We start from the raw sequence: 72,089 nt of genomic DNA, 5'->3' as shown, positions 1-72,089 counted from the left end.
TCGCTTAAGATTTTACTCGACGGAATTTCATTGCGCAAAAATTGTCGCGTAAAGCACATCGGGCAAATTTTTGCCTGACGAATTTATAATTTTCATTGGGCAAAATATGTTTTCCTGATAAAATTGTGTTGTCGGCAAAAGCGCGTTGACCACGTTTGCCTGACAACATTAATATTTTGTCCGACAAAACTATTCATTTGGCAAACACATTAAATTGAAAAGAAAAATTTTGCCCAATGAAAAGGTTCGTCTGGCAAATATTATTATTTTTTAAATAATTTTTTTATTTAATTAATTTAAAAAACAAATTGTGTAGCTGCTTCTAATTTCTAGCTTCCTTTATTCTAGCTTAAGCATCTGCCTCAGCAACCCTGACCTTGTCCTCGGGTCTCACAACAGCTGATTCTAATATCACAACGCACTCTCAAGCTTTGGCAACCTCAAAGCGCCATATATGTGCCTTTTAGAGAGTAGAATCTCTCGACCTAGTTGTTTGGGTTAATATTTGAACATTGGGCTGCAAGTGTGAGAAAGCCCAGAGATGCCAATTAGAAGAAGATTTGCCCGAAGCCCAGCACCAAGTCCAGAGACAAATTGGCATTTACCCATTAATGCATAGACCATGTGCCTATGATTTAAATGACAAGTGATGGAGATTAACTCACAATCAGCCACAAAGCACTTTTCAGTGGCAATACAAATAAAAAGCTGATGACTCACTACTCTTTTGATGTTTTCAGGCAAGTCACAGGAATAGGGCTAATTGGCCTATAAAAGGAGGAAGATGCCCTAGAGACAAGGATACTCAACCAATCAAACAAACAAACATACAAAATTGGCTCTCAAGCCAGATTTGCACCCAAAAGCTGAAATTAACCTAGGTTTAGTCATTTTTAGCGACAAGCTATCTTTCTCTCTAGTTTAAAGCTCTGTTATCTCTCTTGGTGGCATAGTATCGATTCTCTTGTATAAACTTGTTTACCATCCATCCCTTTTTAGCATACAAACCCTTGTAATCACAAGGAGAAGTGAATGCAGGAAGTTCAACCTTGACAGACAAGGTGAAATCTTGCCCGAAGTTCTTTGTTTGCTCTCTAAATTTGTAGATCTATTAAGTAATGCATTCCCCAGTATGTATTCAAGTCATGTCCACCTGTTGTCCTACTTTAAGAGTCCCATTTGCATCTGGATCTGGGTAGTTTAATGGATAGGCTATCATTAAAATCAATCAAGAACCAAGTAAACAATTAAATGGCTTAAAGGAGATCCGAACTCCTTTCATACGAACATACAAGACTATGAACTAAAAGTCCTTGGTCACAAGGTAAGAAAAAGAACTTAATGTGGACTTAACCCATCCACGACAATCTTTTGATAACAAGAAGTCCGAGTAACTTGGGGCGCAAGTAATTGACTAAACACACTCTTGTTCTACATATGCTATACTGAGATAGTAGTGGCACACCTAGCACTCAGTTAGTTTTGATTCCGAGCCTCAAGGCTTACACCTAAGGCCCCATAAAGGCACATTTCAGAACTAACTTTGTCCTCTTCTTGCAGCACATCAGCAAGCAAAAGCCCGACTACACATCCAATATGCCAATCCTTTGGGGAGCTGTGTTGAGGTCCGATGAACCATCTCTGGAGAAATATTTGCCCGAACATAGTTTTGGCACTCCCAGTGGGACATTCATAGTCTTGTATGCCAAGAAGAAAAAGGAAGGAGAAAGCTTTCAGGTGGAACATAGAATATGGGCCACGCCAGTGTCTATCAAGATCAAGCATGACATATCATCCAGAAGATTTCCCTATCTCACAAAGATTAGCTATTATGTGAAGCTCGACCCCATCTGAGAAGTTAGGAGGGAAGGTAACCAATGAGGACTTGCAAGCCACTATGATGCAAGTATCGAAAACTATAAAGAGTATCATTCTGGAAACCAGAGGAGAAGTAAGCAGACTCTGTTCTTTGATAGGGAGTTTGCAAAGAAGATTAGATTTGGAGTACTCTACTCCAAAAAATGGTTGTGCCAGGGAAGAAAGTCCTGAGAACGAACTAGTTATCCCTCTATTTCCTTTGCCTAAGGAAAAGAGGGATAAAGGAAAAAACAAGGAAGGATCTAGAGCTAGTCAGCCAATGTTGGAGGAAATCCTAAATGCAGAGTTGCCTGACCCCCCACTTGTAATACCCTGAAAATTTTAAAATATATGATTATGTGGAATTTTTTTTGGAAAATGAAATGCCTACATTTGGTTAATGTAATTTTACTAGGATGTATTTTATCCTCGTATATTTTATCGTATTTCTTGACATATCTGGATAGAGGACGATTCCACGAACGCATAGGCGAAAGCTGTGCGAGTCCGGATTATAATGGTATAGTTACATACATTTGAAGTTGTTTTACTAAACTATAATTTTAAATTAATTAAACTCCTACTAAGTGGGAGTGAGAACCAATCAAGGGTTTGGTTTCGGCCCAATCAATTAAAGGGGTGATGGGACCAATCAGATTATGGGGAGGAAGGCAGGAACCAATCAGTGAAGAAGGAAATGAGGGAAAGGAGGGAAGACGAAGGAAGGGGAAGAACCGAGTCACCCTTCGACCTATTTCCTCCATAATTTTTGATGGTTTTCCATCGCAATTTTCCATGAATTGGACCAAGCCACCACTCCGAAACATCATCTAGCCCTTCCCTCTTCCTTTTCCACCCCATATTTAGAAGAAAATTGTTGCAAATGGGTGGAGAATCGTCGGTGGGTGCGACGGGTTCGTGCGAGAAATCCCAAAGCCCTAAAGCTCTTCCCACCAATTACCACCACCATTAGACTCCCTATTAGGCCTTGAACAAAGCCCAAGCCTTGGTTGGGGCGGCGGAGCACCGGAGGTGGCGGATCGAGGTCACCCAATTTCTAGGGTTCCGGCAGTTCGTGGCCAAATTCAGTTACTTTTAGGCCGAATTAGACCTCGGCCCAGGTATGAAAAATGTTCCTCTCCTTGAGTTGTATATTCCTACAAAATTTGGAAATTTTTGGAAATAGTTGAAATTTTCTAACGAGTAAGGGCGGCCGACCGCCACCCATGGTGGCACATGCGGCGGTGTGTGGCCAGTGAGCCAACGCTACCATTTTATTCGTATTTAGATATTGTGAAACCATATTTGATATGCATTTGGTATGATTCACTTGTTTAAACCTAGTTAGTGATTGTTAGTCACTTGAACGATTTTTGGAAATGAGTTAGAAATTGAATCTGTGAATCATGAATGGCTTGATCCCTTTGTAGGGTATGCAAGCAGTCTAGCGAGACGGTGAAATGCAGCCATAAAATAATCCAAATTTATAATTGTGATGAATTTCTTTTAAGGAAATAAATTATTATGGTTAATAGCATGGAAATTGGTTATGAATTTATTTTGGCCTATCACCGGATTTTAGCTTCCAAATAAGAATGTTTGGGTCGTTACACCACTATTTTTACTAGATAGTAGGGGGCAAAGTGGGCAAGAAAGATGGAAGTATGGGATGCCCTAGTTGATTGGGGGATCTAGTGGAAAAGGCGAGCCTACCAAGGCAGACAAGCGTCCTCCTTATAGGCCCCCACCATTGGCCAGTAAGGGAGGGGATGCCAAGTGGAGAAAGCCCAAACCAAGGAAGGAGACTTTCTCGGGCAATGATCGCAGCCCAATGTGGGAAGCCCCATATACCCCTTACGACAAACAGCTAACCAACAGCTCAGAGACTAGCTAGCTGGGTTAAGGAGGATGGTGGTCTAGAATGCTCAACCCCAAGCTTGCCCGTTGTTCAGGATCACCTATCAGAAGCCATACCCCGAGCATATCGATGAGTAGAATCCTTTTCCCCTCAACTTCAAGATGCTCGCGTTTCCTACTTTTAGTGGGGGAGGATAGCTGAGTATCCTCTAAAGATCACATCTTTAAGTTCTCCAACCATTGCGCGGCATTTGAAGACAATCCTAATTATAAGTTAAGATTGTTTGGGAACTCGTTGGTGGGCTTAGCCTCTTAATGGTATTCTCTGTTGCCTCCCAATTCTATTGCTAACTGAGGGTAAATGAAGATGGCTTTCCATGAGCAGTTCTATAGGATGGAGCCCGAGATGTTTATCAATGACCTAGTAGAGGTAAAGCAATATGAACATGAGCCTACAGAAGACTTCATGATGAGATTTAGAAAGACAAGAATGAGGTGCATTCTTTATCAATCATGCCTAACTTATATCCATTGCTCAGAAAGCCTTGAGGCTACCTTAGATGAAGAAGTTCTATGATGTATAGTTGAATGAGTTGCAAGAGTTGGTGATTACTGCCACAAAGTTTAAGAAATTGTTGCTCGAGGAACAACAAGTGAAGCACTCATCTAAGGCTCCTCATTTTTACAAAAGTAAAGCTGCAATTCACCAAGTGAAGTTTGAAGAGGCAGAGCCAGAAGAGAATGATGGCCATAGAAGGAAATGGATGGACATGTGCGTAGCGGAGATGACTACCCCCTTCAAACCTTTAATAATGAAAGGGTTAATCCAACCTGTTAAAGATCAGAAAGTGGCGATGAATGATGGTGGATTTGTCCCCATGAAGCCCCCCCAAATACTAGAGTTACTTTTTCGATCTGACCAAAGCCTCCGAGATCTATGAAGAGTTGGTGCAGGCAAGAGTGATTGTGCCCAACAACACCAAAATGATGCTTAAACCAGAGAAACTAAGAGGGGAAAAGCATTGCAAGCTGCATTACACTTTCAATCACTCCATAACTAATTGTGTTCGGTTCAGGGATTGGAAACAAGACCTTATAGTGAAAGGAAAGTTTCTGTTGGAAAAACCATATGATGATTGACACGGATCCCTTCCCAAAAGCCCTAATAAACATGATCAACTTGACATGGGCTGAGAAAGGGAAAGGGAAGTCTACCTGGGAAGTCAAAGCAGAAAGGAGGCAAGTTGACATACCAACAGAAAAAACTATCAAGTTGCCCGAGAAGCCTGAAGCAACATAGTCAAAAGAGTGGTGTTATGCAGCAAATGTTGGTGTAAATGTGAGTTGGAAGTACCAACATTAGGAGCTATCATTGATCAGGAGTTGATCAAAAGAAGAGAAAAAGAAGAACAAGAAGCCCACAGAAGTATCTTGAGGATAGTTGAGAAAGATACCTCTAAAAATGTTTTCCAAAGGTTGGGAGAAGATTCTCAATCAAAGGGCTTATTAGAGGTATTTAGAAATTATGAAGCCTCTAAAGAGGTGGAGGACTGAGAAGCCAAAATACCAAGATGGGTGGATGTGAGGCCACTCCAGCCAAGCTATGCCGGTGGAGATGTCAGAAGAAGGGAAAAGATAGTGAATCCAGTCACAAAGAAGAATCATGTCTGATGCGGGCAGAAATGGTATGTGGTTGGAAATCATGGGAGACCCGTCACAGAAATGGGAGCCTCTATGGTTAGGAGAGTTCAGAGGCAGCACAAAACCCACATGAACTCATTAAAAATCCCAATTACTTCAGAAACCTCTGAAAATGTAAAGTTTGAGAAAGTACTTGATGGTGGAAGAAATTAACTCCATTGGAGAACCAAAAAGGAGGTCGAAAAGGAAAATAGCAAGACTGAGGGGGAAAGAGGGTGATTAACTTGCCACAATGGAGGGTGATTAACCTGCCATGTTTTGTCCCAAACATGATCAACCTGCCACAATGGAGGGTGATTACTTTGCAACAAAACGTATGATGGCACATTTTAGTGTTGAAGAGGTAGGAAAACAACGGTTGCGCAGAATAGGTTTGCCCGAGCTCACAAAGAAAGAGCACGAAAGAGTATACTTAGATAGAATGGTCCTTAGTCGCCCGAGTTTGATCCTAGCCGACCATCTTAAGCCTACTTATGTAACTGCTCATCTGGAGGGAATGCCTTTCAAGAAGGTTTTGATTGATGGAAGAGCTGCGGTTAATGTGTTAACATACAAGCAAATGAAGAAGATGTGTAGAAGTGAGGATGATCTCATCCCTATGAATCTAACAGTTTCCAGCTTCTTTGGAGCTATCACTAGAACTCATGGGATATTACTCCTGGAGGTTGACTTGGGTTCCAAGCAAATCATGCTAGCTTTCTTCGTGGTGGACAACATTTCTACTTATCGAGCTTTACTAGGCCGAGATTGGATTCATTAGAGTTTCTCTGTGCCTTCCACCCTACACCAACATGTAGCAGTTTACCACGAGGAATGAGCCAAGAGAACAGGATTTTAGGAGATGGTGGAGGCCGAGTCACGACCATTCCTCCCCACTGCTAATGTTGCAGAAGCTAGCTTTTACAATCCCAGTGTTGGGATTCTCCAATGCTTAGAAGCTGATAAGAACGGTCGCCCGACTAAGGTGACGGCCCAAAAGCTTCTAGAATAAGGGTTATTCTTCACCAAGGAAGAATGGGATAGGCCCCATATTGTCCTAACTCCCCAACACCAGTAATGACAGAACAAAGAAGAAATGACCAAGTAGTTATAGTCAGGTCCTTAATCAAAAGACTGTTAGTGTATGGAAGAGAGAATAAGCAAGAAAATGAGAGCTTGGCCGACGAACAAGGGGAAGAAGCTTCAAGCAGCCAGAACCGAGGTGAAGAAAAGTTTTTGGAAGAGAGTTGGAAGTAGCCATACAAATGGACGATTGTATATATGACTTGGATAAGCCAGAAGACTTGCCCGAGAATCCAGAGTTAGTCAAGTTTTTGTGTACAGAACCTGACAAGCCACCACCAGAGGTGCAAGACCCCCTTGAAGACTATTGATTTAGGGACTAAGGAAGATCCAAGGCCTATATAGGTTAGTGGCCTATTAGAAGTGGAAGATCAAGCAAAGATAGTCAACCTTTTACACTAGTTCAAAGACTGTTTTGCTTAGCATTATAGTAAGATGCCAGGTTTAGATCCAACCTTGGTACACCATGTGATGTCTATTAAAGAGGGATATAAACTTGTAAAACAAGCATCACAGAGGATGTCAATGGAGATAGAGGATTGGAGGACACCTATTGTTTAGTATTTGAAAGATTCATCCCTCCCCATAAGTAAGAAAAATAGACGACAAGCAACTAAGTATGTTTTGTGGGAGGAAAATCTATTAAGAAAGACTCCAGATGTACTTCTGCTAAAGTGCTTAGGCCAGAAAGAATCAATTAGGGTAATTGATAGGAGCATATTTATGCGCCTTAGTTTGTTTATTTTCTTGCATTTACGTTGCTAGTACTTAGTAATTTTAGTACTTTAAGCTATTTTCGTGTGTTTGTAGGTCCAAAGGGCTAAAGGAGCAAGAAAGTGCATTTTGGAGTAGTTTTGGGCATTAAATGGATTGCACATGCTTGAAGCCAAGTAGATGGACGAAATTGAAGACCAAAGGAGGCTAGGAATGAATAAAGAGATGAAGAAATGAAAATGAAGAACAAAGAGTTCAGAATTGGAAACCAAAGTTTCTAAATTTGAAAGTGTCTATTCTTGGCTTAGAAGTTTCCTAATCCTACCTCACCTATGTTGCAGCTAAAAAAGGGTTCCAAAACATGTTAGGTTGCTAAATAACATGTTTCTAGAAATCCTAGAACCTGCCATAAAGGTTGCCGCACCTACCTATGGATCCCTTCTTCCTTGCCGCACATGGTAGCCTAAATCCTTACCTAATTTCAGCTTTAAAACACATTCCTATTCCATTCACTCTTCAATCATTCACCTTAGTTGGCAGCCACATGTTTTCCCATTTCAATATCATTCTCCCATAAACCATCAGCACATGCTCTCCCTTTTGTGCAGTGCATTCCCCTTCCATTTCCAGCTTTTCCCCTTCATCATTGCAGCATATTCACTTCCATATTCCCTAGCTGTTTTTCCATTCATTCTCTTCATTATTTCAGCCACATGCACTCTTAATCATAGAGCCACATGCACTCTTAATCATTCAGCCACATTCTCTCACATGCTCTCCCATTCTCTCCCTATAAAACCATGCATTCCCTCACCAACAAGGGAGAGGCTGTGCAAAACCATGCATTCCAGAAACAATCCTTTGAGCCGTGCATAACACTTCACACCATCAAACAATCCTTAGCCGTGCATTTCATACCCATTCCAGCTTTCCCCCCTTAATTGCAGCCATTTTCTGCACCTTTTCTCCTCCATTGCAGCCACTTCAAACACACATCCATTCCTCCATACAAATACCACCCCAAAACCTGTCCTTAGACCTTGTGCCGCAACAAAGAGGAGGAGAAGAGGGCCTAAACGTTCATGCAATTCAAGTTGAGTTGCTGGAATTTTTAGGTGTTTCCTCTCCTTGATTTTAATGGTTAAATTTACTTATCTTTGTCTTGTACGTATGAGGAACTAAACCCCCTTTGGCTAAGGGTGTATTCGAAACCATGATTATATATGTGAAATAAGTTGATTACTTCCATTTATCGTTGCATAAGTCGTGAATACAATTTGCTTAACCGTTTGATTTAGAACTTATTCTTGTATGTTGATTGAGAGTGCACGCTTAATTTGCATGCTTGAATTTGGTGCTAGGATATAAGTTTGTTTCACCTAATCGTTATGAATTTATATTCACAAGTAGTGAAGGTGATAGGAGCATATTCATGCGACTTAAATGGCTTGTTCTCGTGCATTTATGTTATGTTTCTTTAGTTATTTTAGTCCTTTATGCTTCTTTTGTGTGTTTTCAGGTTCTAAGGGCAAAGTATGCAAAATGGTGCATTTTGGTGCATTTTGGAGTAGTTTGGGGCGTTAAATGGATTGCATATACTTGAAGCCAAGTAGATGGACGAAATTGAAGACCAAAGGAGGCCCTTTGTACCAGAAATTCACACCAACACATCCCATTTCAGATTGCATTCCAATCATTCCAGCCAAGCCACATGCATTCCCTTTAATTTATTTAACCTAGCTGTCAAAGCACATGCACTCCCATCCATTTCATCATTGCAGCCACATATAGCTTTAATTCACATGTAAACAATCATGCATTCCCTTCATATAAATCAGCCACATGCACCCATAATCATTCAACCAACTTTGCACATGCATTCATCATCATAACCTAGCTGTCATTACCCTTTAATCACATGCATAAATCAGCCACATGCATCTCCCATCACCATTCCAGATTTCCACCAAGTTCCTAGCTGTCATATTCCCTCCTTTTCACCTATAAATAAGCATCCATTGCAGCCACAATTCATTCATTCCCATTCATACACAATTCACTCTTCCATTTTCAGAAAATCATCCACAAACACCAACCATTTCCTTATTGCCGTGCATTCCCTACTAATCCAAACACCATCCTTCCATTTCCACCACTCCCCAAACCATTCACACCATCAAACTATCCTTAGACCTTGTGCCACAATAAAGAGGAAGAGAAGAGGGCCTAAACGTTCATACAATTCAAGTTTGAGTTGTTGGAATGTTTAGGTGTTTCTTTGATTTCAATGTTTAATTTCAATTCTCTTTGTTTTGTACGTATGAGGAACTAAACCCCTCTTGGCTAGGGGGGGATTCGAAATATATGTTTATGCTTGCAATATGATTTGATTACTTCTAATTGCGTTTCATAAGTTGTGGATTCAATTTGTTTAACTGTTTGATTGATAACTTATTTATGTATGTTTATTGAGAGTACACGCTTAATTTTCATGCATGAATATGACGCTAGAATATAAGTGAGTTTCACCTAATAGTTACGAACTTATATTCACAAGTAGTGGAGGTTGCTTATAAACAATCGCGTTAAACGAATTCTTGGCATAAGTTTCATGCAATCATAGTAACGAATGCCTCGTCAACACTTATAATTTTCATAGAGCGTAATGATTCTTGCTTGTATCTCTATTATGCAATCATGTAGGGGACTTGTGGGGAATGTTTTGGGTTGTCGTATGCAATCATCCAATTCAATAACGTTAGGAAGATTTGAAGGTTAATTAGTGCATCACGGTTAACTTGGGGTGTTGAGAATTCATGGTTTATTGAAATGCAATTGGAATTCTTTTTATTATGCAAGTGTAACATGTGTGGAGATGAACCCCTTGGCTAGCATCCATTCATTCCATTTCATCAATTTCATATTTACATTCTGTTTTAATTGCAATTTGTTCATTTAGTTTAATTTCGTCAAATCAAAACCCCCCCTTTACTTTCTTGTTCTTTAGTGCTTAGAATCTGTTTAGTTTATGTTTTAAAATGTTTTGAATCAAGCCATAATCTTAAATTCGTCCAAAATTGGGTTTAAGGTCAGAAACTGCCTAGTTAGTGTTTTTAGGCAGTTTTGAGTCTTTTGAACTTGTTTTGAGTCCTTTGAGTCTTTGTATTGTCCAAATTAGTTAGAAAGTATCTTAGTTTGTGTTTATAAGTGTTTTGATTCAAGTTATTACACAAATTCGTCCAAATTCACCAAAGTGCTCAAAACTGCCCAGAAAGTGTTTTTAAGGCAGTTTTGAGTGTTTTGGGTGATGTTTGAGTGTTTTGGTTTGTTTTTGTGTTTTAAGCGTTTAGCGTCGCATTCTTTGAGTCAAGTTTAGTGTTTTAAACTTTATTTTACGTTTTTGAGTCAGTTTCCAAGTGATTTGCAATCCCTCCTAATCCCCGGTTAAGAACGATCCCTACTTATACTTATACTACAATTGTCAAAAAGAGGGTTTAATTTGTGTGCGTATAATTCTCGCATCAAATTTTGGCGCCGTTGCCGGGGATTAGCAAATTTGCTAATCCCTTGGATTGTTCGTTTCTGTTATGTATTTTAGTTTTAGTTTTTGATTTGTGTTTTATTTGTTGATTTCAAGTACTAGAGAAGCACAACATGGCACTTGATAATGCTTCTCTTTTGTCACAGCTCATGGAAAGGTCCCAAATGCAAAGCATTGATATATTTGATCTTCAATCAAGGAATAACGTGTTTTCCAATACTTACAATTCGGATTGGAGTGATCATTCAACTTCTATGTGGCGGGAACCTCAAAATGTTCAACAAGAAGGATATTGGCAGCCAACTCATATTCAATATGCCCAACCAAACTCAAGTTCGTCAATAGATTATAATCAAAAGCTTAATGAATTACTTTGTTTGGTGCAAGGCTCACAAAATCAAGACAATGAGGCTCAACAAGAAGGATATTGGCAGCCATATGAGGAGTTCTATTCAACGCCTATACAGCCACCACAACCTGCCCAAAGTAATGAAGGTAATTCAAATGATAATGATACGATTTTTCAATTACTTACTACTTTGACGCAGGGAATCCAAACTCAAAACAAGGAGAGGGAAAATCAAGACAAAAGGTTGGACTACTTAGAAAAGCAAATTGGGCAGATCGCGGAGTTCGTAGGACAATTTCAAGACCAAGGCGAACTCCCTATTTCAACCATTGCAAATCCGAAGGGAGAATTTGAAACTGCCAAGGAAATCATGTTGAGAAGTGACAAGGAGGTTGGAACGGACCCTCAACCATCAAAATCAAATCACAAAGAAGAGGAATACACCCAACCCACGGCAAGAGTGGAAACACCTTTACTGGAGGCACCTATTGCTCCTACGCCATCTAATTCAAGTAAGGTTGTTCCAAATTTAATTAGTTCTAACCCCATTCCACCTAATATCCCTATTCCTTGCAGGTTCATGAATTCCAAGGAAGAAGAAAGTGAAAAAGACACCTTGGAAGCCCTTCCAAAGGTGAAAAGTAGGGAATATCATGAATTCATCAAAGAGGACATTCTTGAGATAAACAACCCCAAAGAAGTTGAATTTTATGACACAAGACAAGGACCAATCCTCACATCAAATCTGACCAAGTGCAAAGTCTCTGAAACGTTCAAAGAAGGGGTGTTTATTCTTGAGTTCTTATTGGATCACATAAGTAAGCCACCTCCTCCAATTTCAATTTTCTTTTATACTAACGTGTTGTTAATGATTCAGGCATCCAATCTTGAATTTAAACCATTACCGGATCATTTCAAGTATCACCTTCCATTCAAAGATCAATTCCATGCCGTTTGATTCGACTGAAAAAAAAAAAAAAAATTATCAACAACAAAAGGGAAAGAATGTAGCCTTCACAAAGGTTGTGTACGTGAAGCCCCACTACGTGGCAACACTCTCGGAGCAGGAGGCATCGGAGCAGAAGGCATCGGAGCAAGAGGCATCGGAGTGGAAGGCATCGGAGCAGGAGGCATCGGAGCAAAAGGCATCGGAGCAAGAGGCATTGGAGATAGAGCATTCGAGGCCTCAATACTTGGCGGAACGCTAGATGACCCAGGAAAAAGGTGCCTCTGGAAGAAAGACGCAAGCCTTTGACGGTCACTTTGCATTCGACCTTGAGATTCTTGCATCTCATCAAGCTTCCTCTTCATGCCTGTCGAATAATTATTGGCAAGCACGTGCAAACTTCTATTCTCGTGCTTAAGCTGTTTGATCTCCTGCTTGAGATTTTCCACCTCTACCATCAATGATTCAACCTGACGGGAGCGAGCAAGCAGGCGTTGGCCCATGTTGGACACAAAGCCTGCGCACTGAACACTGAGAGCCAGGGACTCTTGAACGGCCAACTCATCGGACCGTCCTGAAAGCAGCTGACTATCTTTGGGAGTGAGGAGGTTCCGAGCTACTATTGTAGCTGTTGTGGCATCCTGCATCACGGAGTCTTCACCTGTAAGAGGACCGTTAGAAGATAAGAAAGAAGGGCGCCATACGTTACCTTGACGCGGCGCGCCCGTATCACTGCTGAGACTCAATTCTAAGCTAAGGTTCGATGGGTTTGCCATTTTTCAAAAGTGTTCAAAGAGAAGGGCTGGATGGAGTTAAATTTCAAAGGGCCGGAGACGATTTTCACAGATGGGCAGTCTTCAGAGTGTGTATGTTGGCGGTGATCGATAGCTCTATAAAAAGCCAAGGCGACGCTCTCTCGGCTTTTCAGAAAACGCGTTCAACTTTGTCAAAAGATCTCTGACAAAGTTGAAGACACGTGGAGGCCATCATCGCAACTACACATCTTTAGCTGACAAGCGCAAAGTTCGGCGACGCTTTCTCTGCTTTTCAGAAAACGCGTGTAACTTTGTCAAAAGTGGCGCTCGTTCAGAAATCGAAGAGGCGTCGTTCAGAAATGGAAGGGGCGCATTCAAAGATCGAAGAGTCATCACTATTTCAAAAAGCCGGATTTGCGGGATCAAAACGTTTGTCGACAACGGTAAAAGAACAGTACCACCACTTGCTATTGGGAAATCCCTATATATGTCGACCTTCATCTTTTATGGCAAGGCAGACCTGAAGAAAATGCCCAACTCTTCCTCACCTTTGAGGGCACACTCCCAGCAAAGCCTTTCGAAACACTCAATTCTTTCTTCTTCCCCAAAGATGATACCAGATGCCTGGAGTACAGATGACCCAGGAGGAAGCAGCACAACAAATACATGTGCTGATTCAGTCACCGCTTCTTCAAAAGCAAAGGTATCTCATATCATCAAGGTCAAAAGCAAAAGTATCTCATATCATGCTCTTTCCCTGTCTTTTTCTTTGTCCTTGTTCTTACTCGCATGGAAAAGTGAAAGAAGCAATCAGCCGGCACTTGGAGTCAGTCTTCCGATCTGGTTCCGACTGCCTGGAATCTATTCCCTGGTTGCTTACCTAGCGTTGCTCTCGAGTAGTCATCTTCAACGGTTGATACACTTCCAGAGAAGGGACCACTTCTGCAAGGGGGAGCAAGTAAGGCAAGTAAAAATGATACATTGAAGCATGTGGAGACAAGCAACAACTGCATATGCTGAGCTATCCTCTAACCCTCTTCAATACGAATTGGAAAGATTGAACAAAGAAACAGATAAAAGGAAGAAGCTCAGACCTTCGGGGGAGACCAAAAGAATCCTGCTGCCCAGTTCAAGAGTAGCACAAAGGAAAATCAACGTGTGGAGGAGACCAAAAGAATCTTCCAGCCCAGTTCAAGTGTAAGCCTGTGGAATCACAAAGATCAAAGCCTCAATGCAATCACCAAGGAGAAGAGGGAATTTACACTCCATAACCAGATTTGCGTCCCTAAACTCTTCTCTTTGTTAGTTACATTCTGCCATGTTTAGTATGTTTAAGTGCTTTTTGTGTGTTTACTTATGTTTTGTGTGAATCTATGCTTAAAACATTGAGGACAATGTTTGATTTAAGTGTGGGGGGGGTAACTAAGTATATTTGATGCAAATTCGTGGGATTTTATCACCCATAACTTCAAATGTTGTTCTTTGTTGTTTTAAGGTGTTTTTAAGATGTTTTAGAGTGTTTTAGTATGTTTTGTTTTGATAACTCTGAAAATCACATAAAAATTTGAAAAACATGTTTTGAAAAGCCTAAAAAGAGTGTTTTGAGTCGTTTTTGTGTGTTTGTGTCTTAGGGTACCTTCCAACAAAATGATAAGGATTTGGTTTGTAATTGCATGACTGTTAAAAAGAGTTATAAACATAGAGAAAAGTTTGATTTACTCTTGGTATATGCTTGGTTATGGTTATAATGTATGACTTCACATGCAATCATAAAAGAAAAATTCGTTTTTGTAACATGCTTGAAGGAAGGAACTCAAACAAATGCTACAACCTTGTGAGACTCGAGCTATTACCTTTTTTGGAGAGTTATAATCTGTGATTCTTTGTTTTCTAAAGTTGTTGCATGATCTCATTATTCCTTGCTTGGTTGCTACTTAGAATGCAATTGTATAATGATAGAACTAAATGCTAGAACTTATATCCGTTTCATTCAAAGCATGACATTGAATTGCATAACATATATCAAGATGAAGTTGTGTAGTTGCCACCATAGCCAAATAGCCTTACTTCCCATATTTCGTATTTGTTGTAAGTTTTAACCCCGTTGAGCCTTGTTTAGCCTTTATTCTTTGTTTACCCACATTATCCTCACCTAGCCTAGTGTAGGACAGTCCACACCCTTGTTCTTAAAAGATAGTGAGCATGACTTAAATGAATTCCTTTTGAGTACATTATGAAAGAAAATGAGTGTGGGGGAAGGAATGCTTGTTCTTAAGTATGTTTTGAGATTCAAAAGAAAAGAAAAACAGAAAAGAAAAGAAAGAAAGAAAGAAAAAAAAAAGAGCTTGAAAAAAATGAAAGAATGAGTGATTGAAGAAAGGGTCCAAAACACCAATTCTGGCCCTAAATTGTCTAAATTCTCCCTTTTTGTTCAAAAGTTGAGTTTTCATTCAAAAGTGAATTCTAAGTTGATTCAATTGCTTTGCTCACTATTTCTTTCAGAACCTTTGTTTTCCATATCACTTCTTTGTTAGCCAAACTCCCCATGCCCCATTACAACCCTTATGCTTCTATCTTGAGTGTTATGTGTTTCAACTTGTGGAGTTTGAACTTGGTATGAGCTTATGGAATCACTGGTTCTCGTTCTAAGTAGTAGCATTCCATTCATGAGATCATATTCATATTATTGTCGTAAATCCAGAAAATGCTTTCTTTGATATAACATATGTGAGTGTTAGTCTTCATATTTACATCAATCTTCTCACATATACCTAGTGTAGGGTGTGAAGTCAGAAAATCTGTGTGAAAATAAAGTGCATTCTAGTGAGGAATTGAGCAAATTCTCTAAGGCATGTTACTACATTCAAAACATGGTTTTAAATGCTTAATTGTGAACTAGTATGTGGTGACTATGAGTAAGAATGTACTTAAGTGTAAAGATGGCTAAAATCTGTGGGAATAATGAGTTTTAACTTGTCATGTGCATTGGAAATCCCTGAGACGATTGTTGGAAGGTGTAGGTTGTGTTTTGTTCGTTTTGTTTTGTTTTTGGTTTCTTTTGCTTTGTTTTGCTCGAGGACTAGCAAAAGCTAAGTGTGGGGGAATTTGATAGGAACATATTCATGCGACTTAAATGGCTTGTTCTCGTGCATTTACGTTATGTTTCTTTAGTTATTTTAGTCCTTTATGCTTCTTTTGTGTGTTTTCAGGTTCTAAGGGCAAAGTATGCAAAAGGGTGCATTTTGGAGTAGTTTGGGGCGTTAAATGGATTGTATATACTTGAAGCCAAGTAGATGGACGAAATTGAAGACCAAAGGAGGCCCTCTGTACCAGAAATTCACACTAACACATCCCATTTCAGATTGCATTCCAATCATTCCAGCCAAGCCACATGCACTCCCTTTAATTTATTCAACCTAGCTGTCAAAGCACATGCACTCCCATCCATTTCATCATTGCAGCCACATATAGCTTTAATTCACATGTAAACAATCATGCATTCCCTTCATATAAATCAGCCACATGCACCCATAATCATTCAACCAACTTTGCACATGCATGCATTATCATAACCTAGCTGTCATTACCCTTTAATCACATGCATAAATCAGCCACATGCATCTCCCATCACCATTCCAGATTTCCACCAAGTTCCTAGCTGTCATATTCCCTCATTTTCACCTATAAATAAGCATCCATTGCAGCCACAATTCATTCATTCCCATTCATACACAATTCACTCTTCCATTTTTAGAAAATCATCCACAAACACCAACCATTTCCTTATTGCCGTGCATTCCCTACTAATCCAAACACCATCCTTCCATTTCCACCACTCCCCAAACCATTCACACCATCAAACTATCCTTAGACCTTGTGCCACAATAAAGAGGAAGAGAAGAGGGCCTAAACGTTCATACAATTCAAGTTTGAGTTGTTGGAATGTTTAGGTGTTTCTTTGATTTCAATGTTTAATTTCAATTCTCTTTGTTTTGTACGTATGAGGAACTAAACCCCCCTTGGCTAGGGGGGGATTCGAAATATATGTTTATGCTTGCAATATGATTTGATTACTTCTAATTGCGTTTCATAAGTTGTGGATTCAATTTGTTTAACTGTTTGATTGATAACTTATTTATGTATGTTTATTGAGAGTACACGCTTAATTTTCATGCATGAATATGACGCTAGAATATAAGTGAGTTTCACCTAATAGTTACGAACTTATATTCACAAGTAGTGGAGGTTGCTTATAAACAATCGCGTTAAACGAATTCTTGGCATAAGTTTCATGCAATCATAGTAACGAATGCCTCGTCAACACTTATAATTTTCATAGAGCGTAATGATTCTTGCTTGTATCTCTATTATGCAATCATGTAGGGGACTTGTGGGGAATGTTTTGGGTTGTCGTATGCAATCATCCAATTCAATAACGTTAGGAAGATTTGAAGGTTAATTAGTGCATCACGGTTAACTTGGGGTGTTGAGAATTCATGGTTTATTGAAATGCAATTGGAATTCTTTTTATTATGCAAGTGTAACATGTGTGGAGATGAACCCCTTGGCTAGCATCCATTCATTCCATTTCATCAATTTCATATTTACATTCTGTTTTAATTGCAATTTGTTCATTTAGTTTAATTTCGTCAAATCAAAACCCCCCCTTTACTTTCTTGTTCTTTAGTGCTTAGAATCTGTTTAGTTTATGTTTTAAAATGTTTTGAATCAAGCCATAATCTTAAATTCGTCCAAAATTGGGTTTAAGGTCAGAAACTGCCTAGTTAGTGTTTTTAGGCAGTTTTGAGTCTTTTGAACTTGTTTTGAGTCCTTTGAGTCTTTGTATTGTCCAAATTAGTTAGAAAGTATCTTAGTTTGTGTTTATAAGTGTTTTGATTCAAGTTATTACACAAATTCGTCCAAATTCACCAAAGTGCTCAAAACTGCCCAGAAAGTGTTTTTAAGGCAGTTTTGAGTGTTTTGGGTGATGTTTGAGTGTTTTGGTTTGTTTTTGTGTTTTAAGCGTTTAGCGTCGCATTCTTTGAGTCAAGTTTAGTGTTTTAAACTTTATTTTACGTTTTTGAGTCAGTTTCCAAGTGATTTGCAATCCCTCCTAATCCCCGGTTAAGAACGATCCCTACTTATACTTATACTACAATTGTCAAAAAGAGGGTTTAATTTGTGTGCGTATAATTCTCGCATCAGAAGGTCGCTAGTCACGATCATGTTAAGTAGATTCCTAGCAAGAGTATCATGCTTTTCATAGTTACAAATGCCTTGTCGATGCTTATGATTTCCAAAGAACGTAATGATTCTAACTTGTATCTTTATCATGCTGTTCATATAGAGAACTTGTTAGGAATAATTTGTTTGCGATGCATATTCATCCAAATCAATGATTCTAGGGAAATCTGAAGGTTAATTTAAGCGGACCTAATTAACTTGGAGTGTCGAGGTTCATAACTTATTGAATTGATAACTGGAAATTGATTTACGTTGCATATATTTCATGTGTGGAGAAGAACCCCTTAGCTATTCCATCATCCATTGGTCTATCATAATTTGTCTTACAATCTGTTTTCTTTACGATCTGTCCATTTAATTTAATTTCGTCCAAACACAAACCCCCCCATATTTTGTTAAGTCTTAGTCATTACAATCTATCTTATTTTGTGTTTTTAAGTATTTGGAGTCTTATGGACTTGTTTTGAGTTTTTGTTAAGTGAGTTAAGTGTTTTAAAGGTTAATTTTATTTATTTGAGTCAGTTTAAAGTGTTTAGCACCCCTAGTTAATCCCCGATTAGAACGATCCCTACTTACATCATTACTACAATTGTCACAAATAGGGTTTAATTTGTGTGTCACATTCGTAACGCATCAAATTTTGGCGCCGTTGCCGGGGATTAGCAAAGTTGCTAATCCCTTGTCTTGAGTCTTGTTTAAATTGTTTGGTTTCTGTTTTGTTTTAAATTTTGCACCGTGTGTATGTGTTTTGTTTTTGTGCCGTGTGAGGCAACTTATTTTCTTACTTGTGCCGAGTCTATTAAGTTGGTTACTTATCTTGTTTGCTCTTGTGTGTAGGTACTAGTTTATGACCCGTAGCTTACAACCTGTTCGTGAGCATATCTCCGACTTTGACGGCGATTTCGAGAGGACTTTGAGAATGAACAAGAAATTGCAAGAGTCTAATCCTCCTAGTCCCGAACTTGAAGTAGAAAAGCAAGAAGTTGAGGTTGAAGAGGAGGCCACAACAAAGTTTGAAGAGGAAGTACCAACCATGGCAGCGGACAATCGAACCATCAAGGAGCTTTCTGCCTCGGGTTTGGCCAATGCAGCCCCTCTTTGCATCCAATACCCCAATGCAGCCCCTGAGAAGACCGATGAGTTTGAGTTGAAGTCCAGTTTGCTACATCATATACCCAAGTTCCATGGGTTATCAATGGAGGACCCCAATAAGCATTTAAAGGAGTTCGAAGTAGTATGCTCAAGTATGACACCGGTGAATGTGGACAGCAACATATTGAAGATGAAGGCTTTTCCTTTTTCTTTGTTGGAGAAGGCCAAGGATTGGTTGTATGAGTTGGCTCTCGGAACTGTCACATCATGGGAGAGTATGAAGCGAGCCTTCTTGGAGAAGTTCTTTCTGACATCATGAGTCATTCTTCTTCGCAAGAAGATTAGTGGAATTCAACAAAGCCAAGGTGAATCTTTTCCAACTTATTATGAACGTTTTAAAACTCTTGTTGCTTCATGTCCACAGCACCAAATGAAGGAGGAGCTACTTCTTCAATATTTTTACGAAGGTCTTTTACCACTTGAACGGCAAATGTTGGATGCATCCGTGGGAGGAGCTCTAATGGACAAGACACCCAGGGATGCCAAAACTCTCATTGCTAATCGAGCACTCAATGCACAACAATATGAAGGTGTTGGGCAGAGAGACACCCCACGGCCACATCATGTAAATGAGGTAAGTTCTATTTCTGAGTTACAATCCCAAATGGCTAACCTTACGTCTATGTTGTCGCAGTTTGTTGAAGGCCCCAGAGCGTAATGAGCTACAATCTGTGGTGTATGCTCCATTCAAAGACACCAATCTGATCAATGCCCTCAATTAATTGAGAATGGAGGGTGGGAATCTGCCAATGCCGTGGGTTATGGGAATCAAAACCAACCAAGGGGTGATCCTTTCTCCAATACTTACAATCAAGGATGGCGTGACCACCCAAATTTCAGATGGAGAGATGCACAACAATCTGCCCAACAAAGTGGATTCCGACAACCCCCGGGTTTCTTTCCAAGGCCAATGGCACCACAACCACCTCCTCAAGCACAATCATCCCAAACCAACTCAGGTACGTCTATGAATGATGATAAAACATATCAATTATTAACCACAATGGCACAGGGAATGCAGAACCAAGCAAAAGAGGTTAATGAGCTAAAGAAGCAAATGGGACAAATGGCCGAATTTTTGGGACAATTTCGTGAAAATGGTAAGTTACCAAGCACTACGGTGGTCAATCCAAAGGGTGGTTTCGAATTTGCAAAAGCTATCACCCTAAGAAGTGGAAAAGAAGTGGGAAGCAAAGCACATGAATCTGCCCAAAACAAGGAAGATGAGAAGATACAAATTGAAGAAGATGAGCAATCCTACCCCATGGCAAGTGTAGCACCACACAAGCCGCAACCATCTAAGCCTTCCCATCCGTCCATCGCAGGTAATGTTGTCCCAAATGTTGTGATTTCGAACACTAATCTGCCCAATGTTCCTTTCCCTCGCAGATTTGCACAATCGAAGAAGGAAGAAAGCGAAAAGGACATTTTGGATACCTTTCGAAAAGTCCAAGTAAACATTCCTTTACTTGATGCCATTAAGCAAGTGCCCAGGTATGCAAAGTTTTTAAAAGAATTATGCACAACTAGGAAAAGAATTTCAAACAAGGAAGTTGTGAAAGTAAGTGAAAATGTATCTGCAGTTTTGCAACGAAAGTTACCTCCAAAGTGTAAGGATCCAGGGAGCTTTACTATTCCATACATAATTGGAAACACTAGATTTGAACAATGCATGTTAGATTTAGGTGCTTCTATTAATGTCATGCCATATTCCATTTATGCAGCTATGAACCTTGGTGAGTTAAAACAAGATGGCGTTATAATTCAATTGGCCGATCGTTCTAACGCTTATCCCAAGGGAGTCTTTGAGGATGTTTTAGTGCAGGTCAATCATCCTATTTTTCCTGCAGATTTTTATGTCTTAGAAATGGAGGATTCGAGCCATGCTCCATCATTACCAATCTTGCTAGGCCGTCCATTCATGAAAACAGCGAGAACAAAGATAGACGTGTTTACGGGAACATTAACCATGGAGTTTGATGGGGACATTATTAATTTTAATCTTTCTGAAACCATTAAATATCCAATTGAGGACCATTCTTGTTTTGCTATTGACATTGTGGATTCGTTGGCACAGGTGCATTTGGATCAAATGAACGAAGATGCACTCGATGTAGCCTTAGTGCACGGCATAGGAGCAAGAAATGAGGGTGGGGGAATTCTTGCAACCCACAGCATGCAATCTGACCATATCGCCGTGCCCGCTTGTGGTGAAGTGATTGAAATGGTTGCTGCCCTCGAGTCATTGCCCTCACACTCTGGTAAGTCTCCACTCTCAATTTTGGAATCGGTTTTGACTAACAAGTTACTTCCATCAATTGTGCAGCCACCTACACTTGAGTTAAAGCTTTTACCTAGTCACTTGAAGTATGTTTTCTTGGGAGAAGATCAAACACTACCCGTCATCATATCAAGCTCACTCACGGCCCAAGAAGAAGACAAGTTGATAAGGGTGTTAAAGGAGCACAAATCTGCCATTGGATGGACCTTGGCGGATATCAAAGGCATTAGTCCCACCACGTGCATGCATCACATCCTTTTGGAGGAGGGAGCCAAGCCATCTCGTGAAGCTCAACGTCGCCTTAATCCACCCATGTTGGAAGTAGTGAAAAATGAGGTTATAAAATTGCTTGATTGTGGTGTTATATATCCTATTTCTGATAGTCGTTGGGTGTCACCTGTGCAGGTTGTTCCAAAGAAGTCCGGAGTCACGGTGGTGAAGAATGAAGAACAAGAGCTTATACCCACTCGTGTTGTGACCGGTTGAAGTGTTTGTATTGATTACAGGAAGCTAAATGCCGCAACAAGGAAAGATCACTTCCCTTTGCCATTCATTGATCAAATGCTTGAAAGGTTAGCCGGTCATTCTTTTTATTGCTTTCTTGATGGTTATTCGGGATATAATCAAATTGTCATAGCGCCGGATGATCAAGAAAAGACCACCTTTACTTGTCCATTTGGTACTTTTGCATATTGTCGTATGCCATTTGGTTTATGCAATGCACCAGCCACTTTTCAACGATGCATGGTAAGTATATTCTCAGATTATGTTGAAAAGATAATTGAAGTATTTATGGACGATTTTAGTGTCTTTGGGGACTCATTTGATGATTGCTTGCATAATCTTACTTTAATCTTGAAAAGATGCGTGGAAACTAACCTTGTTTTAAATTGGGAAAAATGTCATTTTATGGTTAAACAAGGCATAGTTTTGGGTCATATCATCTCTGAAAAAGGAATTGAAGTTGATAAGTCTAAAATAGATCTTGTACGTTACTTACCTTCTCTTACTTCGGTTAGAGAGGTTCGTTCTTTTCTTGGCCATGCAGGATTCTATAGGCGATTTATCAAGGATTTCTCCAAGATTGCACAACCCTTATGCCGTCTCCTACAAAAAGAAGTGACGTTTGAGTTCAACGAGGAGTGTGAGAAGGCATTCAAGCTTCTCAAGCACAAGCTTACCACGGCACCTATCATCCTTCCACCTGATTGGACGTTGCCTTTCGAGCTCATGTGTGATGCATCCGATTATGCAATAGGGGCTGTTTTGGGTCAAAGGAAGAATAAGCAATCCTACGCCATCTACTATGCTTCTAGGACCTTGAATGATGCTCAACTAAACTATTCTACCACGGAAAAAGAACTTCTTGTCGTTGTGTTTGCTTTAGATAAGTTTCGTTCATATTTACTTGGCACTAAAGTGATTGTATTTTCTGACCATGCAGCTCTTAGGTACTTATTCACTAAAAAGGAGGCTAAACCACGGCTCATTAGATGGATGCTTCTTCTCCAAGAGTTTGATATTGAAATTCGAGAGAAGAAAGGGGGTGAGAACGTAGTGGCTGACCATTTAAGTCGTTTGGTGTGTAATGAGGACTCCCTACCCATCCAAGAGACTTTCCCTGATGAGCAATTGCTGTCCATTAAGGTATGTGAACCTTGGTATGCCGATTTGGTCAATTTTTTGGTGTCAAAACGTGTTCCAAGTACCCTAGCTAGGCACCAACGTGATAAGTTAAAGAAAGAGGCACGGTTTTATGTATGGGATGACCCATATTTATGGAAGTTTTGTGCAGATCAGATTGTGCGTCGTTGTGTGCATGATTGTGAGTTTAATTCGATTATAACCTTTTGTCATACTTATGCTTGTGGTGGGCATTTTGGCACACAACGCACTGCCCTTAAAGTGTTAGAATGTGGTTTTTATTGGCCAACAATCTTTAAAGATGCTAGAACATTTTGTTTAACTTGTGATCGTTGCCAACGAATGGGAAATATAGGTGCAAGGGACCAAATGCCGCAAACACCTATCTTTTCTGTTGAAATATTTGATGTGTGGGGAATTGATTTTATGGGTCCTTTTCCTTCATCACATGGTTTTCTCTATATCTTGTTAGCGGTGGATTATGTTTCCAAATGGGTGGAAGCAAAAGCCACCCGGACTAATGATTCCAAAGTGGTTGCAGATTTTGTGAAGTCTAACATTTTTGCTAGGTTTGGAATGCCTCGAGTCTTTATAAGTGATGGAGGTTCACATTTTTGTAATCGCATGATCGAGGCACTGCTCAAGAAGTACAACGTTACACATAGGGTTTCGACACCCTATCATCCTCAAACAAGCGGGCAAGCTGAGGTGTCGAATCGGGAGATAAAACAGATTCTTGAGAAGACGGTTGGGCCAACAAGAAAAGATTGGAGCTTGAGGTTAGAGGATGCACTGTGGGCGTATAGGACCGCCTACAAAACACCCATAGGAATGTCCCCCTTTCGGCTTGTTTATGGCAAACCATGTCACTTACCTGTGGAGTTGGAGCACAAGGCTCATTGGGCCGTGAGGAAGTTCAACATGGATGTAGATGATGCGGGAATTCATCGTAAGCTTCAATTGAATGAACTTGAGGAAATACGGAATGAAGCTTACGAGAATGCCCGCATTTACAAGGAAAAGACAAAGGCCTTTCATGATAAGATGATTCGCACCAAGTCATTCTCTGTTGGACAGAAAGTGTTGTTGTTTAATTCTCGTCTTCGTCTATTTCCGGGTAAGTTACGTTCACGTTGGATTGGACCCTTTGTTATTACTAATGTTTTTCCTCATGGTGCAGTCCAAGTTCGTAGTTTCAAAACAGGTCAAGAGTTCAAGGTGAATGGGCATCGATTGAAGCCTTACTACGAGAGCTTTGTGGAACATAATGTGGAGGAGACAACCCGCTATGCTGTGGGTTCCCATGAAGGTTGATCAATGTGGCATCGTCCGGCTGCAAGACGTAAAAGAAAGCGCTACTTGGGAGGCAACCCAATACACTGAATAAAATAAAGCATGTCCATTGATCTCCGAGAAATTACAAGTGCGTACAAAAAAAAAAAAAAAAAAAAAAAAAGATGGAGCCTTCACAAAGGTTGTTTACGTGAAGCCCCATTACTTGGCAAAACTCCAGGAGCGGGAGGCATCGAAGATAGATCATTCGAGGCCTCAATACTTGGTGGAACGCTAGATGACGCAGGAAAAAGGTGCCTCTGGAAGAAAGCCGCAAGCCTTTGATGGTCACTTTGAATTCGACCTTCAGATTCTTGCAGCTAATCAAGCTTCCTCTTCATGCTTGTCGAATAATTATTTGCAAGCACGTGCAAACCTCTATTCTCGTGCTTAAGCTGTTTGATCTCTTGCTTAAGATTTTCCACCTCCGCCATCAATGATTCAACTTGACGGGATCGAGCAAGTAGGCGTTGGCCCATGTTGGACATAGAGCCCGTACACTGAACACTGAGAGCTAGGGACTCTTGAACGGCCAACTCATCGGACCGTCCTGAAAGCAGCCTACTATCTTTAGGAGTGAGGAGGTTCCTAGCTACTATCGTAGCTGTTGTTGCATCCGTTATCACAGAGTCTTCACCTGTAAGAGGGCCATTAGAAGATAAGAAAGACGGGCACCATACATTACCCTGACGCGGCACACCCGGATCACTGCTGAGACTCAAATCTAAGCAAATGTTAAATGGGTTAGCCATTTTCAAAAATGTTAAAAGAGAAGGGTTGGATGGAGTAAAATCTCAAAGGGCCGGAGACGATTTTCACGAATGGGCAATCTTTAAAGTGTGCATGTTAGAGGTGATCGATACCTCTATAAAAGGAGATGCGGCACAACCACCGATTCAAAAAAATTGAAGAGATACCACTCTTCAAATCTTAAAAGCCGGATTTTCCTGCGTAAAGTTCGTCAACACTCTTCAGACACAATCTCGGCTTTTCAGATAACGCGTGCAACTTTGTCAAAAGATCTCTGACAAAGTTGAAAACGCGTGGAGGTCATTATCCCAACTACACACTTTTGCCGACAAGCGTGGGTGACAAAGCCGCAATCTCGGCTTTTCAGATAACGCGTGCAACTTTGTCAAAGATCTCACACTTTTGCCCACAAGCGTGGGTGACAAAGCTGCATCCGCACTACTACTTGCCATTACAATTCCTATATACGTCAACATTCATGGCAAGGCATACATCCAAAAACGCATGACTTTTCTTCTCGGCCGAGAATGTAGCTGCAACCAAACCTCTCAACATGCTCAGTTTTCTTCTTCCCTTGAGAACACCTATTCAACCATTGATGTACCCCCAAAGAAGATACCAGATGCCTGGAGTACAGATGAGGCAGGAGGAAACGGTAGATCGAAGCATGTGGAGATAAGCGCAACAAATATATGTGCTGATTCATTCGCTGCTTCTTCAAAAGCAAAAGTATCTCATATCATCAAGGGCGAAAGCAAAGGTATCTCATATCATGCTTTTTCCCTGTCTTTTCCTTTGTCCTTGTTCTTACTCGCATGGCAAAGAGAAAGAGAGCAATCAGCCGGCACTTGGAGTCAGTCTTCCGATCTGGAACCGACTACCTGGAATCTATTCCCTGGTTGCTTACCTAGCGTTGCTCTCGAGTAGTCATCTTCAACGGTTGATACACTTCCAGAGAAGGGACCACATCTGCTTGGAGAACAGCTAAGACGAGTGACAATGAAACATCAATCTTGTGGATCGTCAGCAAACGCAACAACTGCATATGCTGAGTTATCCTCTAACCCTCTTCAATACGAATTGGAAAGATTGAACAAAGAAACAGGTCATCACTTCCACCTCGTGCTTGCCTGCCATGTGTCTGAATCCTGAAACCGCTCATGGTCCTATTTTCACTCAAGATCAAGCCTTAATGCAATCACCAAGGAGAAGATGGAATTTACACTCCATAACCAGATTTGCATCCCTAAACTCTTCTCTTTGATAGTTACATTCTGCCATGTTTAGTATGTTTAGTTGCTGTTTATGTGTTTACTTTTGTTTGGTGTGATTTTAGGCTTAAAACATTGAGGACAATGTTTGATTGAAGTGTGGGGGGGTAACTAAGTATGTTGAGGCAAATTCGTGGGATTTTATCACCCATAACTTCCAATGTTGTTCCTTGCTGTTTTTAAGTGTTTTTAATCTATTTTAGAGTGTTTTAGAGTGCGTTGACTTAAAAATCCGAAAATACCATAAAAATTTGAAAAATTGTTTTGAAAAACCCAAAAAGAGTTGTTTTTGTGTGTTTGTTTGTGTCGTAGGTCACCTTCCAACACAATGATGAGGATTTGGTTTTTAATTGCATGATGCTGTGAAAGAAAGTTATAAACATGGATGGAAGTTTGATATATTCTTGGTTTATACTTGGTTATAGTTGTTGTTTATGAATTCATGTTTAATCCCAAAGAAAAAAAAAAAAAAAAGAAGAAGTTTTTGTAATATGCTTGAAGGAAGGAACTTAGAATAACATTACAACCCTGAGAGACTGAGCTTTAAACATTCTTTGGAGAGTATTAATCTGTGATTCTTGTTTTCAAACTCGTTGCATGATCTCATTATTCTTGCTTGGTTGCTAATTAGAAGGCGTTTCATCATTTAGTTCCAAATGCTAGAACTTGCATCCATTCCATTCAAAGCATGATTGCATAATATATATCAAGATGAAGTGTGTAGTGAAGCCATCAACCAAACAGCCAACCCATGCACTATATATATATTGTAGGTCATAACCCCCATTGAGCCATTGTTAGCCTTTGTTCTTTGTTTACCCATATCATCCCCACCTAGCCTAGATTAGGACCACCCATACCCTTGTTCTTGAAGCATAGTAAGCATGACTTAGAGGGAATCCTTTCGAATATGCAAAACAACAAGTGTGGGGGAATTTGTGTGTGTGTGTTGATATGCCACGAAAAGAAATAAGGCATGAAAAAAAAAAAAAAATTCGTGAAAAAAGAAAAAGAAAAGAAAAAGTTGTGAAAAGAAAGAAAAAGAGGATGAAATAAGTGAAAATAAGCTCACATGTTTGTGGTAGTTGAAGAAAGGGTCCAAAACGTTGAATATGGCCCTAAGAGTTGTGTGAATTTTCCCCTTCTGTGTCTAAGTGAGTTTCTACTATCATAAGTGATTCTAAGTGTCAAATTTCATTACTTTGCTTGCTATTGCTTAAAGAACGTTTGTTATCCTTACCTTTCATTGTTAGCCAATCACCCTTACCCCGTTACAATCTTTATGCTTCAATCTTGATCATTATGTTGTCAATAATGTGGAGTTTGGAATTGATGTAAGCATATGGTGTCCCTGGTTCTCGCATCTAATTGGTAGCATTCCTTTCATGAGATCTTATTCATATACATTCCAGAAAAGTGCTTTCCTTGTTATAAACATATGTGAGTGTTTAGTTTCATATTTACATCAATCTTCTCACATATACTTAGTGTAGGGTGTGTAATCAGAAAGTCTGTGTGAAAATAAGAGAGTATCTTGTAAGGAATTAAGTGATTTCTCTAAGGCATGTTACTACATTCAAATGTTGTTTTAAATTGATTAAATGAGAACTAGTAAGGAGTGATTATGATTACGTATGTGCCTAAGCATAAGGATGACTAAAATCTATGTGAGTAATGTTCTTGAACATGTCATGTGCATTAAGAATCCCTGAGACCATTTTTGGAAAGTTTAGGTTTTGTTTTGTTTTTCTGTTTTGCTCGAGGACTAGCAAAAGCTAAGTGTGGGGGAATTTGATAGGAGCATATTTATGCGCCTTAGTTTGTTTGTTTTCTTGCATTTATGTTGCTAGTACTTAGTAATTTTAGTACTTTAAGTTATTTTCGTGTGTTTGTAGGTCCAAAGGGCTAAAGGAGCAAGAAAGTGCATTTTGGAGTAGTTTTGGGCATTAAATGGATTGCACATGCTTGAAGCCAAGTAGATGGACGAAATTGAAGACCAAAGGAGGCTAGGAATGAATAAAGAGATGAAGAAATGAAAATGAAGAACAAAGAGTTCAGAATTGGAAACCAAAGTTTCTAAATTTGAAAGTGTCTATTCTTGGCTTAGAAGTTTCCTAATCCTACCTCACCTATGTTGCAGCTAAAAAAGGGTTCCAAAACATGTTAGGTTGCTAAATAACATGTTTCTAGAAATCCTAGAACCTGCCATAGAGGTTGCCGCACCTACCTATGGATCCCTTCTTCCTTGCCGCACATGGTAGCCTAAATCCTTACCTAATTTCAGCTTTAAAACACATTCCTATTCCATTCACTCTTCAATCATTCACCCTAGTTGGCAGCCACATGTTTTCCCATTTCAATATCATTCTCCCATAAACCATCAGCACATGCTCTCCCTTTTGTGCCGTGCATTACCCTTCCATTTCCAGCTTTTCCCCTTCATCATTGCAGCACATTCACTTCCATATTCCCTAGCTGTTTTTCCATTCATTCCCTTCATTATTTCAGCCACATGCACTCTTAATCATAGAGCCACATGCACTCTTAATCATTCAGCCACATTCTCTCACATTCTCTCCCATTCTCTCCCTATAAAACCATGCATTCCCTCACCAACAAGGGAGAGGCCTGCAAAACCATGCATTCCAGCAACAATCCTTTGAGCCGTGCATAACACTTCACACCATCAAACAATCATTTGCCGTGCATTTCATACCCATTCCAGCTTTCCCCCCTTAATTGCAGCCATTTTCTGCACCTTTTCTCCTCCATTGCAGCCACTCCAAACACACATCCATTCCTCCATACAAATACCACCCCAAAACCTGTCCTTAGACTTTGTGCCGCAACAAAGAGGAGGATAAGAGGGCCTAAACGTTCATGCAATTCAAGTTGAGTTGCTGGAATTTTTGGGTGTTTCCTCTCCTTGATTTCAATGGTTAAATTTACTTATCTTTGTCTTGTACGTATGAGGAACTAAACCCCCTTTGGCTAAGGGTGTATTCGAAACCATGATTATATATGTTAAATAAGTTGATTACTTCCAGTTATCGTTGCATAAGTCGTGAATACAATTTGCTTAACCGTTTGATTTAGAACTTATTCTTGTATGTTGATTGAGAGTGCACGCTTAATTTGCATGCTTGAATTTGGTGCTAGGATATAAGTTTGTTTCACCTAATCGTTATGAATTTATATTCACAAGTAGTGAAGGTCGCTAGTCACGATCATGTTAAGTAGATTCCTGGCAAGAGTATCATGCTTTTCATAGTTACAAATGCCTTGTCGATGCTTATGATTTCCAAAGAACGTAATGATTCTAACTTGTATCTTTATCATGCTGTTCATATAGAGAACTTGTTAAGAATAATTTGTTTGCGATGCATATTCATCCAAATCAATGATTCTAGGGAAATCTGAAGGTTAATTTAAGCGGACCTAATTAACTTGGAGTGTCGAGGTTCATAACTTATTGAATTGATAACTGGAAATTGATTTACGTTGCATATATTTCATGTGTGGAGAAGAACCCCTTAGCTATTCCATCATCCATTGGTCTATCACAATTTGTCTTACAATCTGTTTTCTTTACAATCTGTCCATTTAATTTAATTTCGTCCAAACACAAACCCCCCCATATTTTGTTAAGTCTTAGTCATTACAATCTATCTTATTTTGTGTTTTTAAGTATTTGGAGTCTTGTGGACTTGTTTTGAGTTTTTGTTAAGTGAGTTAAGTGTTTTAAAGGTTAATTTTATTTATTTGAGTCAGTTTAAAGTGTTTAGCACCCCTAGTTAATCCCCGGTTAGAACGATCCCTACTTACATCATTACTACAATTGTCATAAATAGGGTTTAATTTGTGTGTCACATTCGTAACGCATCAGTAATGGCCGAAGTACATGAAGGAATTTGTGAGGCACATTAGGCTGGAACTAAGATGAGATGGTTGCTTAGAAGATATGGTTATTTCTGGCCCGAAATGGAGAAAGACTACAAAGCTTATGCCCGAGGGTGTGAAGAATGCCAAAGACATGGACCTTTCCAACATGTGCCCTTAGTACCCTTGTACCCCGTGGTCAAGCCTTGGCCCTTCAGAGGATGGGCAATGGACTTTATCTGGCAAATTCACCCAACCTCTTGCAAAAGACACACGTTCATAATTGTGGCAACGGATTACTTCACCAAGTAGGTAGAAGCTTCAGCTGTGCTGTGAAGACTATCACTTCAACTGTAGTCAAGAAGTTCATTGAAACCAAGATCTTACATAGATTTGGGGTACCCGAGATAATTGTCACAGACAGCGAGCCATCTTTTATTTCAATAAAAGTAGAGGAGTTTGCAAGTAAGTTCAAGATAAAAATGATCCAATCTAGTCCTCACTACCCTTAGTCAAATAGTCAAGCAGAAGCTAGCAACAACGTCTTGGTGAACATTATCAAAAGAATGGTGGCAGACAATCCAGAGAAGTGGAATGAGAAGTTGAAAGACACATTGTGGGCTTACAGAACCTCCAAGAGGGCAGGAATTGGAACTACTCCTTATGCCTTGACTTTCCGGCAAGATGCTGTACTCATTATGGTGATTAATGTGAGTTCTGTTAGGATTCAAAATTAGTACGGGCTGAACAGTGAAAAATATATTCAAGGTATGTGTCAAAAAGTTGAAGATCTAAATATAGCTCGAATTGAAGCCCTAGATAAAATTCAAGATGGGAAGAGAATTGTTGGCCAAGCAGATAATAAGAAGGTAAAATTAAAGACCTTCAAGGAAGAAGAGTTAGTATGGAAATCAATTCTGCTTGTGGGAGCTCAAACAAGAGGCTTCGGGTGGAGCCCGACTTAAGACGATCCTTTCATTGTTAATCAAGTACTCGACAAAGGAGGATATTACTTGGCAGATTTGGAAGGAAGCTTGTAGAGACATCCAATCAATGCTAAGTTTTTAAAGAAATACCACTCAACCTTATGGGATGTTAGGGATTGCTACATTGAAGAAGTATAAGCATTGCAAGAAATTTAAAGTCAGCTTATGTGCTCATCATAGCTGAGTTTCAAGAAAGAAATGCAAGCCAAAGTGAATGAAAAAAGTCATTTTGATTTCATTATATGTTAAAGTTACATAAAAATCAACTCAATAGTTTTACATCCTTGACTAGAGTAACTATCCTAGAATCCTGGTTATCTAAGGTCACTTGATAGTTGCTTTTCCAACCTTTCATTTTCAGAAGATACCTTTGTGATCCTTGTCTTCGTAGCAGAGCTTTCTTCCACAAGTTCTACCAAAGCCTTTGACGTTGATCCTAAAACTGATAAGGTCGTGGTAGTCGATCCCAAAGTATACACTTATGATGATAAAGTGATCAAGAAAATAGAAGCTATGGGGAAGTCCGAACTTGTGGATATCAATGCAAGATAAGATAGCTTTATATCCACAAGTAGAATCTACCGGTGCAATTAAAGTTGCTTGGCTACTCCTTAATGCCATAGAAGTCCTGAAACAAAAGCTGGAAATAGTGCACCTTTATGAGGATATTGTGGGAATTGATTTCTCCTTAGGCATGTTACTTTCAACAACAATTGGGATTTGAGAAGTCCATGCAGGTCTCAAGAAATGCACTCATCCCTCCTCGAAGAAAAGAGAAGTCTGCAGGCTTGCCCGAGGGCGATGAAGGCCATTGAGTAAATGGTGCATGGTGGAAATCCCCTCACCAGTCTTGCAGGGAGATTGAGTTCGAGCAACTTTGGGTGCCATTAGGGATTTTGAGAAGAAGAGAAGAAAAAAGTTGGAATTAGGGGGCAAGAACTGAAGAATGAGAGAAGTCTCTAAGAATTCTGGAAAGTTCTGGGAATTTGAGGCCTTAAAATGGATAAGATACTTCGCCAATGAAGTTAAGTGAGAATTATATAGTGACCGGTTACTTAACGGTGGAGTTCATGGGTTAGTGCAAGGGTTTTGTTAACCAACAGTTGCTTTAAATGGTGCGAGTCCCGAGTGAAGGCATGCGGCGACTATTTAATCATTATTAGCATCTTGGGTTACAGACCTAACAATGATTAAAAGAGGCACTGTTTGGGTTAATATTTGAACATTGTGCTGCAAGTGTGAGAAAGCCTAGAGATGCCAATTAGAAGAAGATTTGCTTAAAGCCCAGTACCAGGTCCAGAGACAAATTGGCACCTCCACATTAATGCATAGACCATGTGCTTATGATTTAAATAACAAGTGATTAGACTAACTCACAATCAGCCAAAAAGCACTTTTCAGTAGCCATACAAGTAAAAAGCTGATGGAGACAAGGACACTCAACGAATCAAACAAACAAACATACAAACTCTGCTCTCAAGCCAGATTTGCACCCAAAAGCTGAAATCAACCCAGGTTTAGTTATTTTTAGCAACAAACTATCTTTCTTTCTAGTTTAAAACTCTGTTATCTCCTTTAGTGGCGTAATATCGATTCCCTTGTGTAAACCTGTTTACCATCCATCCATTTTTAGCAAACAAACCCCTGTAATCACAAATATAAGTGACTGCAAGAAGTTCAACCTTAACAGATAAGGTGAAATCTTGCTCGAAGCTCTTTGTTTAATCTCTAAATTTGTAGATCTATTACATAATGCATTCCCCAATATGTATTCAAGTCATGTCCACCTATTGTCCTACTTCAAGAGTCCAATTTGCATCTGGATCTGGTTAGTTTAATGGATAGGCTATCGTTGAAATCAATCAAGAACCAGGCACACGGCTAAATGACTTAAAGGAGATCCGAACTCCTTTCATACGAATATACAAGACTATGAATTGAAAGTCCTTGGTCACAAGGCAAGAAAAAGAACTTAATGTGGACTTAACCTATCGACAACAATCCTTTGATAACAAGAAGTCCGAGTAACTTGGGGTGCAAGTAATCAACTAAACACACTCTTGTTCTACATTTGCTATATTGAGATAGCAGTGGCACGCCTAGCACTTAGTTAGTTTTGATTGCGAGCCTCAAGGCCTACACCTAAGGCCTCACAAAGGCACCTTTCAAAACTAACTTTGTCCTCTTCTTGTAGCACATCAGTAAGCAAGAGCCCGACTACACATCCAAAGTGCCAATCCTTTGGGGAGTTGTGCTGATGTTCGAGGAGCCTTCTCCATAAAAATCTTCGCCCGAACATTAGTCAATTGTTCTTTTTTTTTTTTTTTTTTTTGCCCTCAAGTTTGCAACCTTTTCTTTAGAATAAAACAATAAAAAAGTTCTCTCAAGCAAACACTAGCTTCTCTTTTTCCACATTAAGAATATGTAGTCATGGAAGGGGAAAAGAAAACAGATCGATCCCTTATTATTCACATAAGAAATGAGAGTTGTGTATATTGAGAGAGAGAGAGAGAGAGAGGAAAAGTTGCAGCGTGAGGAGAAAAAGAAAGGGACTCAGTACTTATAAAATATCAGAACCTTGAGAGAGAGATGAGAGTTGTGTACCTTTGAATTTTTAAAAGCCTCAAAACCCTCGTGAACAGTGTTTTTAGGGAGAGTTCAAAATAAATGCAAATTCATAATAATTAGTGTACAAGTGTGAAAAATGTGAAAAGAATATACAAGTGCTTATGATTGCAACTCTACGCTTGAACGGTGGTTACATCGTCGTTTTAATACCCTCACAATGACAACTGTGAAAAATGGAAAAAAAAATGACAAACACTCATAATGACAAGCTCTACAACCTTCGTGAAGAGATCAATTCCGAAATTCAACACCATAATCCATAACGTATATTTATACTTAAGTATCGATTGTCATTTACGTTTATGCTCCATTTTCCTTATTGGATTTAGTTTTTTTCTTTCAGATTTTCATTTTTAAAAACATGATCTTTTAGTAGATGCAGAAAAATGAACAGTTCGGATCGTTGATCTCACGTTCCAATATGTTTGATTAACTGAAAAATGCGTCGATGGTATATAGTTTCTAGAAACTTTATGAACTCTGAGCAATAATTTCACTAACCACAAAAATCTAAACATGATACCAATGATCTGAACCTTTTATCTTTTTGCATTTGCTAAAAGATCATTTCAAAAAAGAAAATCTGAAAAAACGAAATCTGGTGAGAGGAATGATGCATAAACATAAATGACAACTGACAATTATATGTAAATCTAGGGTTTATGGATTATTGTGTCGAATTTCAGAGTTGACCCTTGTACAAAAGTTGTAGAGATTGTCATTACGAGCGTTCGTATTTTTTTTGTACATTTTTCACACTTGTACATTAATTATTATGAATTCTTATTAATTTTGCACTCAAGAAAAACACTATTCATGGGGCTTTCGAGGATTTTAAAAATCCAAATGACGATGTAACCATCGTCCAAGAGTAGAGGATGCAACCACAAGCATTTATATATATATATATATATATATATGTATAACATTAATTATTACAATTTTCACACTCATACATTAATTATTATGAATTTTTATTTATTTTAAACTCCCCCTTAAAACATTGTTCATGAGGGTTTGAAGTGTGACATCCCACATCGTCCAGGAGAGTGATCCTTAAATGTATATTCCCATCCCTACCTAGCATGAGGCCTTTTGGGAGCTCACTGGCTTCAAGTTTCGTAGGAACTCCGAAGTTAAGCAAGAAGAGGGCTAGAGCAAAACCATGATGAATGACCCACTGGAAAGTTGCTCGTGAGTTCCCAAAAACAAAACCGTGAGGGATAAGCCCAAAGCGGACAATATCGTGCTACGGTGATGGAGTGGGCCCAGGAAGTGATCCACCCCGGGCCGGGATGTGACAATTGGTATCAGAGCCTAACCTTGGCTGCGTGTGTGCCGACGAGGACGTCGGGCCCCCAAGGGGGGTGGATTGTGACATCCCACATGCCCAGGGGAGTGATCCTTAAATTTATATTCCCATCCCTACCTAGCACGAGGCCTTTTAGGAGCTCACTGGCTTCGGGTTCCATAGGAACTCTGAAGTTAAGCGAGAAAGGGGCTAGGGCAATCCCATGATGGGTGACCCACTGGGAAGTTGCTCGTGAGTTCCCAAAAACAAAACCGTGAGGGAATGGTAAGCCCAAAGTGGACAATATCGTGCTACGGTGGTGAAGCGGGCCCAGGAAGTAATCCGCCCAGGGCCAGGATGTGACATGAAGAGTTTTAAAAATCCAAACGATGATATACGCATCATTAATAGGATGCAATCACAAGCATTTGCACTTTTTTTTTTTCACATTTTTGACACTTGTAAATTAATTATTATGAATTTTTTAATGTGCTTTGGTCTTTTGTAGAAAAAATTCAAAATACATTAAACAATTCATAATAATTAACTTATAAGTGTGAAAAATATGAAACATATATACAAACACTTGTGATCGTATTCTTATGCTTTGAAGTGGTTACGTACATCGTCGTTTAAATTTTTAAAACCTTCAAAACCTTCGTGAACAGTTTGTGAGTTGAAAATGTGTAATAATTCATAATAATTAATTTGTAAGTGTGAAAAATCTAAAAAGAAAATTGTGTCAACGCTCGTGATCGCATCCTCTACACTTTGACAATGGTTTCATCATCGTTTGAGTTTTAGGTTTAAGGTTTAGGGTTTTGGTTTTGGGTATGTAGTACTAATTTAATGAAAACGTGGTATATAGATATTAATTGATATAACGTTTTTCATTTGATTATTCATTGAAGTCAAATATATTTTCTTTAGCGAGTAATGGTCCGGGTCATATTACCAGTTAATTTTAACAAGTTGAGTCATATTACTCGTTTATTTTAATGTGTTTGACAGGACATAGCTTATTAAGATATCGGATATGTCATGAAAACGACACGAATACGACACAACCGCCAGATCTAGTAAAAATGCAACCGAAATGTTGTGTAGTCGTGCACGGTTAGCCTAAACTCTCTCACCTTCACTACAGGACTTTGCATTACTTTGGAAATTCTCTATGATCGAGTTGTCATGTCATCATTTCGATGGACTATTAAGTATTTTTCCTCTATCCTCGTTTAAAAAGAGAAGCAGCAGTTTACCATTATTATATTTCACTAAAATGATGCCAAACACCACTAATGAGACCGTTACCAATTTTTTTTCAACATAATCATCAAGCAACTGCCATTGTGAAGAACAATTACATCAACTTGGCTTCAAATCTTTGTTGTTTCCTTGCGTGCGCCATGTATCTCATCACATTCTTTAATATTTTTGTTTGAAAATTTTGTACATATGATTCACGAAACGAAACTTTAAGAAAAACGAAAGGAAACTTTAAATTTGGAACCGTGATCATGCATTGTTAATGAAATTTATAGGTTGATTGTGTTCATGGAATGCTATCATGCTTTGTCATTCTGCACGGATATACGCATAATGTATCCAATACCCTTTCATGCGGAAACAAGATGTTTCGGGGCCAATCATCATCATTTGTAACTTTCCAAATGCTTCATTTTGTCTGTTAATTCTGAACCTGCTAATCATGATATGATTAGTTTACTAAAAAATGGGTCATGGTGATAAAAGTAGTAATAGCAGTGCGGACAAAATATAGTTGGTGCTTCTACCATTATTGGATGGGAATAGAAATTAGTTACAAGGAGGAATTGTTTATGTTTCCTTTAAGAGTCAATACTGGATTTCATTCACTAGAAAAGTGGCAGGATACAATGAATTATAAGTGCACACACATGTAAAGGAGGAAATTGCGAAAATGCAGTTGTACTCTGTAAAAACTACATTTTTTTATTTATTGGGGAAAATACTTGCTTGAATCTACAATATGAAACGTTGGTGTTGTTTTTTTTTTTTTTTTTTTTTTTTTTTTTTTTTTTTTTTTAAGGTTTTTTGGTCTTTCATCACATGATCGATCATGTAAGGGTTACCAAAAATTTTAGTAAGAAAACTGATTATCACATGAACAATAAGTAGAATGAAATGGAACTGCATAGAGGAAGCAATGGAATAAGCGGTTGCTTATGCAGTGAGCTATTTTTCCATGAATTTCAGTGGTTGCTATCTCTTGTCCTTGCCTGAAAACTGAGTACCGATAAAGTGTAGTATTCTTGACAGTTTGATAGAGCTTTTCGTTTCACAATTTCCACAATTATGTAAACGTATCAAAAACATTATTGCTTATTTTGGGTGTTAGGTTGATCTACTTAGACTATGGCAGAATCTCATCAATGGATTGTGTATGCGTACTTGGAGTATTTACATTGTCATAACAGAAAAGGTACCCTGTATGAATGCTCAATTTATATGCGGATTAACCAAAATCTCTGCATCAATTTACTTATTTTTAAATTTTTATCTCCAGATCTTTTACTTTTTCCTTCTGAGGAGTTGTATTCTTTGATCAGAGCATAAATTCCATACTAGGTTACAGGCCTTGGGATTTCTGTGCAATGAAGAATGCTGATCTGGGGATATAGTTTGGGAGAGGCTTACACTGTGAATCGGAGGTAACACAGTTGGCTTGTGAGTTGTGAACATGGGGCCGTTGGCAAAGAACGAAGCAACTACCTTAAAGGATGAAAGGTTTTTAGTAATGAACATGCAGATGAACAGTATCCGCTGAAAATGATTCGCTTTTCGATAAGGTAGTCATGATCTTATTGAAAATACTGTTTGAAAGATAAGAGTTATCTAGACGTTGACGGAACAAGTATCGGTTACATAAAATAGTGGAGTGATCTGGTCACGTCCCATGGCATGATGCTGCCTTGAAGGTTTGGGATGACATTCCAGTTTCGGATGCAGCATTCCTGTTATAAATTTGACGGACAGTAAATGCAATCCAGACCATTAAAATTGGAAGTTCCGAATGTTATTGAACACCTTCAGGTTATCATATGTAAAATGCTTGGAGCTGTTTTGTGTTTTGCGTAGTAACGAAACTACAAAACATTCCACATTCACTTGTATATAAACTTTTGATTACGAGTTCAATTTTATTTCTTCCAATGCTTATGAGAAAGCAAAAACCTTTTTCTATTAATTAATTGATTTTAAATTAATCAATTAAGTTGTCTTTGTTTTTGGATTTGGGCTAGTTGTTGCTTTCTATGAGGCCTTTGTTTTGAAATGTTGGTTGGCTGGCTGGTCCTTGTCTGTATTCTCGATGGGCTCATAGAAGGAACAAAAATTCATAAATTGGGGATATAATTGATATTATGAGAAAAGAGGTCTTAACTGACATTAATATCGATTTCGTCAACACAGTCGGAGCTGGTCCATTGGGGTTGTCCTCGTTTCTGATTCACATCAATGTGACTGAAATTTAGCACACTGCCTACATTTTGGAGGCTTGGTGTTGCTGGGCCTTTGGCTACATATGCAAGCTTGGCTAGATTGGCGATTGAGGATGTACGTCCACCAGAAAAAATTTCCCAGCCAAGGTTCAAGTCATTTCGTGGTGATTTCGATCCTGACTACCACGTCATACATTACTGGAATGCAATGGCGCTACACAACAACAACGATGCGTGGATGTGCAAGATGTTCCCATCTATTCTTGAGGGACTTGCAATGAGATGGTATTCAAAGCTGCTAGCTAACTCTATTGACTGTTTCGAATTTTTGGTCGGCATGTTCATAAACACCTATTTGCTTTGCCGAGACATTTGCAAGCACCCCGAGGCCATGTTCTGGATGGTCCCTCAGTCTAAGGATGAAAGCCTCATAACCTACCTGAAGCGCTTCCAAGCAGAATTGGTGGAGATGGAGAAACCTGATGACAAGTTAGCCACGATGGCATTTAAATGGTGTTCAAACAAGGGTTGTATGTCCATTCACCTCTTTCTCAAAAAAACTGAACAAAAGAAAGTATGATTACGCCACTTTGGGCAAGTGATTTGATATTGCGGATGATCTAACTAACTGGAATGAAAAGAGCAAGGGAATGATTGTCAAATCAGGCTACTTTAGAAAGACTGACAGAAGAAGGGCCGACAGAGACACACTCCCTCCCTCTCCATGACACGTTACTACAAGGGGTGCAGGGACAAAGAGTCCCGCCAAAACCAAAACAGTATACCGCTTTTAACACCGTAATCAACAACATCATCCATAACATAAAGGACAAACCATTCATCGAAGAGCTCTTAGATCTGGGGCACTGTTGGGAATTCGTCAGAGACAAAAGTAAGGAAAGAAGGCTCAGTTAAACCCAGAGACATGAATCGATCTAACAAATACACTGGTTATGAAGACCGACAACATGCAAAAAAATCCTACCCTTAACACAAACTACATCCATGGAGTGCGAAATACTCAAAAGGACGGAGAAACAACGAGAAAAGTCGCAAGAAACCCAATACCGATCAGCCTGAGATGGATCCCTCGTCAACGCCTATAAATCAGTAAAAAAGAAGTTAATCCAAACTACACACCGTTTGATTCCCTTCTCGGGATATGCAGGTAGTCCAACCTGGACTCAATCATAATGTCACCGTCTGCACGAAGACAAGTCCATGGATAACTCATCTCCCAACGTTCCATTATACGCTTATCGTCAAAAGTGATCCCTAATGTAATTTTTACAACATACCATCTTATTCTTAATTAGAACTACACCAATGATTTGATTCATTATGTGGGCAATCTTTTCTGAATTCAATAAAAAAAATCACACCCCCTTTTCAATTAATCCTATTTTTATTATGAATAAAAGAAACTTTGATTTTTCAAACATCTTTTCTTTCACACTTTCTTGGGTGATGCAAGGAATACCTTATTCACATAAACGCATGTCTAAAAATTCAAAGCAACACTGTCAGAGGAGTCTCATTTAGCCCAATCCTATTGAATGGTTAGTGACTTTGGAGACTCAAACGATAACAAGCGCGGTAATGATTGGTGGGCTACGAGCACATGCACATGGCGCCTTGACACGGAAGTCCAAGGGACCATCTGGCCTTCGAAAAGTTTAACAACTAGCAAAGTTGTGGGTTATAAAATTCAAACCCCGGCTCTACGCCATTCAAGGGTAGTCGAAAGGGGATCCGGAAATCATCTGAAGGTGGCTTTGAACTCTGACCCTGATTATGACTACTTTTATCCCGAACCAACTTACAAAGTCAAGTATGCTCTGCAACATCATATGTTAGCAGGTTCGAAGGGGGCATCCAGACTAAGCAATCCTTAAGAGGAATTTTATTCCAATGGAGCTCCGAAACGCAGAAGTGCTTTGGCCAAGCCAACTAAGGTGGTTTGATCAGAAACGCTCAAGTCCAATAAATAGGGTTCAAAGTGTTTTCGACCCATATGTAGGCTACTAGGTCTCCAAAGAACATTCGTTTAAGATTCACTGGAGATAAACAAGCAATACGAGTTAAGAAAAATATGTTCTCTTAACTTCATGTTGCAAAATCTAAAGACCCTTTGATGGGGATTAAAGAGACCAAGCAACTGGAGGCCATTCCTAACTTCGAATCATAACTTGCCTTGGTCTGACAACTACAAGAGGGTAAGAGCAGAGCAAGAGGTTCTCCTTGGGTTTAATATTTGAATACTTGGTACGAGAGTAAGGTGATACTTTGGATTTCGTGATGGACCCCTTTATGGACACTAAGTTTAGGAGGTGATGTTAGAACTTACACCCTGATATGCTAGTAAGAAACTCAAGCAACCAGCAATGGTGATTTTTGGATTATACGGGAGCTAAAGGAAATGAAGATGAAGAACCAAAAAATGCAAAGAGAATATGACTCTAGCTGTTAGATCATTTCATTTCTTCACACACTGAGCATGTGAGCTCAGTCATTACAGAAAAAACCCGTGAGAGGAGAGAGAGCTAACAACAATCCTATTCAATCTCAGCCCTCCATCGTAACTAGCCTATGAGCTAATGACAAATGTACATTCATCCAGCTTCTAAGCTAATAAAAGAACTCTCCAATAATATAATTACAAGTGTAAATTTATATTTCAACAGTTACGATCCAACTTAATTGATGGTGAAAAAGTTGGCAACACTGGGATTGGAGACAACATAAGAAAAAAGAGCAATGGGAAAAGTTGATAGAAAGGTTTGTCGTTAGATGCATAGAGGGGTGATACCAAGATAGGAATCCCAGTTTAATGTAAATAGGCTAGATAAATTAGTCTTTTGTTTTATGATAACTTTAACGAAAAACTCATAGTATTGTTCACTTTAATGAAAAACCACATTTTTACACTAAAAAGTCAATCATGTACTATTTACTTTACCCTTTATTTTGTTCTTATCGTTAATACTCAAAGTTTTCAAACTCTTTTCATTAGCTTTCCACTTATTTATTTCCAATATATATTAGAGTTTACAAAGAGAGTTTGAGATGAAACCAAACTTTTCAAAATCATATCAGATAACAAACAGATAAATACAGAATTTACAAAATTTATAATTCAAAACTCGAAGACTGCAGGATCATTGGGATCATTCAAACTGAGTTAAACTTTCTCTTGCAACTGATTGGATGAGATAGGAGAACCATTTGAATTTGGTTTTGACGGGCTTAACTTACCAAATAACATGTTGCCATCTCATGGTGCGTGAAATACGCAGAAATTTTTGTGTTTGTTTAGCTTTATTTTCAGTTCCACACAGCATGATTTGCGATTGTCCCTAGTCAATAACCAAGTCAAGTCACCGCTGGGATCATTGAAGTAGATTGTTTTAATTGTGTTTAGGCTAGACAGACGAGGCAAAGTTGCCTTGTGAAGAAGGCAATCAAATGGTCTTCTGAACAATATTTATCTTGTTTTTTTGTTTATCCCCTAAACCAAACTTTATTGCTGTAATCTAAGATAAAATGTAAAAGGCAAAAAGGATAACAACTGTTTCAAACGCAAATTAACCCCTAGAAAGTAAGTTAGGCTCCATATTTGACTACCAATAAGCATATTAGGCTTATTAATTTTAATCTTGTTTGTCACTTAGTATTATAGTAATATGATATTTTATTTTTTTTTACTTATAAGTGAGAGGTCTTAAGTTTGAATCATGTTAATGATGAGTTCAATACTAATTTATTCATTCTAGCCTAATAGTTGGCCGAAGAGATGGGTGGCCAAAATTAACCATATCAAAGAATCTACTCTATTTACAATTATTTTATTCTTTTATTTTCTAATAACAGACCTCTCCATTAAAGTTAAGATCAAATGTCATAAATAAATAAGGACGTTGTGAAGTTAAGATTAATGTCATCACTGTCATTAAAATTCTAGCTAGTTTATGTTTGATGTTATTAAAATATAAGAAAAGGAACACACTAATCTTGAACCAATTTAAGGTAAATATGGCATATATAATCTTGTAAGTATGAGTTGGTCGTAGGTAACAATGGGACCGAGCACTATGGAAGACATGGTCTCCAAATTTTTTGGGCAATTTGCTATCACGGAAGATGAACAACATATCCTTATGGTTGATGCGAAGGAGGCGTCGCTGCTGAGATCTTCGAAAGTTTTCTTGGTGGGGATGGTGTTAACACAAAAGCCCTTCAAAAAGGAAAATTTCAAGCGTCAAATGCGAAGCTTATGGAAACCAAATCAAATGTATTTATTATGGAGTTAGAGAATGATAGATTCGCATTTGGGTTTAACACCAAGCAAGAGAGGACTGTTATCCAACCTAGAGGGTCCATGGTTGCATAATAAGCAATATTTACTGGTACTTGAAGAGGCAGATAATGTAACACAGCCATCGAAGGTTCTATTATCCTATCAGGACTTTTAGGTTCTGATTAAAGGACTTCCGATTTATTACATGATGAGACAAATGGGTAAACTTCTCGGCAACAACTTAGGGGAGTACATTTTATTGGACCAAAGTAGAAAGGAGGAGCAATATGGGAGCATTCTCAGAATCAGGGTTCGTATTAATGTTTTTAAGCCACTGCGACGGTGTGTGGCGATTCAAATTGATGGCTCTATGGTGATAGCTAACATTCGTTATGAAAAACTACCCCTAACGTGCTTTCTCAGTGAGATGATGGACCATGTTGAGGACCAGTGTGAGAAATTTTGTGGAAAAAAATGATGATGATAAAGCTAAGCCTTATGGTAAATGGTTCCAAGATGATGTTCTATCCCTTGAATATAAGAAACCATTAAGGAAACGCTTTGGTTTGGGTCCTGAGCCTAGATGGTCCGTGAGAGTTCCGAATTCTATGGAGGCTGATGGACTGCAAGAGGAGGATGAAGTTGCAGCGCATATTCCAGAAGAGGTGGGGCGATGGCAAGACGACCCAACGACGGACAAAAATTCCGTGAATGAATTTGGTTGGGGGTTACAACACAACGATGACACACATAACCGACAAGTAAGGCCATTCATACCTGACCTTAATGATTTGGCACCGTTTTTGGATGCAACTGATAATTCCACGACAATCATTCCTTATGAGGCTGCACCTATTTATGTCAGAGTCAACGCAATAATGATGAGGAAAGAAGAAGCACAGTTATGCCATAATCTTTGGACCCTCATAACAACATTATGATTTTTGGAACGCAAATTCAAAGGGAGCATTTACACCTCCCTATTGAAGATGTTGTTATGCTGGACCAAGGCCGAGTTCAACCTGGGCCTGAGACTATTATCATTCCTAGAGGCTCGAGAAAAGAGCCTAACCAAATGCAATCCGGAATGGAGCTAGAAAAGGTTGCTGTTGTACATGAGGAAAGGATGGGAACACGACAAGGGCAGTTAGGAGAACAAGTTTTCGGAGGGGACATAACTGAATGGTCATTAGGATCCAACCCTTTTAATTTGGCCCTTTTTATGTGGCAGTCAGGCACATGAACAGAGAACAAATAAACGGGGTGGGGGTACTACATACACTGCTTGAAGGAGACAAAGAAGAGCACAACAGAAGCTCCCTGAGTTGGGGAAGAAGTGAACGAGAAGTGGGTGATAATTGGAATAGGTCTGAACCCAAGCGAAGGTCTGTGGTGTATATTTCTATGAATTCTACAACGGCGGAGGCTGACAAGTATCAGCCCCATCAACACCAATGAGTTGTGTAAGCTGGAATTGCTGAGAGCTTGGGAACCATTGGGTAATTCGTGCACTGAAGAGACTAGTTATCTCAAAAGATCCTAGTGTGATTTTTCTATGCGAAACAAAAAGCTCAATGGAGTATACAGAGAGATTAAAATCACAATTAAAGTTTGATTTTATGTTTACAGTACCTAGTAGAGGACGTTCGAGAGGTTTATGTGTGATGTGGAAGAAGGCGGACAATCTCTCGCTGCAAACGTATTCGTAGGTGGATTAGGGGATAGAGAGCATTGGAGATTGACATTCTTCTATCGTTTTTCGGCGGAGAGTGATCGTTATAACTCATGGCCATTACTCGAACGATTGTATACGAACTTGACCCTACCTTGTTGTTGTGTGGGGGATTTTAATGAAGTTTTATATGCGGATGAACAGGAAGGGGGAGACTTGAGAAACGATAGACAAATGGAGGGATTTCGTAATGTATTGGGAACTTGCCAACACACAGATTTGGGTTTCACTGGATACAAATTTACCCAGGCAACGACACGCGGTGGAGGTATAAAAGTAAGATTAGATCGAGCAATGGCTAACCAAAGTGGCTTGACTTATTCCCCAGATATCGTGTTGTGCATCTAAATCCTACGTCATCGGACCATGTTCCTATCTTTGTTGATTGGCTGGGAAGAAACCGAGAACGACAATAAAAGTTATTTAGATATGAAGAGGGGTGGAATATGAAAGAAGGGTGTGTAGAGGCGGTAAAAGCAAGGTGGCAACAACTTTCAATTGATCACCAATGTATCAGGTTACAGAAAAGGTTAAATCAACAAGAGTCCAATTACTCCAGTGGGCTAAGAACTCATAATGTATACTTCCAAGGGATGTCAAAGCATTGGAGGATTAGTTGAATACTTTATGTGGGCCGTGACAACCCGTCCCAAATTTTATTGATTGAAAGGGTAAATTGGGAATTTTACTTTGGTTTTGAGATATTTGTTTAAATGTTTATTTTGGGTTTGCTTTTGGGATTAGTTTGTGTGCCTAAGGGGGGGCCCACCTCCAAATCCATCATCTTTCTCCTTGTTTTTTCTTTCCCTCTCATTCTCCTTCCTCTACCCATATCCCTCTCACTCTCGGATAACTCTCTCTCCCTCTTCCTCTCGCTGTACCTAACCCTCCCCAAGGCACACACACAAACATACATACACACGACGACAGCACCATCATCATCACCGCGCTAACTCTCTTTCTCTCATTCTCTCTCTTCGTCTTTGTGGAGCACAGAGGAACTTTAGTGAGTTCCTTGTATCCTCGACGTAGGTAAGGCCTTTTTACCCTTGAACCTTCCTTCTTTCCTTGTTTGGATTGTTAATGAATGTGTTTTGGGGACTCTTTGGGGACAGAAAACACCTTGGTGGAGCTTCTCCATGTTTCTGGCGAGAATGTCGTGTTTTTAGACTGTTTTCTAACCACTTCTCAACCATGGCTGGCCATGAGGAAAGTATAATTCGACTCTCTATTTCCCGGGCTTCATTTTAGTGTTTTGAATTGCTTGAAAATGTTATGTTTTGAGTTCCGTCGGAGCTAGGGAAGTTTCCAACCAAGAACCAGCTTCCTTCTTCGGCAAGAACAAGCAACCCAAGGCCTTTGGGCCTAAAACCTAAGCCTAAAACTTTAGGGCAACCCAAACCCAAACCCATGTTAAATTAGGCCTTTGGGCCGTAAGGGACTCGGGCTTTAGGCCCGTTAACCTTTTTATTTAATTATTTTATTTTCTAAAACTCAAAGGCATTGTGTCGGGCTTTCAAGCCTAAGCCTCCTTTTATGCGACCCAGGGCCTTTGGCCCTTTGAACCTAAAACCATTTTCCTTTGGGCCTTAGAGCCCAACCCATTTTTCCCATCAACCCCAAAACCCATTGGACCCAAACCCTTTGACCCAGGTGGAATATTCTAGCAAGGAATATTCCATTTGTCAGGGAATATTCTCTAAAATAGAGTTTTATTAATTTGACACTTTCTGTGCTTAGGGGCAATTATTTGTGGTGTTCCATTTTCGCTAATTTGCGTGGCTCTTTGGAGGCGGAGTATCTGTGAGTGGACCCCTTCTAAAATGCATGTTTTAATATTAGAAATGCATACATGAAAAGCATAATTTAATGATTACGTTTTATGAAATGTTTTATGAGATATTATGCTTACTGAGAATATTTTGAATTACCATATTTTATCGAACTCATGTTCTTTGTAGTATAAATGATGGATGACTTTATATTGCTTATGAACATGCTTTTACACACTTCTTTATAGTATAGTTGATGGATGACTTTATACTATGAAGATGTTTTTAAGATATCTACACACACACACACACACACACACACTTATGTTTGGAAAGATTATGTTCAATGTTTTATGCATATCTAGTGGTCATTATTCTGTCAGGGGGCGAGGTTTTGGTGTTGGCTACGGGTCGGGAGAAATAATCCTTGGCTTCGGGCTAGGAGAAATAATCTTTGGCTAAGGGCACAGAGACATAGAAGCTGGCATTGGGCCAGGTGATACTATTATTGGATACCACTATTTAGTACACTATATACGAGATATGTTTTATGGCATGCTAGGGTTTTCGGAAAACCTACCACTTATTATGCTATTAGTTTTCATAAAACTTTTGGGGTTAGTATGTTGATAACTGTTTTAGTTTATATATATATATATATATCAACTTGGTCCACTCATGTTTGTTTTGCAGCCCCTCAGGACTTAGAATCGAGGTGTAAAATTCCAGCATCAAGGCATTTCTATATCGGCATGTTCGAGTCCTCCCGGTGTAGGACCTATTCTTCTATTCATTCAATTTTATTTTCTTCCCTTTAGTGTTCTAGTTAGATTGTATGCTCTGAACACATTCCTCATTTGCATAATCATTGTATTTTAATTCATAACTTTTATTTTCTTTCTAGTTCTTATGCATCCTAATATGGCTTCATTACTTTCGGGTGTTGGCCAGCACGTACCTACCCTGGTGTTTAGGAGAATATCAAGGTCGGGCATGTCATGGGCAACCATTTACGGAAACCACAATTGCACATCGGCGTGATTTGTATATGAAACTCCACTCATTACTTGCACATGAGGAATCATTCTGGAGGCAACAATCGAAGGAAAATTGGCTAAAAGCTTGGGGACCAAAATACTCAGTTTTTTCATCAAAAAGCAAATCGAAGACAAAGGGCTAATTGCTTATATAGATTTTTTAACGAGGAAGGTGTGGAGAGAGGATAAAGCAGGTATGGACGAGGTACTTGTGAACTACTTTTCGAAATTATTTGATTCTCAAGGACCTACAGTGTGTGATGAAATATTGGAAAATGTTGCACCATGAGTATCAGAGAGTATGAATGAGGAACTCTTCCTTCCATTTTCTAATGAGGAGATAAAGTTTTCTTTGTTTCAAACACATCCTACGAAAGCTCCGAGACTGGATGGAATGTCTCCAGGTTTCTATCAAAAGCATTGGGCAATTGTTGGTGAGGACGTTTGCAATGGGGTAAGATCGTTATTATCTTCTGGAGTTATGTTGCGAAAAAAAAGTTACACTCATGTCACTTTAATTCCTAAGAACAAAGATTCTATAGTGATGACACAACTGCGCCCAATTAGCTTGTGCAATGTAATTTATAAAGTTTGCTCTAAAGTGCTTACCAACCGTTTGAAACGGATTTGCTGGAAATTATTTCTCCATCACAAAGTGCTTTTGATCTGGGAAGATTAATCTCAGATAAAAGCATGGTTGCATCTGAAATTGCCCATTATATGCATAAGAAACCCAGTGGTTCGGATGGAATTATGGCGCTGAAATTGGATATTAGTAAGGCCTATGATCATATCGAATGGAGTTTTTTAGAGTAAATGATGAGAAAACAAGGGTTTCTCCAAGGCATGGATCAATCTAATCATGATGTGTGTTACAACAGTGTCGAATTCCTTTAAATTAAATGTGCAGCCTATGGGATATGTTCATCCAAAAAGAGGAATTCAACAAGGTGATCCCCCTTCGCCATTTCTATTTGTCTTATGTGCGGAGGGTTTATCACCACTGTTTGATGCATGGGAGAGAACGGGAAGAATTAAAGGGGTTAAAGTTTGTAAAAAGGCGCCAAGTGTGCACCACTTACTATTTGCAGACGATAGTTTCATATTTGCTCGAGGCACTCTTCAGGAATGCATCCAAGTGAAACAATTATTAAAAACATACGAAGAAGCAGCCGGCCAAGCTATTAACTACTTGAAGAGTTGTGTCGCGTTCAGTGGAAACCTTACTGATTGTGATGGACAACTACTAGCGAATTGCTTGGGCATGGCCCGAGTGAAATAACACAATTGTTACCTGGGGCTTTCGGTCTTTGTGGGGAAGGCAAAGAAAGAAGCGCTTGCCTACATTAAGGATAAACTATGGAAAAAACTTAATGGTTGGCGATGGAATCTTTTGAGTAATGCAGGAAAAGAAATTTTGATCAAGAGCCTTCCTCAAGCGGTGCCATTGTATACTATGCAAACTTTTTTCCTACCAAATTCTCTTTGTGATGAATTGAATCAAATGGTAGCAAAATTATGGTGGGGGAGACAACAAGGTCGAAGGAGAATACATTGGATTCGTTGGAGAAAACTATGTAAGCCAAAAAGTGAAGATGGGCTGGGTTTCAATGATCTCTATTCTTTTAATCTTGCGTTGTTAACAAAGCAGTTGTTAACAAAGCAGGGATAGAGGCTCTTACAACAACCATCGTCACTTGTAGCACGGCTCCGTAAGGCTAAGTACTACCCTTAAACCGGTTTCTTATCTGCCCAAGTTAAACCGAATTTGTCATTTTGTTGGCGCATCATTACTGCTGCCTAAACTATAATCCATAGGGGTGCACGGTGGAGGGCTGGAGATGGTTCAAAAATTTGCATATGGGGAATAGTTGGCTGCCCAGACATAATTTTTTTTAAAGTTCTTAGTCCCATACCGAGGGGAATGGATCACAATGCCAAAGTCAGCAGGTTGATTATTGAGGATGGAAGTTCGTCATGGAACATGGAAACAATACATAACCTATTTGTCGAGGAAGAGGTAGCACTAATCAAATGCATCCCTCTTAGCATGTTCAATACAGGTGATATCTTAATATGGAATGCGGAGTCAAATGGAAAGTTTACAACGAGGAGTGCATACCATTTGGCACGGTACTGTGGAGAAGTAAATGGGAATGAACTTAGTGGTTCGATAATGGCTGCAGAGGTCAAATTTTTGTGGAAAGCGATATGGAGAGCTCACATGTCGGGGAAGGTAAAAATCTGTGTGTGGAGATGCTGCTTGGATGCATTATCGACAAGGGACAACTTGAGGAAAAAGAAATTAAACATATGTGTGTGTTTTGTGATGGGGATGTGGAAACAATTGATCAAGTGATGAGGTTCTGTCCCCGTGCGATGGTGGTGTGGTTTTCTAGTCCGCTGGGTATCAGAAGCAAAGGGGATATGCGGTAGAGTTTGATGGAATAGATAGCTGCCATTGCAGGTTCAATGTCGAGGGAGAGTTTTGACTTGGTAATGGTTTTAATTTGGTGCACATGGACAGAACGGAATGCAATGTTGTGGAATGGAAAGGCTCTGGAGCCTTCGGAAATGCACTGTAAAGTGCATACATGGCTACATGAATTCCATAAATGGCATGGGTTGAGGAAGAACACCAACGTGGTCACTGGGCAGCCATGGAAGCGGCAAAAAAATGGGTGGATTAAAAGTAATTTTGATGCGGCATGGGATGAACAGTTAGAGATTGGAGGAGTGGGTGCAGTGATTTTTTCACAACACCAGCATACTACACACTTGGAAGTTGAAGGGGATGCTCTGATGGTGACCACGGCACTTCAACATGAGGGCCTAAAGGATTCATCTTCTTTTGGGCACATTATTGCAGATACTAGATAGATTTTAAATGGTTTTTCTCAGTGCAAGGTTACATTTGGCCGACGCTGGACGAACAAGGTGGTACATAGGTTGGCTAGATTGGGTTTAGCCCTTGATACTTCGGTAGTTTGGTTTGAGGAACCTTATGATGTAATAATAGAACTTTTAATTGAGGATAGTAATCATATGTAATCTCTCATGGTGTAGGACGCTCTTTTTCCCTTCATCTGGATTGAAATCCTTGACAAAGTTTTTATCGAAACCCACTGTATGCACCCTATCATGTTTGTATTTATTCAATTTTCTATCAATGAATATCATACCTTCACCATAAAAAATCTTATAAGTATGAGTTAGGTTAGTCTACTTACAATCAAGTTGGAATCACATATACCAGTTTAGAGTATATAATGTCAATAAAAAAAAAAAAAAAGACTTTTAATGGCACACAGGTCGTTAAAGTTGTACCAGATGGCATTTTCAATATTTTCTTCATTAACAATGCGCCATGGAAACTAGTTTTCATTTTTATGATACTCACAAAATGTCATCCAACTTGATTTGTACATGACATTATTTAAATGTCATGTATGATGTGTTTTTATTGCTATGTTAAAGTCAAATTTTTTAAGATACCTGAAATAGCAGAGTTCCGTGTGATATTCCAAAAATGCTATTGATTCAGATGTCATAAGAAGTATTTTGTCTAATGGTATATATCCTATTTTAAAACATATTTTATCCCTCCTATTAATCTTCAAATTTGAAAGATGATCTTCATTTCTTACTTCAATTGGTGCAATTATAGTGCTCGTAGAAAGGAGAGATGGTTGACATCTCCCTTACAGGGACGGGAACAACTTTCGAGCTTAGCTGCAGTTACACACCGATTACTAAGTTGCAACAACAAAACAACGCATCAATTAATGAAATAACGTGTTGTAGTGTTCTATATTTTGCATGGTCGACACCCGCACGAGAAATTTTTCATTGTGATATGAATACGAGTGATACACCATGTGTTTTTATGTAAGTAATGAGAAATTTAAATTTTTAAGTTATTAACATTTTAACACATATATCTCACCATTTGTATAATAACACGTGGTATATCACCTCGTGTGCCGGTCACATTGAAAAATCTCTCGACAAGCACATTACCGACCTGTAAACCTTAAATGTGCTAGAGCCTACAAAGGAGACTTCGATAGAAGACCATATACATCAATTGACACATCCACCGCTTACCTTTGTGGAAAAAAAAAATAATAATAAAGACAAATACAGTGTAATGCTTGAATTTTCTGGAGCCTACAGAGGAGACTTCGTTAGAAGACCATATAAGTCAATTGACACATCCACCACTTGATTTTGTGGAAAAGAAAGACCAAACGGTGTTATTCGAGTAGTACGTACCACCCTATATGCATGCAATTATCTTCTGAGTCCGTGACTTGAGCTGTATATAAAGAAGGTACCTCACAAGTTGGAGAGGCAGTGTCTTTCCTTGTTAACTTATTTCATTTCTCCATCTAATTGGCTAGCTGTGAAAGAAATTGCACAATGGTCGAGTCGTCCAATTTAATTGGGAAAAGCCCTACCATGGTTTCCATAATGCTACTTGTTGTTGGTCTGCTAATGGCTACCCTTACCACTAAGGGTTTCTCTCTCTCTCTCAAATATCGCACACTTGCATGTCCGTACCATGTGTGCATACCTTTCAAGTCACAAGTTGCTTCTCCATAAATCAAAGGGCTACTATGCTTTTTTGTAATATACATCTATTTATTTATTTTGTATGTTAATTTGCTTTAGTAGCCTTACATTTCTTATAATTAAGACGTCATGTCATAACTTTCATATTATAACATCATTAAACATGATGGTAGAAAGCCTAAAAGTTAATAACGATAATAGATTTCTTGATGCACACACACACACTTTAATATGAACTTATGTCAATAATGCAACAAAACATTCATGATGTAACAATCAACGTTGGTAGTGTAATAAACACTATCATTTTATAACCTCACCACTATTATGTACCGTTGCACAATAAACCTTGACAATTGTTATGCGTGTGATTTGGTTAAAACAAAGAGTATTAAAACTCTTTTTTCTTTTAAGATACTGTATCCTATAAATATCATTAACTTTGAATCTGATACAGGAGCAAGCATTGGTGTTTGTTATGGAACACTTGGAAACTTGCCACCCCCAGGAGAAGTAATAGCTCTGTACAAACAATATAACATCCAAAAACTACGGCTCTATGCTCCTAACGACGACGCTCTCCGAGCCCTTCAAGGCTCCACCATCGAGGTCATGCTAGGCATCGAAAATGAGCGTCTTCAAGACATTTCTTCTAACCAAGCCAGTGCAGATGATTGGGTTCAAAGAAATGTCAAAAGCTATCCGAATGTCAATTTCAAATACATCGCCGTTGGAAACGAAGTAGATGCCCTGGGTAACCGAGCACCCTATGTTGGCCCTGCAATGGACAACATTCAAAATGCAATTTCTAGGGCTGGGCTTGTAAACCAAATCAAAGTCTCCACTGCCGTTTTTCCTATAATTCTCCAGAATCATCTCCTCCATCAAAAGGCTTATTCCGGCCGGATTATAGACCATTTCTCGATCCTATCATAAGCTTCCTAGTCAGAAACCAATCTCCTTTGCTTGTTAACATGTACCCATATTTTAGTTACATTCAAAATAGTCAGAAGATTAAACTCGAGTACGCCCTTTTTACATCTCCATCGGTTGTAGTCAATGACGGTCGGCTTGGGTATCAAAACCTGTTTGAGGCAATTCTAGATGCGCATTACTCAGCATTAGAGAAGGCTGGAGGCGGCTCTCTGAAAATTGTTGTATCGGAGACTGGTTGGCCCTCGGCTGGCGGAGACGAGCGAGTGACAACGACAGCGAATGCAAGAATTTACAACTCGAATTTGATTAAACATGTCAAGGGTGGGACTCCGAAGAAACCTGAAAGCCCCATAGACACTTACGTGTTTGCCATGTTTGATGAGAACCAAAAACGTGGAGAAGAGACCGAGAGACACTGGGGGCTCTTCTTTCCAAACAAACAGCCTAAATATACCATTGATTTCAATTAAGAGTGGAAACTCAAACCTAAATATCCTATTAATTTCAATAAGAGTGGAAACTCAACTATGTTACGGAATTATCTTGTTATAAATAATACTTATCATGTGGCTGTTCACACGCCCTTCTTTTCTTCACTGAATCTCTCCGACTCCACCTCAGTGGTGCATCTTTTCGGCTCATGAGCTTCTTCAAGCTTTGGATCCACAAGCCCCTACTCCAGATGCCTCGATTTAAGATCCGGCTCCAGCCTCAATCAAAACACAGCCTGATACGAAACGACGAAGGAGAGATGTTGGAGGAGACGGAAGTAGGGTCGACAGAGGAACGGGGGTGGGGTTGACGGAGAAGAGAAGTTGGAGGAGGACACAGGGTAAATCGACGGTGTAGGACAAGGGGGTGAGTTTCGGCGGACAACAGAGGAGAGTGGAAGAGAGAAGGGGGGAATCGAAGAGAGAAAGGGCAGAGGAGGGAATTGGTGGCTACAGGAGGAAGGATGAGAAGAGATGGGCGGTGAGGAAAGTTTTTAGATTTTTAATTTTTAATTTTTAATTTTTTTAATTTTAATTTTATTTTATGTGGGCCCAAATTGACACGTGGAATCCAGTCATAATCCAAGTGGGCGCCACATCATCAATTAATGAAGGTTTTGATAGAAAACTTAATCGATGTATGAAAGTGTTCCAAAATTAGGACTTTATGTACCAGACTGGAACGAAAAAAACTTCATGTATAAAACGTTAAAAACCAAAAATCTTCAGAGTAGTAAACTAAGATTAATCCTTATTTCTAAGGAAAATTAATGAAAATAGCTTGAAAACTTTGAATTTTAATGATAATAACAAAATAAAGAGTAAAATGAATAGTACCATAATTGACTTTTTAATGTAAAAATGTAGTTTTTCGTTAAAATGAACAGTACTGTATGTTTTTCGTTAAAACTCTTTTATTTCTAATAATTTATCACCATGAATGTCTTTATATTTTTTTTATTGTTCTTTGTTAAGAGAATCATATGCCATCATAACATACACAACTTGGATGATATAATAATCCATTTGTAATTTACCACGTGTGTGATGTGAATTTCGCTTGTGCTATTCGTTATCTTTTTATGCACAAAAGCCTCCATATTTTTTCATTGACTAAATATTTATGCCTGGGATTCCGAACCGGAAAGCATAAATTGAGAACCGAATCGATATCTTTCGGGATGGGATTTTGAAAACTGAATCGAAATGTTGGTATTCCCGAAATTGTTTCAGCTTTTCAGTTCGGAATCGGGAACGAATGCAGTCAGCAGATATTAACCTTATGTAGAAAGATCGAATGAATACAGTCCCCAATCCTAGATTTGCAGTCCCAAAATCCGAAATTTGCAAACAACACCTAACAAAAAAAGAGAAACAGCCATACAAAGATCGAAGAAAGCCCTCGATCGAAAGCAAAAAAATTGAAACCGAATATAAAGAAATCAATCAGTAATTGAAATAGTCCACCTCCAGCCACCACCTTCACCTGAAACGGTGAAGACGATTCACCTGGAATTAGTCCATAAAAGTTCAAGTAAATTATTATTATAATCTGAATACAGATTAAGAAAATATTTAAGCATAAGTTGAACAAAATACTATTATATTGATCCAACTAAACAGCCACTGTACCGGTGGTGCATGTGTATCTTGATTGGCGTAATGTTTTGTTTCCCGCAACGTCTCTTGAAGATGTTATCGATATAATGTATCAATATCATCAATAATAAAGTCCTGTTATGCACAAAAATATAAAATATTAATAATTATTAAATAAAAAGTAATTGTTAAATTACTACTTGACACTTACTAATAGCTCATTCAACAATGGCTTCTTCATCTCAGAGGAAATTTCCGGTGGAGCAGTGGGGTGATGGTCCCGCTTATGAGGTTAGATCAGTATGTTCTAAGAAGAAATATATAAATATCAATCTCATCGATTTCATAAGTATTATACCAAATCTCATCAATCGAATCGTTTTTTTTCAAGAAATACGAGACATCTTAGTCATGACATGAGTCCCACAGTTGTTGAAAGAGCTTGGCAGGTTATTTTGAGGTCATATCTACTATGCAGAGTTTGCCTTGATTTGGTACCAAGGAAATATTTTCTCATTTTTTGTTAGAGTTGTTGCAGCCGCTGAAGCAGCTATTAGCCTAGTTATTGTTTCATCAATTTATTGTAACAGACAATCAACTTGTATGACATTTGTTCCGAACCAGTGACCCTATGTCATGCACAAGAATGGAGTGTGCCTCCCTCTCAGATTCCGTTTACCGCATGAAATCACAGTTGATGTGGCTTCTCTAATCATTTATCATATGTCTGGCCCTGAAAGATATTGTCTTTTTGTTCTTCCTTACGGAAAAACAAAATTGTTCAAAACCAAACATAAAATTGCACCGGAAAAGCGGCATAACCGTCCCTGCAAATTAAAAGTTATCCATAACCCACAAACTTTGATATACATATTGTCCACATCCAACATAGATTTTCAAAAACAAACAAACTAAAATAATCAGCTTATATTTAATTATGAAATACAATTGTGCAACAAAAGACAATTGTAAAATTCATACAAATTATGATCCTTCTCCCTCACATGTCACAATCGCTGCATTATCGGATGCGAAATCAGACAAATGCAATATCTACAAAATTATAATTCCATAAGTTCGAAAACCCACAAAATTTGAGACATGATTAAACATTCAAAAACTAATTTTCATAACAAAAAAAAAAATGTTCTTAATTGGGAGAAATAGAGACTTACCGTGGATATCTTCGATTGTCGATGGTGAGAGTAGGAAAAAGGGAAGAAGATTTAGGACATGGGGGAGAAGAAAGTTTTGGAATTTGGGGGAGAAAAAGATGAGGAAGAGAGGAGATGAGGAGAGAACGTGCAGATCTTGAATTTTAATGAATCCCATGAACCCTTGCTCGATGAAGCCTTCGTCGCCTAAAGTTCTTTCTTTTTTTGCCATTATTTTATGACCGACCTTTCTGGAGACATTGAGCGATGAAACCTAAAGGTAGCTCGTCGCGCACTTCTTGAAGGGTGTTAAAGTATTTTGTTGCGAAGAAATTTGTTTGCCATGCAAAAAATGGTGCCAAATTCTTATTTTACCCGAACTTTTTCATAGTTGCGCGACTAATAGTTTAGGTCGTTGGGCAAATATCCTTGACGTCACGCAATGTTTTTGGTTTATTTATTTGCCATGGACATTTGGTGCAATGACACACATTGTTGGTCATGCAAAGCGTACTTGGGCGACAAAATTGCTTCATTGGCCAAAGATTTGTCATGTAAACATTTTTTCCTACTAGTGATGCCTTTTTTTAATTAATTGTTTTTTTTTGGACTACAACAATATATTTTAGGAAGTTTTAATGAAAAGGGCTTGAGCTAAGTTTAATTTAATCAAAAACCACCCTATACTATTATTTAACCAAAAGGGTTTTATATTTAATCATAAGGACAAAACTTCCCTTTATTTACAAGTATGCCATTATGCCAGCCAGTTCTTTCTTTCTTTTTTCTTTTGGCCGTTTGTTCTCTCTTCAGGTTTTACTTTTTTTTGTTTTTTTCTTGTCGTCCCCCTTCCTCATGAAAGGAAGGTAAAAGTCAACGTGGGTGAAGGAGAGTGGCCACCTCCTCAAACCATTTTGCACGTTTAAAGAAAATGGGTGCAATTGCTTCCCCAATTTCTTTTATTTTATATATATATATATATATATATATATATATTATGTTTTTTTATTGTTATTATTTTATTAATTTATTACTTTTTTGTAATTAGGTGGTTTAGATTCTTTTGTTGATCAATTTCCACCCTTAATTTATCTTACCACTTAGAACCCATTCTCTTGGAATGCAAGAGCCACTCCATTGGAAATTATCCCAATTTCATTTTCAGTTTGTGAGTCTTTGTAGATTTGCCAGTGGGGTCTCAACTCTTAACGGATAAAACAATGGTCTTATAAATTTGCTCGTAAAGCTCTGGTATTTTCACCGGCTCAAGTGTTTTCAACATCACCACCTTCTTCATATTATCTGCCTTTACCGGCAGTGTTGTTCGTGGCTTTGTTCTGTCCTAGCAACAACCTGAAAAATAAATCAACAAAAAATGCATTGATATCATACTAACAATTTGATACTTTACGTCTTCAAGTAAAAAAAGGAAAATCAAATAGCTACATTATTTCCCCAAGTAAACAAAATTATCAATTATAAACGTTGAACACTAACTATTTCTCGAACTGGATAGGGGTATCGATACTATTTCTTAAATAGAACACTAGTAATATTATTATTTCTTAAATTGAACACTAGCACTATCATTATTTCTTAAACTGAACACTCACTATTTCTTAAACTGAGTAGTGATAATGTCACTATTTCTTAAACTAAACATTCACTATTTCGTAAATTGAACACGAATATTATCACTATTTCTTAAACTGAATACTCACTATTTTGTATACTAAACACAGGTATTATCACTATTTCTTAAACTGAACACAATTACTATTTATGAAAGTGAACACGAGAACTATTTATGAAACTGAACATGAGTATTATTTATGAAACATAACACGAGTACTATTGCTGAAATTGAACACTATCTATTTCTAAAATTGAACATTAATTATTTATAGAATTGAACATGAGTAATGTCACTGTTTCTTAAACTAAACAACAATTTTTTTGTTATGCATGAAACAAAAACACAATTTTAAACACCTCCAAATACACCACATAAATTTTCATTTACAAATTTATTATTTTCATTCACAAACACATGACACAGCACCCCAAATGCACACATATAATAGCCATCCATCATCAAGGGTTTATAAACTACATCACAAAACAAATCCTTGAGAACATGAGATATTACAAACAAACAAAAAAATTAAACGAACCAAACTCTCATTTTTATTTTAGCATTCTAATGGCTTATTTTCCAAATCAATACAACTTTGCCTTAAATCTGCCTTCCATTCCAATCAATGCTTCCTCGTATCCAGAAGTAACAAAAGAATGCTCACCCATACTTCCAACGTAACGCAGTAGCTTAGTGATTACAAAAGGGCAGCTTTCCCTCAAGTACTTAAATCCATCAGTTTCTCCATTATTCCTCTATGAAATGAATCAAATATATCAACCATGACAGATATTTAATATTTTTCTCTCTAATTTCGTACCAAAAACAGCAACACAATCAAACATTCAACAAAACCTGCAGCCCGCATCTGCCCCTTAATATATTTTCTTCCACAGGAACTCTGCAACAAAAGGAATAACTAGCCAATCCCATGAAGAAATTAAACTACATTCAGAAAGAACACAAAAACAAACACCCTTCATTCCTCTGCAACAATGGTTCCCCTCTCGCTCACATAGATACCATCAAGAAACTTCCTGATATACAAGATGGCATTTTTGGTTGATCAGGGCACAAGATCGTGAAAAATTCATTTCCATCCAAGATGGGGTTATCCTTGACCTTTTCACATTGGGTGATAGAAACATCATCATATCCACCTTACTCACCTTCTTTCAAAAAGTTACGTGTGTCGATCAACTTGGCCTCATTAGTGATGGAGGCATTGATGGAAAAATTAGCATACACAAACGCATCCTGTAGCGATACCCCTTGGTGATGTCGGTGATGAGATTTCCGATCTGGGAGAGAGCGGCGTGGATGGCGGGGCTGATTTTAAGGGAGCCGAACCAGGCCTTGACCTTCAGCTTCCGCTTTCTGGTTGTATTCCCGTGAGGACCTTGATGATCTTGGTGTGGACCTTGATCTTGACACCGTCGAGGATGTCCATAGTCTCAGAGGAGAGGATGGTCATCATATTCGCTGCTCCGGTTGTTTCTCTCACTCTCTCGCTTTGCAGCTCCGGTTGGTGATGAAAGGAGATGAGGAATTTGAGGTTATGGATGCAGGGAATAGCAGAGAGAAGAAAGGAAGAGAGGATAAACGAACAAAGACTTGACGTTGGGGTAAAATCGAAAATTTATAGTTTGGACCATTTTAACTAGGCTAGTTTAATATTGGGTTTTGTCCTAACCATTAAATAAAGTTAGTGCATAGTTTTTGGTTAACATTCAAAATTTTCAAACCTTTATCATTAGTTTTCCTTATATTTTACACTAAAGGGAAGGGGAGTTTGGCTAAGCCACACAATGAGCAACCTAATTTCGTATCGAATTCACCATCCACCAGATTCGAACTTAGTACCTCTCACTTACAAATGACGAAGAATACCACCAAACCATAGTACTGAGTGACCTCAACTAATTGTTTTTAAGGTAATCAATTAAATTGTCTTTGTTTTTGGATTTGGGCTAGTTGTTGCTTTCTATGAGGCTTTTATTTTGGACTGTTGGTTGGCTAGCCAACTTGTGCCTGTATTCTTGATGGGCTCACAAAAGGAATAACATTTTTTTTTAATAAAAAAGAATAAAAATGTATAAATTGGGAACATAACGGATATTTTCAAAAAGAGGTCTTGCTACTTGTGTTGACTAACAGTCAAATGATTAATCACTTAATACTACGATTTAGTGGTATTACTTTTCACTTGTAAGCCGGATGTCTTAGATTCGATTTTCCTTAAAAGTGAATTCAAACCAAATTATTGTGGCTAGCCCATTGTGAGGTTTAACTGCTCTTCGACTGTGTGATAATATTGAATGTGTAAAAAGAAAAGAAAAAAAAAATGAAGTTAAATGAATAGGGTTAATTACACTAACACCCCCTGAAGTTTGTCGAATTTTCACAAAACTCCCTCACGTATGAGACGTTACACTAACATCCCCTCATGTTTTAATTCACTTTCACATAACCTTTTCAGTCAAAATTCTGCTAATAAATTGAAAGCTTTACCCTTATAATTAATTAATTAATAATAAAGAAATATATTAGAAAAAGAATGTTGATTAAAGGGGTTATGTGAAAGCGAGTTAAAACGTGAAGGGGTGTTAGTGTAATGTCTTATACGTGAGGAGATTTTTTGAAAACTCGATAAACCTCAGGAGGTGTTAGTGTAATTAATCCTAAATGAATAACATAGTAGGTTGGTCTCATTAATTTTTTATGACATCTGAAAAATGTGTTCGGTATAATTAGTGGTTTATTTATCTCATTCTCGATTCTTCTCGTACCCATACCAAAAAATGCCTTTAATTTTTTTTTTAGTACAAAGGCATATTTATATTAAATGATAGCTGAATGGGATATATATTTATACCAGATGATAGATACTTGGGTTAAGTCACACAATAAGCTAATCATAATCATTTGGTGTCAAACTCACTGTATGAGTGGGTGTTGGATCGGTGATCCAAGTTGAATTACTAGCAGTGCTAGCAGGTGTGTGGCTTGCACATCAAATTGGGGCACATTCCACCCAAGATGTGGCACTTATTTGTAAGCATTCCAAGGAACTGTCTGCGACGGGACTTTTAGCAGAGGATATCATTCAAGCTGCGAGTTCTCTACACCCCACGAAGTTTCTACATACACCTCGATCATGTAATAGTGCTGGCCATAGGTTGGTTAAGTTTGTTATTTCAATTGACAATGTAGTTTGGTTTGAAGAATTCATGATTTTGTTCAAGACCTTCTAGCCAAGATATGATGCAATCTCCATTTGAAGTCAATAATTTATCGCCTTTCATTAAAAAAAAAAAGAAAAAAAAGCCCTATAGTCTAAATTTTTGCCAACTTTTTTTTTAAAAAGTGTTTAACCATATTTTGATAACGAAATATGGTCAAATATTCTTGAAAACTTAGAGTACTTTAAAAAAAAAAAACGATTAAGAACAAAAAATTGGGTACTTTTTTTCGTTTTTAGTATATCGATATATTTTTACAGTAGGAGGAAAGGGAGTTCGGCTAAGCCATACAATGAGCAACCTAATTTGGTATCGAATTCATCATCCATGAAATTCGAACATAAAACCTTTTACTTTCAAGTAAAGAGGAATACCACTAAACTGTAATAGAGTGACAAAACTTGAGTACATTTAAAAGGCTAGAAGTCTACCAACACATCACACGTGCTAAAAGTCCACCTCTTTAACATGTCATGTTTTGGAGGAATAACTCATTTTTTCCACATGCCAGTTAATTAAGGAAGAGCACAACATACCGCACACGCGCGGTGTATAATTTCATTGTTAACATAATGAAAAGGACTGGAGTGTATCTTTGCTCACTCCAAAAGTGAGGGTGATGCTCAATCTCCTCAATTGATTGTCGGTAGAGTAGCTTGATTTAATTATTTAACACATAAATTTAAAATTTAAAATTAATTTAATGATAATCAATATGAAGCAAAACTGCATTTGTCCGACGTAATACCTTTCGCAGCTTCCATGACTAGACGTGTTCACATCAATCAGCTACCTAGATTTTCAATTATATTATCAACTACATACTTTAACTACAAGTTCTTCAACTTCCAGCTATAGCGCACCTTACTTAGAACCACCTTAACGTTTCATGAATTAGCTAGGTTGTGTTTAATCAAGGAGATAATATAAGTGGTGTTTTTCTTTTTACGTGTTATAATATGGATGAACAATATAAATAATATGTCCCATTTTTAAGACATATTAATAAATACACAAAAAACATATTATAATTTAAATGAAATAATAATGCCATTTGACTATGTTTTGAATTAATATTTCAAAAATGTATTGATTTGAAAGCACAAAATTACAAACCCCACCCATCCTTCAATATAAGGAAAACTAATGGAAAGAGTTTGAAAACTTTGAGTTTTAACGATAGAGACAAAATAAAAGGTAAAGTGAATAGTATTAGGATTGACTTTTTAGTGTAAAAATATGGTTTTTCGTTAAAATGAATAGTATCGAGAGCTTTTCGTTAAAGTTCTCTTCAATATAAAGCACATATATGCTAGGCTGAGTTGCATGGGTGATATTGAACCATAGATACGTAACAAGACTCACATACATCATGGTTGGCGACTAAAGCTAGCCCTCGTATAGTATTAAACAGTAGAAGTTTTTTATGTAAGTTAGTTCTATGTACCTCGGTAATTTCCACAGTCGGCTTCACTATTTTCGAGTTTAACAAATAGGAGGCCCTCGTATATCTTGAGTACGTACTTCTACATCTCTTTCTGATCTCTGGAAATTAAAGAGCAAGGCAGCAACTTTGGGAGGCACACACTTCTTGTAATTCTTAGAACCTATATCGTTTTTTTGTCATGGCTAAATCCAATTCTTCGGTTGGCAGAGGCTCTTCTGTCATTTCGATGATACTTCTACTTGGGCAACTGATGGCTAGCTTTCAAACAACAGGTACATAATTTCTCTCTCACACACACAGAAAGCCATAATTAGAAAGTTGATAGTTTTGAATTTCTTATTAATTTTTTTTAAAGAAGGAAATTCATGAAAGACTTAAATTATCAAACTCATTGCATCTAAGTACAACAATAGGATTCACTAATCAGAACAGCAAGAAAATATAACGAGAACCTTAATTTACTCAGACTTGAGGGGACTCCTTGTTTTAGTTAAAAGAAATGGAATTTGTTAGGGTTGACTCACAAATGTAATTAGTTCCAAACCTTGCAATTTAAGCCATGTTCAAGGCTTCTTCGATCCAATAGAATATCATTTAATCCATCTGATTATTAAAAAGATCATTTTCAAGTTTATTAAGAATATCAAATTATTTATGTCATCAATCAAATGAATAAATTATTAAAAGGTTTGCCGAATTTATTGATGATGACTGAAATGTACTGTGCGGGATGTGAGACATCGGTGAGAGTGAATGTCACATGAAATTAAGAAGCCTAATAAGGGTTTGTAAGAAGTTAATTAGGACACTACCCGTATAGTAATTGGCTTTAGTCTTTAGAGTGGAACATCAACTTCCTTCTATTCTCTTTTTTTTTTTTTTTTTTTTTTTTTTTTTTTTTCGTCGAAAACTTCCTTCTATTCTCTGCTTGTGTCCTTTTTTTTTTTTTTTTTCCTTCCTTTACCTATCATTTACACCATGGTACCGTGCTATTATGACACTAATTAGAAAGACCCAAAGTAGTCATTAACGTATGAATTCATAAAATCGGCTAATATTTTTCCTTTTTCTAATATTCATTGTAATTCATTAGATGGTCAAATATAAAATGTATATATTAGACTAACATGCAAACAACATTAAATTCGTTTGCAACGTAGGTGCTCAAATTGGTGTATGTTATGGAATGCTTGGCGACGACCTACCATCCCAAGCAGAAGTTATTACTCTCTTCAACCAAAATAATATCCATAGAATGAGACTATATAATCCAAATCCAGCCGCTCTGGAGGCCCTTAGAGGCTCTAACATTGAGCTCATGTTAGGCATACCAGATGAAAACCTTCAAAACCTTGCCACAAGCCAAGATAATGCAAATACATGGGTTCAAAACAACGTGAGAAAGTATGACAATGTAAAATTCAAATATCTTGCGGTAGGAAATGAAATCAAGCTCTCGGACTCATTAGCACAATTTCTTGTCCCGGCAATGCGAAACATTCAAAATGCAATTTCTAGTGCTAGTCTTGGAAACCAAATCAAAGTTTCCACTGCTTTTGACACTACAGTACTTGGAGTGTCCTTTCCTCCATCAAAAGGCGTATTCAAGTCCGAATATAGAGCAGTTTTGGATCCCCTCATTGCTTTCCTCGTGGACAACAACTCTCCGCTACTCCTTAACATGTACCCTTATTTTGCTTACAGTGGCAGCAGTGGTGACGTTCGTCTTGATTATGCTCTTTTCACAGCTCCCTCAGTTGTAGTACAAGATGACAACCTCGGTTACAATAATCTTTTCGATGCAATTTTGGATAGTGCTTATGCAGCTCTTGAGAGGGCGGGTGCAGGGTCTTTGGCAATTGTTGTATCGGAGACTGGCTGGCCATCAGCTGGTGCAAATTCAACAACAATTGATAATGCAAGGACTTATAACTCAAATTTGATTAAACATGTGAAGAAAGGGACGCCAAGGAAGCCTGGAAAGCCCATAGAAACTTACATTTTCGCCATGTTTGATGAGAATAGAAAGACCCCAGAGCTTGAAAAACATTGGGGGCTGTTTTCCCCAAACAGACAGCCTAAATACCCAATTGATTTCAATTGATTAGCTAGTAATTAAATGAATTGTGAAAATAAGGGCCAGCATTTGTTTGCGATCGAACCACTAATAAGAGATGGCAAAGTTATCTGCAAGGCGCCTAGTTAAGTACCCAAAGAAATGCTAGTCGAGAGTCAATAGTCTTTACTTAGATAATGGAATTCTATGTAAAGGATTTGAAAACTAATGCATACAACTGTCACTGTATTATTGTGTATTCTTCAGTTACCTCAGTCATCTTATAAACCCCACACGTGTGATGTTCTTACGATAGCTTATTCTATCTGTTTGTTAGGTTCGTTTAACCTCTTTATTATTATTATTATTATTTTTTTAAATCATTTTAATGGCGTTTTGATTGGACTTACAGGAAAAGTTTTTAGAACAACAACAAAGGCTTATTTTACTAAGTGATGTCAGCTATATGAATCCTAAAACGCCCTTGATTTTGTACCAAGTATTCAATTAGCTCAAAATACTTCATGTCTTTTCTTAAAGACTCTGTCCAAGTCTTCCTAGATTTTCATCTAGCTTTTTTTCCTTGAGTCTCTATCTCATAATTGCATTTTCTAATTGGAGCATCTATAGGTCTTCGTTTCAGATATCCAAACCACCTTAATCGATTTTCTCTCATCTTATCTTCAATTGCAGCAAATCCTACTTTACCTCAGATATTTTCGTTCTTAATCCAGTCATTTCTCGTGTGCCTACATATCCAACGAAGCATTCTCCTCTCCACCACCCTCATTTTTTGCATGTGTTGATGCTTGTTCGCCTAACATTTTGTGACATAAGCATTGTTATTCTTATTACCATCCTATAAAACTTTTCTTTGAGCGGTCACACAACATACCTAATGTAGTCTTTCATTTCATCCATATTGACACGCCTCAATCCCGATGTCCTCGGAACATCGGGATGGTCACGTGCTGGCCGACACCTGAGGGTGACGAAAGCCATTTATTGAATGCAAATGCTGAGAACAAGGAATAAATAAGACTTATAAATTTAAATACAATGAATATGCATTTAAGGAACGTGTTTAGAGCATACAACTAACTAGAATAATAAAAAGAAATAATATAAAATTGAATGAATAAGAGGATGGGTCCTACATCGAGAGGACTTGAAGATGCCGATGCGGAAGTGCTTAGACGTCGGGATTGTATGCCTCGATTCTAAGTCCTGAAGGAGGTACAAAACAAACATGAGTGGACCAAGTTAATATATAAATAATAAAACAGTTATCAACATACTAACCCCTAGGTTTTATGAAAACTCATTTAACATGATAAAAATAGGTTTTCCGAAACCTAGCATGTCGTGCAATGTCTCAAAGCATATCTCGTATATATCGTAATCACTAGTAAATGTCCAATATCCCTCCAGGCCCCATGCCAGCTCCCCGTCCCTGGGCTAATTGCCACAGGAAAAACCCTTCAGGTCTTATGCCAACACTGTAAATGTCGCCTGGGACGGAATCTATCCCTCACCTTGTAGCGGAATAGGGACCACTAGGTAAGTACAAAATCATTGAAGATACATATATTTGAAAAGCAACTTCATAGTATAAAGTCATCCATCATCTATACTATAAAGAGGTGTTCGAAACATGTTCTAAATATGATATCGTCATCCATTAAATATTCTATAAAGAACACGGGTTATAGGAAAAATAGTAATAATTCAAAATAGCCTCAGTAAGCATGTTATCTCATAAAATGTTTCATAAAACGTAATCATTAAATCATGCTTACCATGTATGCATTTCTATTATTAAAACATGCATTTTAGAAGGGGTCCACTCACAGATACTTCGCCGAAGAGCCACGCAAACTAGCGGAGACAGAATGCCACAATAAATTGCCCCTAAGCACATAAAGGGTACAATTAATAAAACTCTATTATAACAATTGAATTTGGGAAAACGGATGTCAGAAATGGATTCAGGACGTCAAAGTACACTTAGAAGGGTCCCGATTAAATTTCTGAAAAGTCAACGAAGGAATATTCTAGGAATATTCCAACCGAATCTGGGCTGGGTTGGAGAGTTTGGGGCGATAGGTCCTAAGCCCAAAGGTCTGGGTTATAAGGGTTAATGGGTTACGCTTTTAAGGGTTTCAAGGGTCACGGGTTGGGCTAAAAGCACGTGGGTTTTGGGCTGGTTCAGTGGCCCAAAGGCCTGTCTAAAAGGGTTTTTGGGGTTTAAACTAAATAAAAGGAAAAGGGTTTGAGTTTGAATGGCAACGAGCCAAAGGCCTATGTTCTACATGGCCCTAAGGGCCTGGTTCAAAGAGGCTTTGGGCTTGAAAGCCTGGCTTGAGTTCAAAACATGGGTCGCCGGACCTAGTCGAAGGAGAAGGTCGGAATTCAACCGGAAACTTCTCTAGCTCCGACGGAGCTCGAAACAACACCATTTAAAGCAAACCAAAATACCAAAATAAAGCCTGTGAAGCAAGGAAGAGATCTATACCAATTTTGAGGCGACTGGTGGTCGGAGTTGGTCGAAAAAACACCTGCAATCGTTGTTCCAGTCATCGAGAAACTGGGAAAAGCTTCCCCGGAGCTATCTCTGCATTCCAACGTCCCAAGGTTCTTAAAATCATCCTCATATAATCTATAACAACAACCAAAGAGGTCTAGGATGCTTACCTTGGTCGACACATACAGAATCTTGCTAGAGAAGTAAGAGCACTGTGTGCACAGTGCGGTGCAAAGAGAGAGAGATAGACCGAGAGGTAAGGGATAAAATAGGGGTTCGAGTGATGGTGATGATGTGATTGTGGCAATGGCTGCCTACGTGTATGTAGGTATGTGTGCGTGTGTGAGTTCAGGGAAGGAGGAATGAGAGAGTTGCAGAGAGTCGAGAAGGAGAGATAAGGGAGAGTGAGGGAGGAAAAAGAACTCTGAAAGATGAGAGAGCGAGTACGGAAGACCAGGAACAGGTATCAGGGGTGGGCCCCTTGGGTACACCATTAACATAAAAAAAAAAAAATTAAAAAAAAAAAAAAAAAACCCTTTCAGACACATTTTTATAAACTTTTAGAGATAAAATAAAATTACCATTTAAAATCAGGGGTGGGATGTAACAATCGACCCCACTTGGGCCATCTCCAACCCTTGGGCTAAAAGCCAAATTTTGTAGCTTGGAAAAGTTAGCTTTTAGCCCAAAAATAGATTTTCTGCTCCAACTTTTCTGGCCTAAAATTTTAGCTTGGGATTATTAAAGAATGAACTTAGACTAATTTTTTTCTTAAATTAAATTAAAAAAAATATATGTAGACTATCGTAAAGTAATTTTATGAACATTTTAATCTAAAAATATTTAAATTCCGATAAATATTGAAAAAATCATTAAATTTTCCACAAAGCAAGCCTTCAACTTTCACCAAACTTTCAACTTTCACCAACCGTTCAATTTTCATCAATCATCCTCTATATAAACACATGTCCAATATTAGTTGATCACACAATCTTTCAACCTTCAATCATCCTTTATATTCACCAATCTTTCAACATTGAAAGAGTTTTTGTTTCCTAAAAATCCTCAATATCTCATCAATAGGTGATAAAAGAAGGCGTAACAGGGTAATGCAGATGACACAATACCACGCAAGGCTTGTCATTGAGGATGCATAATTGATCAATGCTGAAGCTGAACTTGTAAACTCGCTTATGCAATATGAGCCCCATAATGAATCTAGCCATCGTGGTTCTGTCATGGGACGTTCATTTGTGCAGCATAATAAAGAAGAGTGTCATGACTGAATGATGAAAGATTATTTCATCCAGCATCCGAGATTTCCTACTTATGATTTTAGAAGGCGGTTTCGGATGAGAATAGAGCTTTTTGAAAGCATCTTGAACGCAATTGTTAATTATGACCATTTCTTTGCAAGGAAGATAGATGTCGTAGGCCGACAAAGTCTATCACCTCATCAGAAGCTTACATCTGCATTTCGGATGCTAGCTAATGGGTGCTCTGTAAACTTAACTGACGAGTATTGCCGACTTGAAGAGAATACTGCTATTGAGAACCTGAAGCGCTTCTGTCAAATCGTGAAGACTTGAAGAGGCTTCTACGCAAGGTAGACATAAGAGGCTTCCCTGGCATGATAGGAAGTCTCAATTGTATGCATTAGGAGTGGAAGAATTATCCTACTGCTTGGGCTAGCCAATTCAAGGCCCGTCATAACAAGCCAACTATCGTGCTCGAGACTGTGGCGTCTTATGACACATGAATTTGACATGCTTTCTTCAGCACTCTCGGATCAAACAACGATATCAACGTTCTTTGGTCTTCTTCTCTGTTCGATGATATTGTTAATGGATGGGCACCAGAATTTCGATAAAATTTTTTCTCATCTAAATAGTGCAAAGTAGAAATTATTTTCCCAGAGGCAAGAGTCTTACAGGAAGGATGTGGAGAGAGCGTTCGAGATTCTACAAGCTCAATGGGCCATTGTTAGAGGGCCTGCACAACTTTGGAATACTGAAGACCTCCATTCTATCAGGATGACGTGCATAATTTTGCACAACATGATTGTGGAAGATGAGTACATCGAAATTGAAGAAGATTCAGACGAAGATGTGGATGATGACCAACCAACACATGCGAGAGCTATTGTAAGAGATGTTGAATATCTCGCTCCAACCACATATGAGACTTGACATGATAGGGTCACCTTGAGTGAGTATATGAGACATTTAAATAGAATTCAAGCTCCTCAAGGGCATGACACACTCTGCAAGGATTTGGTTAAGCATGTATGGCGCCGAGAAGGTGAACGTTGATGATGTTAGTTGAGCATTTATATAATAATTTTAAGTGTACTATGTTGTTATTTTGTATTAATAAATTTAAGTGTCTTCTTGTGCAAAGTATTTTGTCTAGTACGTTGGATAAATTATTGAATGGAGGTTGAATTATTGAAGGCATCTATTCTACATCAAAGCGTGGAATATTAAGTACAATAATTATTGAAGGCATCTAGATTAATAGGAACAATAATTAATAAGACATAAATTTAATAAAGTACATAAACAATATAATAAACCACATAAACTAAATATAACTGATAATTCATAAACCACATAATTAATAAACCACTTAAACTTAATACAACCGATAATTCATAAACCACATAATTAATAAACTACATAAACTTAATACAAATGACAATTAATAAACTTAATTAATAAAGCACATAATTCATACACTACATAAACTTAATAATCATATCCACCATCTTGACTTGGTGATGGACTTCATGGTTGACTTGGGATATAAGGTTCAGAGGATTCATCATCTTGAAATATACTCCTTGAGGCATACTTTTGCAAAATTTTCTTTTGCTTAGCACATAAGAACTTCTTCCTCTCTGGAGTGTATTTGTTGAGGTCCTCCATCATGAAATTAATTTCAAACCTATCTTGCTCCCTATCCCCTTCTTCTTTCATTTGCAAACGCATTCGGGCCGCTTCTTCTTGTCAAGCGCTATGGGTTTCGTTCAATTTTGCAATTCCGGTAGCAAAGTGTCCACTCATCGAATCTTGGGACTTCCCTTTTCTCTTTGCTTCCTTTTGCTTATCTCTTCCCGGGGGCCTTGCAAAAGAAGGAGATAGGGTCATTTCATTGACATGAAATTTGTCGGTGTGGCTTCACGTTGAAATAATCTTCCCCATTGTTGGTCCGCATTGGTTCCCTACCTCGGACAATCCTTGAGGACATCCCAAGCATGTTGCAACTTAAAAACTTGATTGTTTTTGGTGTTACTCTTGTCTTGTAAATTTTCATTGCTTTGTCACCCTATGCAAAAAATACATAAAAATAATTAGTTGCAAAAAAAATATTATGTACATGACAAATAAAATATCAAGAAAAAAACTCACAATTTCTGTGGCGCTCCTTCCACTAGCCATGCCAACCATGGCTTTCTCCAAGCTTCCCTTCCACAAAGTGCATGCTTTGTTAATAGTCTTCCACCAATCATAAACACCACCACCGTCCCACTTGCCGCCGTTGCAGTTTTCCTGAAACTTTGCAATGATTTTATCCCACAAAACCTTTTTATTTTGATTTGTGCCAACTCCACCATCTTCGCTAACAGAAACCCATTTTAAGTATAAAGCAACATCTTCCTCACAGGTCCAATTACGACCTCTAATATGCTCTCTTGGCATGTTGAACAATTCAGAAATGGAAAGAAATGGTAGAAAGATAAATTGGAAGAATTGTAGGAGAAAATTGAGTTTTGTGTGGATTTTGAACAAATACATAGGTATTTATAGAGTTTTTGGGTGAATTTTGAGTTAAATAATTTTTTTTAATTATTTTAGCCATTGGATTTAAATTTGGGCCGTTAGAATTTTTTTTATTTTTATCGTTAGATTTGATTATATTCGATCTCAGCCGTTGGATTCAATGTATTTTAAAATAATGTATTTTTAAAAAATAAAATTTGAATCTGGACCGTTGGATCAGCCAATGGTCCTTAAATTATGGTCGTTTGGTGCGGAAAAGAGGCCTTAGGCTTGAGGAAGTGGCTGATAGGGGCCCTGACAGTGGGACCCCCACTGACTGGAGCTGAATTGATACGGGCTGCGTGGGGTGCGTTAGCAAGTGTGTGGGCCAAGAGTGGCCCAAATGCAGGCGAGTCCACGCGTTGGGGGGGGGATTTAGCATTTGGCTTTTAGCCCAATGTTTTAGCTTGGGTTGGGTGGTGTTTTGCCGTGGGGAGGGGGCAATAAATGGGATAATTTGGCATTTAGCCCAGGGTTAGAGGAGGCCTTATAAAAAAATTTCATCCCCGAAATTTAAAATAACTTGCTACACTGAAAAATTCAAAACCAGGGAGAAGGAAAATATATATATATATATATATGTAGCAAAGAAATCAAGTCAGAGCGGTTGCACAAAACGGAAAATGCCAACTTGTTGCGATTGGGTTGCAATGATTCCATCTTTCGTGCCTCTAGGCTCATACCTTCTTTCCCTATCAGTGTAAAAGTAGATACATACTTTAGTGTAAAAGTAGAAACATACTTTATAAAGGTATAAAGTGAAAAACATAAAATAGATTAGGGTCAAAATTAAGTACATAAAATAGGATAACGTCAAAATAGATATGTACTAACATATAGGTAAAAAACAAAATTTGAGCTGAACTTAAAACTGAAAACGGAAATACTTCCCCCAAAACATTTGTAACATCTAAAACAAATATATAAATATAAGAACAGAAGTTAAAATACTTGCTGAGAACCAAACTGAAAACGAAAGTGGGTTTCGCCCAAACATACGTACTTCACTTACTCCGAGAATAGATGTGTTTTTGGGTTGAGTCCCAAGAAT

At 38.3% G+C, this 72,089-nt stretch overlaps 2 protein-coding genes, 1 non-coding gene and 2 pseudogenes across 3 annotated transcripts; 4 read left to right on the top strand and 1 right to left on the bottom strand.

Moving 5' to 3' along the window:
• The first annotated feature begins 30,437 nt into the window (after nt 1–30,437).
• LOC125473348 lies at nt 30,438–31,459 on the top strand (annotated as a pseudogene).
• Nucleotides 31,460–51,223: 19,764 nt separating this feature from the next.
• On the top strand, nt 51,224–51,373 carry LOC125473372. The gene has a single exon (XR_007255279.1). It is a non-coding gene; the product is annotated as a U6atac minor spliceosomal RNA (small nuclear RNA).
• A 530-nt stretch (nt 51,374–51,903) lies between these two features.
• LOC103929164 (glucan endo-1,3-beta-glucosidase, basic isoform-like) lies at nt 51,904–53,664 on the top strand. Its single transcript, XM_048576006.1, is given in 3 exon segments — nt 51,904–52,076; nt 52,590–52,997; nt 53,000–53,664. Coding segments are annotated over 3 exon segments (1,044 nt in total). The 5' UTR covers nt 51,904–51,979; the 3' UTR covers nt 53,539–53,664.
• Nucleotides 53,665–58,927: 5,263 nt separating this feature from the next.
• On the bottom strand, nt 58,928–59,425 carry LOC125473332 (annotated as a pseudogene).
• A 3,093-nt stretch (nt 59,426–62,518) lies between these two features.
• On the top strand, nt 62,519–64,831 carry LOC103940049 (glucan endo-1,3-beta-glucosidase, basic isoform-like). The gene is made up of 2 exons (XM_009350120.2): nt 62,519–62,909; nt 63,798–64,831. The coding sequence occupies exons 1-2, from the start codon at nt 62,816–62,818 to the stop codon at nt 64,739–64,741; spliced, it is 1,038 nt and encodes a 345-aa protein (XP_009348395.2). The 5' UTR covers nt 62,519–62,815; the 3' UTR covers nt 64,742–64,831.
• Nucleotides 64,832–72,089: the final 7,258 nt, after the last annotated feature.

The sequence above is a fragment of a genome, unplaced genomic scaffold, assembly GCF_019419815.1.
Source record: "Pyrus x bretschneideri cultivar Hongxiangsu unplaced genomic scaffold, Pyrus_bretschneideri_v1 Contig83, whole genome shotgun sequence".
NCBI classification, from domain to species: domain Eukaryota; kingdom Viridiplantae; phylum Streptophyta; class Magnoliopsida; order Rosales; family Rosaceae; genus Pyrus; species Pyrus x bretschneideri.
The sequence above is the reverse complement of the archived record's forward strand: the minus strand, read 5'-3'. Positions and strand labels throughout refer to the sequence as shown.

Excerpts from the sequence above, each read along its gene's own strand:
- LOC103940049 (XM_009350120.2), top strand. The coding sequence starts at position 62,816 with ATGGCTAAATCCAATTCTTCGGTTGGCAGAGGCTCTTCTGTCATTTCG. Across the intron at positions 62,910-63,797 it reads GGCTAGCTTTCAAACAACAG|GTGCTCAAATTGGTGTATGT; the intron begins GTACATAATTTC and ends TTTGCAACGTAG.